The sequence below is a fragment of the Callorhinus ursinus genome, unplaced genomic scaffold, assembly GCF_003265705.2.
Source record: "Callorhinus ursinus isolate GAN/ISIS: 27379988/994484 unplaced genomic scaffold, GSC_fseal_2.0 scaffold16, whole genome shotgun sequence".
Classification (NCBI taxonomy): domain Eukaryota; kingdom Metazoa; phylum Chordata; class Mammalia; order Carnivora; family Otariidae; genus Callorhinus; species Callorhinus ursinus.
Genome location: NW_027397078.1, coordinates 31,943,035 through 32,005,196, shown reverse-complemented (window position 1 = coordinate 32,005,196; position 62,162 = coordinate 31,943,035). Strand labels below are relative to the sequence as shown.

At 43.3% G+C, this 62,162-nt stretch overlaps 2 protein-coding genes across 3 annotated transcripts; both read left to right on the top strand.

The window, feature by feature from the left end:
* The first annotated feature begins 4,765 nt into the window (after nt 1–4,765).
* On the top strand, nt 4,766–23,631 carry LOC141374288 (carbonic anhydrase 5B, mitochondrial-like). Its single transcript, XM_073902052.1, has 4 exons — nt 4,766–5,092; nt 10,512–10,706; nt 20,134–20,331; nt 23,494–23,631. The coding sequence occupies exons 2-4, from the start codon at nt 10,565–10,567 to the stop codon at nt 23,535–23,537; spliced, it is 384 nt and encodes a 127-aa protein (XP_073758153.1). The 5' UTR covers nt 4,766–5,092; nt 10,512–10,564; the 3' UTR covers nt 23,538–23,631.
* Nucleotides 23,632–25,050: 1,419 nt separating this feature from the next.
* LOC112812653 (POM121-like protein 2) lies at nt 25,051–33,383 on the top strand. 2 transcript variants are annotated; one of them, XM_025857519.2, is made up of 4 exons: nt 25,051–25,192; nt 26,080–26,138; nt 27,358–27,513; nt 31,955–33,383. In XM_025857519.2, exon 4 carries the CDS (start codon nt 32,141–32,143, stop codon nt 32,963–32,965), a length of 825 nt encoding a protein of 274 aa, XP_025713304.1. In that variant the 5' UTR covers nt 25,051–25,192; nt 26,080–26,138; nt 27,358–27,513; nt 31,955–32,140; the 3' UTR covers nt 32,966–33,383. The 2 variants fall into 2 exon arrangements, with proteins under 2 accessions (XP_025713304.1, XP_073758152.1); XM_073902051.1 differs by lacking the exons at nt 25,051–25,192; nt 26,080–26,138; nt 27,358–27,513 and adding an exon at nt 29,232–30,311.
* The last annotated feature ends 28,779 nt before the right edge of the window (nt 33,384–62,162 follow it).

Here is a 62,162-nt window from a genome sequence, read left to right as displayed (position 1 = left end):
GCTTGTGTTCCCTCTCTCACTGTGTCTCTCTCTGTCAAATAAATAAAATCTTAAAAAAAAAAATTGCCAGCATCAAGATGCTTGGAAAGATATATTTTTGTCTATAGTGAAAAATATTGTATTTTAACTCTGTTTCTTAATTGGAGGGGTGGTGGATTTTTTCCTCCAGAAGACATTTTGGCAATATCTGGAGACATTTTTGGTTGTCATGAATTGGGGAGGGGTGCTACTGACATCTACTGAGTAGAGGCCGAGATGTTGGTAAACATCCTGCAAACTTTAGAAACATCATTTAGGCCTTCATCTAGTAACTTTTTTTCTCCTTGTATTTGGGTTAATGGAAGTAACTCACAAAAGGAAGCATAAGAGATATAAGGGAATCAAATGTGTGCGCCTGTGTGTATGTGTAAAATCAATCATAAGATGTTAATATCTTTTGTTCCATATTCTAAAACTATTATTAAAATAAACTCATTTATCTTTTTATTAAGATGGCTAATGAGAAAGAATAATTGCCTTGTTGCTGGAGCACTGGGTGCATATGGGCTGCCAATCCAACAGCCCATGGTTAGTAAGTATAGGCACATTTATTTTTTTTAAAGGTTTTATTTATCTATTTGACAGAGAGCGAGCACAAACAGGGCAGAGGGAGAGGGAGAAGCGGGCTCTCCACCAAGCAGGGAGCCAGACTCGGGGCTTGATCCCAGGAGTCTGGGATCATGACCTAAGCTGAAGGCAGCCTCTCAATCACCTGAGCCACCCAGGCATTCCAGTACAGGAACACTTAAAACTCACTGTCGCTGCATGATGTTTCAGCCTTCCATTGCCTTTGTTCTCGTTATCATTAACACTGAAGCCATTCCCACTTGAAATCTTCTCAGCACCCCAGGGCCTATGTCAGGGAATCCAAACTCTTTGGCCTCTAAGATCTGAATCTAACCTGGTTTTTCAGATGCATCTACACCGATGCCTCCCCCATCCCCCTCTGAACTGCTAGTCCCCGCAAGTGGGCCTCATTCCACCTCTGTCCTTTGTGTGTGTTTCTTTTCACACTGCTTTCTTAAGTTAAATATAGTGAATTTTCATTTTTTACCTTTAAACGTCTTAGCCATTGTTCCAGGTCTATCTCAATTATCATCTCCTTTGAGAAACCTTTGTTTTGGGACGCCTGGGTGCCTCAGTCGGTTAAGTATCTGCTTTCTGCTCAGGTCGTGATCCCAGGGTCCTGGGACTGGGATCAAGTCCCGCATCAGGCTCCTTGCTCAGTGGGGGCCTGCTGCTCCCCCTGCTTGTGCTGACAAATAAATAAAATCTTTAAAAAGGAGAAAGAGAGAAACCTTTCTTTTGTTTTGTTTTTGTTACAGGTTTTAATTTGTTATTACTTGTTTTACACTTGTCCAATCCACTAACTTTTTATTCTCTCCTTCTCCTGGGTTCCCATAGCATTTTGTTCACATTTGTACATGCATCTATTGCCAACATGATTTACTTTTGTGTCCTACAAATTTTAAGTTTCTGGGGAGTAAGGACTATATTTGGTTTAATTTTGCATTTCTCATGGCCCATGAGTATTTGATAAGAGAACTGAATTTACTTATTTGAATCATAAACTGACATTTGAAGAAGCTCAAGAATGCAGAAATAAAAAGTCATGAGGTACACTGCAATTTTTTTTTTTTTGCATTCCTAGTCAGAGAAAAGCAACTTCTAGTATCTGCTAAAGAAGGAACACTGGGCTTTGGAATATTTTTGTCTCCACTTCCATACCTCTGCCCTTTTTAAGATGAAAAGAAATCTGAAGCTACAGCATTCGGAAGGCTCATCAAATTTTGTAGGTTAATCAACAGCCATAACCATTACAAACTTAGTCTTTTTATTCACAGGGTAACATTTTTCTAGTTCAGAGAAAGTTAATCACTACTGCATAGAAATAAAGATTAATTTAGACAAGCTGAGTGAGTGTAATTCTGCCAACTTTATATTCTTAAATTAAAAACTTAAAGGACAGAGAGTATGTGCTATGGTGAGCGCTGTAAATTTTATAAGACTGATGAATCACAGATCTGTATCCCTGAAACAAATAATACATTATATGTTAATTTAAAAAATTAATTAATTAAAAAATTTTAGTGCAAAAAAAAGAATTTAAAGGACAGTTTCTTAAATGGAATGCATGTGTGCTTGTTTGTCTCATCTCGTGCATGAAGGCCAACACATTAGGGGTGCCTGGGTGGCTCAGTACCATCACATTAGGGGCGCCTTCGGCTCAGGTCATGATCCCAGCGTCCTGGGATCAAGCCCCGCATCAGACTCCCTCTCCCACTCCCCCGGCTTGTGTTCCCTCTCTCGCTATGTCTCTCTGTGTCAAATAAATAAAATCTTAAAAAAAAAAAAAAGACCAACACATTAAAATGAGTCTCAGGTACTAAAAGCAAGATCTTACTGATATTTCTTCTTAGATGTAACTCTTTCCAATGTTGTTTGGGTGTTATATTAAGAGTTTTCTCATGGTTTAGGCAAGTTATAATTTTTTCCAAAATTATTACGGCCATACTCTATGGAGCAGTATTTTCCACCTTCTATTTGGCGAACAGTTAGTGTCACCCAGTCACATTTAGCCCTGACTATAGCTACTTATTTTGCCAACCTATATAAAAAGGTGGAGGGGCCCACTGGGCCATGTACCTTTCAGGTTAGATGCTCTCATTTTCATAACAGAATCTTAAAATACCCTCATTCTAATGGATATACAAATCATATGAATTAATCAACATATCAAAGTTTCTGCCCTTAAATTATGACCAGCAACAATGATTCTGACCCTTCTACTGTCTGAAAATCCTCAACAGCTTATAGTAAGAACTGTTGTTTGTGAGGACTGCCTTAAAGGCATGGATGCAATACCTCTATCACTACAAATCAGAGATGCTAGGTAGGTTGTTGCAGCCACTCATCCATCCTGGGCCCACAACAAACATTGTTTATCTACTACAGAACTTTTTCCTTTTCAGTGTGGACTCAACCACAAAGCTTCCCAACAGTTACTCAGTCAATTGACAAGTTGAAACTTATTTGCCATCATGGGGAATAATGATCTAAATGCTGCCCTGAATAAAGCCATACCACCGAGGGCCTGTGATCTCAAACGAACAAAAAAGTTTGGGTGGTTCATAGGATTGATTCAATACTTTGGGATCGTTGGCAACAGAATACATTGAGGGGATCTATATAAAAGTCCTTTTGGCACTTGTCTCCTACTTAATTCCCAGTGTCATCAAGATGAGGAATCAGGATTTCCCTTGGGACTAAAAAGCAAGAAAACCTGCTTCTCAAAAACAACAAAAAACTAAACAAACGGATGGACCTGGAGGGCATTATGCCAAGTGAAATAAGTCAGACAAAGAAAGACAAATAACATAAGATCTCACTTACATATGAAATCTAAAAAACAAAAACAAAAAACTGAACTCATACACGTAACAGATTGTTGGTTGCCTAAGGCAGGGAATGGGGGAAGGGCAAAATGGGTGAAGATGGTCAAAAGGTACAAACTTCCAGTTATAAAATAAGTCATGGGATGTAATGTACATAATGGTAACTATAATTAATAATACTGTATTCTATATTTGAAATTTGCTAAGAGTAAATCTTAAAAAGTTCTCATCACAGGAAAAAAATTATAGCTATGTATGGTGTTGGATATTTATTGTGATCGTTTCACAATACAAATACTAAATCATTATGTTGTATACTTGAAACTAATATGTCAATTATACCTCAATTAAAAAAAGAGACCAGCACTTACCAAGCCCTTTTCTACCTATTCCAACCCCCTTACCACACCTTACTTTTCTCATCAATTCTTGTCTCAGCCAAACCCAGGTTGGAAAACTTCAGGCTGTAAGGTCCTTGAGGTTTGTCTTGTCACTGGAACTTAGTACTCCATAAATACAATTTAAATGAATGAATAACTGAAAGGCTAATGGTAAGTGCCCTTCCCCCAGAAGTGCCCCGTTCAGAGATTTCTGGACAGGAAAAAGTGGTAACCCCCTTCACTTTTTTCTTGTGGACGCAGAATTATAAATGGAGGGAGTAAACCTCTTTTCTTTAATCCCAGAACAGGGGGAAAGAAATATGGATAAAGTCTATTTTTAGACGAGTATCAGGAATCCAAAGTCTCCTTCCACTTTATAAATGCCACTGACGTCTAGCTCTGAGGCGTGGGCGGCTTTCTCCGGAAACACAAAGGGCCCGGCCCGCACCCGAGCAACTTCCCAGTACCGAGTTCCGCCAGCAGAGGGAGAGCATGACGCGTACACTGGTGAGAGCGGACCCAAAAGTGGGAGTCCTGAGAACCCAGGGAGTGGCCATGACGGAACGCCAGAAAATGCTCAAACGGGCTTGAGCGTGGCCAATGCAGATCGTAGGGTCGTGCCGTGTGGCGCTGGGATTGGCCATGACGTAGGACCCTGCGGAAAGCAGGGAAGGAACGTGACCCGGCGTGAGGGGCGGGGCCTGGACACCGTGGGAAGGAGCGCCTGCGACGTTCTAGGCGGGAAGGGCGTGGCCTAGGCATCGCCCAGGGGCGTAACCTGAGAAAGCTGGACTTAGTGCGTGAAGGGCGTGGCGTGGCCGCTACAAGGGCACGACAAAGCTGGTCGAGACAGCGGAAGAGGTGAGCACAGGCTAAGGGCAGAGGAATTGCCAGAGTGGAAAGGAGGGACGTAGACACAAGGGAGGGATATGGGGTTAGAGGAATGAGCGTGATCCAGGGGATAACAGGGATGTGAAAAAGACCTGTGGAAAGGCGGGGCCCCAGAGTAGCATCCGGGACACAAATTACGTAAGAGGAAGAAGGGCCGTGGTGTAGGCGGACCGCGAGGGCGTGACGCATACGTGAGGGCGTGGCGAAGATGGTCCGGCTCGAAGGAGGGGTGACCCAGGCGGAAGGCAGAGGCGGGACCAAGTTAGTGCGCAGGCGCGTGGTTGCGGCTGCAGGCTCCGAGCGACTGCAGCAGAGGTGTAGCCGGGGCAGAGACGGGGTGCGGACCCAGGCTCTGGGTGGACGGAGAGAGATTCGGGCTCCGACGCGGTGAGTGAGCCCAAGATGGGACACTGTTTTGTCGGAGACTTGGGCTGGGGCGACGGGGACGTGATGTGCTTAAGCGAGATGACGTACCCGGCATGAGGGGCGGGGCGAGGCGTAACGGGACGTAGCCAAGATGGCCGCGCGCATGAGTCTCTCCCGGTTATGGAGCGGAGGGGTCCGCGCTCAGGGAAACATTCGGGTAAGGTCGAGCGGTGATTGGAGCATGAGGAGTAGGGGGGTACGCGTAGCCCTTTCAGAGAGGACAGGTACCGTTCTGCTCATGACCACGCTGTGCGATGGGCCCGGGAGCTGGGGCGGTTCCGCGAGGATGGCCGCAGTGTCGGCCGGGCTTTTCTGTAGAACGAAGACGAAGAGGCAGGGAATCGCTTTTTCCCTACTCTAACCCTTTTATTCCACTGTGTGGGTCACCAGACAGCTACATCCCCTTAGGGTCTTGTCCATTTAACGGTAGAATAGCTGTCTCAGAGACTTTGGGAGGTGGGGGAATTGCAGTTGCAGAAACCGAGGCGCAGCAGGCTGGGACTCACTCACATCTGCATTGTTGCTCTTCCCCCACTGACCATGCCAAAAGCTATGGATAGATTCACAACCACCCCCAGGGCGGGGGATCAGCATCATAACTCTGTCCTGTGGACGTATCTGAGTTTTCTCTATTCAGTTATTTCCTTTTTCATTTGTGCTCTGCCCCAGATCTGGAGGGAAAGAACCCACAAAATATGAACGTTGTTGGTAGCCCTGCTTCTTTGTGGCATGAGTTAAAAGCTACTGTTTGGAGGCAGCCGAAAACTCGTTATCATCAGTGTAATTCCTTCTCATTTATTTTTGCTGATAAAGCTTGAAAATTGTGGGATGATAACGAAGATGTGTACACTTTAATTTGGGTGGAATTAATTTCCTGTCAGCCCCCTGAAAGTCACATTATTTTCTGCTTTCCCTTCATCCTTAACTGCGAATCTGGCCATCTCCACTCTACTGAAAAGTCTTCTGGAATAAGGAGAGAAGTCTGATATCTCTGGTGAGAGAAACTGCCCCACACTCTACCCAAAACCTGCTCCTGCACGTCCCTGAGAACTGTCACTGTTCTCAGCCTGCTTTGGAGTTTACAGTGAACCAAAGTTCACCACACCCACCCTCCCTTCTGGGTCTTGGTAAAGAGCTGCACTATTCTTGAATATTTTGGGAACAAAAATATTCTTTTTAGCCTCATGGCCTCTGCTGAGCACCATAGCTGCCCTGGCAACTATCTGCTAGACTTTTCCTCTCACTGTCCCCTTGGACCTCAAATCCATAGGATTAGCGGGAAGACTGCCCTCTTTCCCTTCCCACGTGCTCCTTTTGCCAGCTTGTTTCTCTCTTCAGGCATTCATCCTCATTCTACCACCAGCATCATCCAGCCATAAAATCACGGGGCCTTCTTCAGCAACTACTTTCCTTCTCTCTCCTCCAGTTGAGTGCCAAATCCTACGTTTTTTTTACCAAAATGGCAATCTCCTGAATACAAAGAACTTTGGTCCATCGCTACTGTCACTCTCTGGTTCAGTGTTTCATATTGTCTCACTTGGATTACTGGAATTTCATTTAAAACTCATATGCCCAAATCTGAGCTACTGATGTCCCACCCAAAACCTGTTCTGCACACTGTGGTCCTCATCTCAGTTCATGACAACTCCATCCTTCCAGATTAGGCCAAGAATCTTCTAGCCATCCTTAAGTCCTTTCTTTCACATCTTATCGGCAGTCTTTCCAAGATGTAGCCAACGCCCAACCCCTTCTCACCACTTCTACCATGACATCTTTTCTTCCACACCCTTGAATTATCCTGAATGATCTCCCTGCTGCTTTCTTGCTTCCCATCCCAGTTGATTTTCAGTAGGGCAGCCTGAGTGATCTTTTAAGAATATAAATCAGTTGGTGTCCCTCCTGTGCTGCCAAAACTCCATTGTGCCCCCATTTCGCTTAGAGCAGTGGTTTCCAATCAGAGGTGATTCCCCTTTTCCAAGGCACATCTGTGGCATCTGGAGACATTTTTGGTTGTCACAGTTAGAGGGAGGTGCCATGGGCATCTAATGGGTAGAGGCCAGGGATGCTGCTAAACATCCTACAGCGTATAGGACAGCCCCCAAACTGAGTTATCTGGTCAAATGCCAATAATGTCAAGGTTGAGGAACCCTGAGTTGGAGAAAAAAGCTTTACAAAGTAGCCTAGAAATCTACATGATCTGGCATCCATGACCTCTCCACCTTCTCCCCTACTACCCTGCTCCTAGTGCACTCTATTCCTGCCATACTGGCCTCCTTACTATCCCCTTGTATGTGCCAGACATGCTCCCACCTCAGGGTCTTTGCACAGGCAGTTCCCTCTTCCTGGGCAATACCCTTCCTCCTGCTAGTCCTATTACTAATTCCTTCATTTCCTTCAATCTTTTGCTCAAATCTCACCTTCGCAGTAAGGCCTCCTTTGAGCAACTTACTTTAAATGCAACACTCCTTTCCTAGTGGCACTCCAAATTTACTTATCCTGCTCTGCTTTTCACTGAGTATATTTTAATTTAATTGTTTGTACAACTGACTTACGTATTACACTGCTGTTTATTGTTTGTCTCCCCCTACTAGAACGTAAGTTCCACAAGGGCAGGGACTTTGTTTTATTCCCCCAATGATCCTAGAACAGTGTCTGGCGTTTAATAGATGTTTGGTTGCTATCCTGATGAATGAAAGGATAACAGAGTGATGGATTGAATGAAGGATGGTTGAAGGAATCTCCTTGTCACTGACCTTCCCGGCTCCACTCTGCCCACTGCATTCCATCCTGTGCTTTGCACACGGAGTCATCGGAAACCGTCCTGTATGTACGGAATAATACCTAAGGGTCTTCCAGTCTCTTGGAAATGGATATTTTTCAAGTTAGTCTCAAATCCCCATCCAGCTCCACCTTCAACTGTGTCACCTGCATCTCTTGGCCAGATTGACACATAGAATTAACCATCCCAAGTAGAAAGGCCTGGAACAGATTCTCCCTCACAGCCCTCACAAAGAACCAACCCTACTAACTCCTTGATCTCGGACTTCCAGCCTCCAGGACTGTGAGACGATAAATTCTGTTGTAAAATTTCTGTTGTTTAAGCCACCCAGATCGTGGTTCTTTGTTACAAACTAATACACTGGCCCTAAGACCCCACGTAGGGATTTAGGCCTGGAGGCAAGGCACCTATATGGGATTCTAAACTTCGTACTAGTCCCCTTTAAAGTGGTGGCCGTGTGTCATGGACTGAATGTTTCTGCTCTCCCTACCCCCATCCATATGTTGAAGCCCTAATACCCAATGCAATGGTATTAGGAGATGGAACCTTGTGAAATAATTAGGGTTTGATTAGGTCATGAGGGTTGTCTTCCGTGATGGGATTAGTATCCTTAGAAGAAAAAGGAGAGTCCAGAGCTTGCTGTCTGTTCCTAACATGAAGGCATAGTGAGAAGGTAGCTGTGTGCAAGCTATGATGTAGATGACCAGGAACCAATTGGCTAGAAAATTGGTCTTGGATTTCCAGCCTTTAAAACTGTGGGAAATAAGTGTCTGTTGTTTGAGCCATTCAGTCTGTGGTATTTTGGTCTACAGCCCAAGCTGGCTAACACGCTGTGCATTTTCACTCACTGCCTTGAGAGTGTTCATTGGCAAAGTGATGCATACAACAGAGTGTGTGGCAGCAGGTTGCAAGGCTGGCTGTTTGCCACAGTTCACTTTACAATACTTGTCCAGACACATGGCTTGTTGCTGGTTATAAAGGGATCTGCCTGGAGTCCGCATTTGTTCCTTTCAAGGCAGTAATAGGAAGTAACTCTGCTTCCTGCTTTTACTGGACACAGCTCAGGTGTGATTTTTTTTGTTCTCTCCTTTCCCTTAGGTGTAGCCTTCTCCTCTCTAGCTCCGATCTAGTGGGGTCAAGGGCAGCAGTACAGGGGAGAAGAGCTCTTTCACAGCCAATTAAAAGCAGTGAAGTACATGAAGAGAGGGAAGGGTGAAATGAGAACATTTGCCTCTTTGCTTAGCATTGGTAGGGATCCGCCACCATTGCCAGACTTTTGAGTGCCTCCTTGAGCAGGCTTAAGGAATAATAGACCACTGGCTACCTCATTTCAGAATCTATTTCCTTTTTTCCCTTAATTTTTTATTTTGGCAAACTTCAAATTTGAACAAGCAGTGGAAATACTATAATAAAACCACCTATGTACCCAACACTTTATTTCTTTTTGTGACTTTGGGCCCCTCTCCTCCCTGCCACCATTGCCAGACTTTTGAGTGCCCTCTGATAGGCCAAAGGCAGAATCTGAGGAGTCGCGGATGGTTTTCCTTGCCATATGATGTGCATTTCCAGAGGCTCCAAGGGGGAGAGATTCATTGCACACCTGGAAGGTGGAGTTCATGCCTTGTTCCACTTTGCATCCCAGCAGCCAACATGGTTCCTGGAACAAAGGAAATGACCATAACTGTTGAAATGCAAACGTTTAGTGCCAGAATTCCCATCCCTGTGAGACTAGCTTCGATTTGTCTCTGGACATGGTCCTCCTTCAGATGGGCAGAGCTTCGGGGGTCCTTCAGATCTTATCGGTAGGGATACGAGGCCCTCCTCTTAAATGGCAAGCATTTAAAAGTGTTTCAGAAGTATAGATAACCACACAACGGGGTGATGGCGGCATCTAGGAAAAGCCCTTCCTACTGTGCAAGAACATGCTGGCAGTCACTTCACAGTGTGCGGTTCTTGGAATCGGGATCAACATCTCCCTCACCAAGGAAGTGTGCCCAGGTCACCGAGCTGCCCTCGCGGGCCAGGCACCGTGTCCCTGAGAGATGCAGCTGTGCCAGAGACAGACAGGGTCCTTACTGCCGCGGGGCTCGTGGCTGGGGAGGTGGCGTCCTAAAGTCCATTCTCGATGAGGTGTGCAACTGCACGCAGCACCGCGAGGCAGACGAGGGCGCCAGGCTCGCCCGGTGAGCGCAGGGTCAGGGGAGGCTTCTGGGAGGTGGTGCAGGAGAGGAAGGCCTGCGGAGAGGGGAGGAATTGACCAGGCGGCGGGTGGAGGAGGAGCATCTGCACCAACCCTGAGGCGGGAGGGAGCTTCTTCGGGAGCGAGCGGGAAGAACCCGAGTCCACGGGGCTGGTGTGCAGGCAGGAGTGGGAAGTGGACGGCGCAGCAGAAGAGTCTGTCCTCCTGGGGTAGCCAGTGAGTTTCCGGAAGAGGAGCGGATTAACCACCGACTCATCCCCCCCTCCTCCCCTCCCCCTCCCCACCCCCAGCCCTGCCATGTGTACTCATAGTCTGAATGCTGTTGTCCTGCTTACAGGTTTCCACTTGATGGGCAGTCTCCGTTGTTTATAGCTTTGCCTCCTCTGTCCTCCTGCCTCTAGGTTATTAGGTTCCTGCAAGTTATTTGGGGCCCGGTCAAGATTTCAAGCTAAACATGGTGGCGATGAGTAGCCTGAGGGTCATTCTTCAAGCCTCTCCATGCAAGTCACTGTGGAGAAGATTGCAGACCGCCAGGTTCGTGCCAGCGAGGCCCTGCAGCCTCTACACCTGCACGTACAAAAGCCGGAACCGAGCCTGTGAGTACACTGCTGCCTTAAAGAGAGCGAGAGGTGGGGGTGCCTGGGGGGCATGGTCGCTTAAGCGGCCGACTCTCGGTTTCGGCTCAGGTTGTGGTCTCAGGGTCACGAGATCGAGCCCCGCGTCGGGCTCCACACTCAGCTTCAAGTCTGTTTGAGATTCTCTCTCCCCCTCCCTCTGCCCTCTCCCCCCCACCTCCCCCGCTGGCCCATGCTCTCTCTCTCAAATAAATAAATGAAACTTTTGAAAAAAGAGACTGAGAGGCTTGGTGTTGCATGACAATGACGTGTGTCCTGTGTTTATCCATACGGGTGTCGGTGGCATTGCAGAGTGGGATTATGTATGTGCCTTTAGAATGTGAGAATAACCACTTGTTTGTCTTCTAAAATAAATGTGGAAAATTCTTTTCCCCCAGGTTTATTGACATAGAATTGCCACCTAACATTGTGTAGGTCGAGGTGTGCCATGTGCTGATTTGATACACATATATATTGCAAAATGATTTCCATGATAGGTTTGGAAAGTTCTTTTCTTGACTAATTTTAACATGTTAAAATGATGTCGTGTCGGTGGTGCCTGGGTGGCTCAGTCGTTAAGCGTCTGCCTTCGCCTCAGGTCATGATCCCGGGGTCCTGGGATCGAGCCCCGAGTCAGGCTCCCTGCTCTGCGGGAGGCCTGCTTCTCCCTCTCCCACTCCCCCTGCTTGTGTTCTCTCTCTCGCTGTGTCTCCCTCTGTCAAATAAATAAAAACAAAGTCTTAAAAAAAATAAATAAGATGATGTCATGCAGAAATAGGATAAGAGAGGTGTCCCAGTTTCAAATACTCTGGAACCTGTTCTGTATCGTTCTTGTTAGCAGCAGTCTTCTTACTGACACTGATCCACAGACTGCGAATTATTTCTGTGAGTCTTTAACGTTCTGGAAGTTGCATGTTAATGTGTGTAAGCAGGTCGGTAGCTTCACGCTCTGGAATATCCTTTCTCAAGTCACAAACGGCAGCGTTCATTCCAGTTGACCAGCTTACCGGCGTGTGCTCTGCCGTAGACGCAGCATATCAAGCGAGGCGGCAGATGGCCTTTCCTGAACGCTTTCGCATCTCGTTCCCCTCCTGAAATACCAGTTCCCTGCCCCATCCCTATGGAGCAGGGATTGTGCACCGAGGTACTGCTGACAAGAGGGATGGGTCATTCTGTGTTGTTGTGGGTGCAGTGTACACTGTGGGGTGATTGGCAGCATCCCTGCCAAATACCCATTAGATGACAGTTGTATCCCCACCCAGTTGTAACAACCAAAAATATCAGCAGACATTACCAAATGAGCTCTGGGGGCACAAAACTGCCCCTGCTTAAGAATCAGTGGGACGGGGGCGCCTGGGTGGCTCAGTCGGTTAAGCGTTTGCCTTCGGCTCAGGTCTTGATCCCAGGGTCCTGGGATTGAGTCCCACATGGGGCTCCCTGCTCCGCGGGGAGTCTGCTTCTCCCTCTCCCTCTCCCTCTGCCTGCCACTCCCTCTGCTTGTGCTCTCTCTCCCTCTCTCTCTCTCTCTCTCTGACAAATAAATAAATATATATATATCTTTAAAATAAAAGAATCAATGCGACGATAGGAGAGAATAATGTATTTATTTGTGGAGAGATGAGTTTGAATTTGTGGAGGGGTAAAATGGCTAAGTATGTTGTTAAAGAGGAATTTTTCATATTTTCTGTTATTTTAAAGGAATTAACAGAATTTTCACGTGTTGCCTTCCTTCTGGATCTAGGTTTCTCCACTTTTTCTCTTTGGGTTTACTCTCTTTTGATATCATATTCACGTAATAAAGAAAGAAGGTAAGAAAGGAATGCTTTTAAATTAGTCGTGCTAACCTAGCTAAATCCAAGGATTTGGAACTGCTCCATAAATACATTTCTATTCCATATTTACTTTGTTTCCTCCAACAATGACAGTGTTCTCATTCAAGTGAACTGGTTGGAGTCATAACAAATTTCTGGTTGCTGGGTGTGGCTTCCTACCAACAGACCCACATCCTACCAGGACTGGCTTATTCTCAACGCTGGCATTTTGTGGTCTGAGGCTTAAAATGGAAAAAATTAGTCATGTTCATGTAGTTACTAAAGTTTTACTTTTTTTTAACAGAGAGTTGAAAGTTAAAGGTCTAAAATCCAACATACGAATGTCTTTAGGATGGTTTGTTTCTTCTAGGGCTGACTAAAACAAAAAGTGGTGGCTTGGGGAGATGTGGGCTTTCCGTGATTAATTTGTCACATCAGATGTTCTTGTTTTTAAGTTACTAAGAAAAAAAGGTAACAGACACGATTTGATTTGGCTTTTGGCATATTGCACCACCCCTCCCTTTTTGCAGGGGAGAATATTACAGTCTCCGCTGCCCTGAGCCACTGAGCATGTCGTGTTCCTAAATCCCAGACCCTCCACTGATCAGTTGTAAAAACAATACGCATTGTATCTGGCAACTTAAAACTCCAGCAGGAGGCCCGTTGTCTACTTGTGTGACAGAATGCCCCAAGATCATTGAGGGTTAGAAAAGATAACATGGAAAGTCCTTAGCTGGTGCCTGCCACACAGTGAGGACTGTGTTGGCCCGTTACTTCGAGTACTAGGATTATCGTCATCACCGTCTTTATCTAATCATCACAGGCTCAGTGCCTCCCTCAGATGTTTGTCTGGCCATTGTTAAGATTGGGTTAAGCAGAATGAGGAGTAAAGGAAGGAGGAGGATATGGCCGATTCAGAAAGCAGCATTTCCCTAGAGCCTGTCTGTGCTTTGTGCTTCACCTTCACTCCTCTCCCCCCCGCCCCCAGGGAATCATTGGCTGTCCACGCACATTGCTGTTTGCTCTTATCTCAAGGAGCAGACGGTAAATGTTGACAGTCCGGCATCTATTACCTAAGGTGCAAATAAAATCAGTTTCGCTTAGTGTATCATCTAGTGAAGTTTAGCCTAATTGTCACATGAAAAAAAAATACTAGGCAGAGATCTTAGAGCAGAAAAAAATAAATTCAATAATGTTAATTTTTAATTTAATGAAATATAAAGAGTATCAACTAGAATGAAGATGGTACAGATTTGTTGTTATTCCAGTGGTAATCTTAACGATCTCCCTGCTTTGAGAAGGAAAACAAACTTGTTTTTTTTTCTTTTTAGGACAACGTGGAATAGAATGGCACTGTATAAAATCTAGCCACTGGCCCCATGTGTGTATTTTCACATAAATGTCAATTTATTATAATTTTATGGGCACAAGTTGCTAGCACTTACCATATTGAAAATTTCCATCATCGGAGAAAGTTCTGTTTGACAGGACTGGTCTGTATCATAACTGTATTAGTAAATTGTTCTATTATTTCTCCTGTTGACTTTGATGAACACAAAGGCTGGACAACAATAGTATTAAGAAGCTTGTTGTTTGTGTTGGGCGCCTGGGTGGCTCAATCGTTAAGCATCTGCCTTCCCTTCGGCTCAGGTCGTGGTCCCAGGGTCCTGGGGTCAAATCTCTAGAGACAGCGAGAGAGGGAACACAAGCAGGGGGAGTGGGAGAGGGAGAAGCAGGCTTCCCGCTGAGCAGGGAGCCCCAATGTGGGGCTTGATCCCAGGACCCTGGGACCACGACCCGAGCCGAAGGCAGACGCTTAACGACTGAGCCACCCAGGCGCCCCCGTAAATAAAAAAAATCTTAAAAAAAAAGAAAAGAAAAGAAGACTTGTTTCGCAATGTCTTCACAGAGAATTTTATTAATCCCTAGATAAAACAAACTGGGATACCCCGACTATGTTGTCTTCCATTAACTCATGAATAATCCTGAGAAACAAAGGACTGGTTAAGAACCCCTTGAAATTATGTTAATAGCCTCAGGGGTGCCAGTCGCTATAAGGAGCTAACACATAGCCCTCAACACATGACCCCCAGGAACTGTGGGCTTTAGTCTCCTGTGCTGATAAATGCATGTGTATGCTGTAGCTACCTGGGCTCAGCATCAAGGTGCATCTAACAGCCCTCATGCTCTGAGAAGACAGTTTGTGATTCTGAGATCATCCTTAACGTTTTGTCATTTGGGAGGGGGCTGTCCCTTTGTATCACGTCCCTGTGCTGAGCCCCAGGCCTACTAGGGTGGTCTTCAGTTCCACGAGGAAATCACACATCTCGAGAAAAAGGACGGTAACAGGGCAAGGCGCGGGAGGAAAAGCCAGTGAGGGTGTAGAACAACAGTGTCCAGTGGAAAAATAACGTGAGCCACCAATATGAGCCATATAGGCAATTCTGTGTTTTCCAACAACCACATTTAAAAAAGAACAAATAGCATGTGAATTACATCTCAGTAAAACTGAAGGAAAAACAAAATTGTTCATTTATGAAATACTATACAGGAAATATATAGATGAAATATAGTATACAGATGAAATTAATTTTACTAATATATTTTACCCAGTATATCCAAAATATTAATCACTTTTTTAAAAGATTTTATTTATTTATTTGACAGAGAGAGAGGGAACTCCAGCAGGGGGAGTGGGAGAGGGAGAAGCAGCAGGCTTCCCGCCGAACAGGGAGCCCGATGCAGGGTTCGATCCCAGGACCCCGGGATCATGACCTGAGCCGAAGGCAGACGCCTAACGATTGAGCCACCTAGGTGCCCCCAAAATATTACCACTTTAACCTGTAATTGGTGTAAAAAGTATTGAGATAGTTTACATTCTTTATTTTGTACTAAGTCTTGAAAGCGTGTAGGTGTTTTACACATTTATAGCATATATCACTTGGAATGACCAAGGAGAATAGAATGGCAAAACCAGAGTTTGGGAAGAATGAGGAGACAGGAAATTTAGGTGGCTGAGGTGGGTTCCTGATAGGAAAACCTTGGCACTGGACACAAATTAGGACTTGACATAGAGACTTTAACGCAGGCACAACGTGATGAGTGGTAATTTAGGAAAACTGGTGAATGACAAAACATGGTAAAGGGTATTAAGACCAAGAGGCATGGTATGAAGTCCAGGGTATAGGGCCCTGAACTGGGCTGCTGGTTATGGGCAAGGCAAGAGATAAGCCTGAAAGATCCTTAAAGAAAATATAATGTGATCAGTAAAGTAATAGGCATAGAGATGGAAAGAAGACTGGAACCTTCCCAGCAGTGCTCTTCATCTTATATGTTCAGTGAACAGGCAGTGATTAAAAGCCACTTCAGTTCTTCTTGGGGCTTATACAACACTGGGAGAGGCAGATAATTAAGCATGTATGCATAGAATTATTACGCCTGTGTGACAAATGTTTTGAAGAAAACAATGTTAGGATTTTTTTTAAAGGGGGGGATCATATAATAAGAGGGTAGTCAGAAAGGTGAGGAGGCGACACTTTTGCCGAAGAGGTGACAAGCCAATAATAGGAGCCAGCCCTGAGCTGAATGAGGGGAAATTGATTTCTGACGAGGAGGAGCCGGAACTGAGGGGCTAAGACAGGAACGTGCTTTCTCTGTTTCACGAGTTGAAAGAGGGACCCTCCTGAGGCTTGGAGACACAGGGTGGTACAAAGACAAAATAAGTCAAAACCAGGACTAGTCCTCCAGATAAGAACTAGAATTGAGCACATTTTCACTATGGAATCTACAGGTATTTTTGTTGCTCATCAGCAGTATAGGAGTGACAGCTTCATAATGGGAGTGTGGCTCTGCTCACTGAAACATGGTGGGTTAAGATCACTGTTTCTGTTTATTTCACTTTCCCCCTATGAGAAGAACCTGAAAATGAAGGCACTGTTGATCAGAATACTTAATCCTCTTCCTGTTTTGAGGGAAAGTATGAGCAACTACCAAGATATTTCAGTCTGTATTTTGTTAAAGTGGAGGAAGGAGCTGGGAGTATTGGGAGAGGAAAATTTTTCGTTTACTCTTCAAAGTTCTAACTGGTCTAAGAATTAAATTGACATGAGACAGATCGACAGAAAAGAAATCCCAAAAGTTTAAGTACATGCATGTGGAGGCTCAATAATACAGTTGTCATCCAAAGAAATGACCAAAGTGGCTAGCATTTCTACCGTTACAAAGAAACAATAACAATGTGGGGAATTGGCAAGACAAAGAAAACGTATTATTCAGGATCTTCAGTTCGTAAGGAATTCTAAACAGAATTTGGGCTGGAGTAGTAAATTAGTAAAAGGAACAAGGGTTACCTATACAAACTTCTCGGCTCTGAATTTCCTATCTCTGGTGATAAGGTTTGTCTCTTTACCTCCTGGTGCAGGAAGAGTACCTTTCACATGGGAGATTTATTTCTTGCCTTCTGGAGGCAAAGGGGGTTCCAAGTGTTCTTGCACTGGCTGTTTCTTAAGTAACTTTAATTCGAAATAATAAGCCAAAGTGGCACATTTTGGGGTGGCCTGCCCTTGGCACCCACAGGAAGAAAGAACAAAAATGTCACTGTATCTCTCACGACAGTTTATCTTGCAAAACAAACCCTTGGGAAAAGCTGGCTTCACTAGGGTGACAGTCACTAAGGGGCCTTGGTCGGGGGATGGTCTGGGTTCCCAGAGGAGGAAGTGGTGGTGGGGGCAAGGAAACCTTCTAGAAGCTGAACTTGTGAATCAAAGGGCATAAATTGATAGGAGCGTTAAGGTCATAAAAGAGCAATGAAGGAAAAGGCCTGCTTTTCTTGGGCTAGTGTTTGCATGGGTGAGAGCAGATTCTGGGCATTTCCTGAATGGAGTGTGGGGGACGAGTCAAGGTGAAAGGAGGGATCGTCTTGGGGATCTGCTTGTTAGTTTCCTTCTTGCCTAGTCCTTACAGGAGACCCTCATGAATTGGGTTTGAAGAGTGTGAGTTGTCAAACCTTCAGCCATAGTCTGAGTATCTTAGAGGGGAAGGAGTTGCAAGGTCTCTTTGTGCCAGGCATGCTTACAACTGAATCAGGGTTGTTTGCCTGTGTTGGAAGGTGGGAGAAGGGTAGTAAAGTTTCCCCCAAACTGAGAAGACACTTTGAGACCGGAACACAAAGCAGGCCACTCCGTACAGTTTACACCGAGTTTTATTCAGAGTAACTTACTGCGGGGTATCAGGCAGGTGACGGCCGATCCAGACGAGACACAGCTATTCTTTGGAAAGTCTGGACCTTGGTCCACAGATTTTATAGAGCGAGGGGCTCTCAGGGGGCGCTGTAGTGAGGTCAGAGGGCTCACATGCATTTCACAAGGTTTGCATGCACGTAATTGACAGCCAACATTGAACAGACCTTGTGGCACTATCTGTGCATCGGGAAGGGGAGAGAGACTGTGTTATCTCTGATAGATTCGTAGGAGACCAAGACGAACCTCTCCACATTCTGGCCTTGGCTGGCATTTCTAAGGTACAAATATTAATCTCTAAGGGGCCCATAACACATAGCCGCCAGACAGGTCTGCGAACAAGATGGAGGACCAAAGATGGAGTCAGTATTGTCAGCACCCCTACAAGTTACTTTCTAATTTGCATTCCAATTAGATTATTATATTAAAATATCGTACCAGGCAAATGCATTTTCTGTTTTAGGTTTTTGAAACAAAATTCTTGTTTTCAAAGGAACAAGTTCTTTTATACTAAGAAAATCAGTAAAAACATTGGGTTTGGATCTCTCCAGAGATAAGATGGTACTGTTTTACAGAAAGAAATAGTTAAAAAAAAAAAATACCCTGAGTTTGCAGAGACCATGGTTTCTCAACTTACTGACATTTGGGGTCATACAATTCTGTGCATTGTAAGATGTTTAGCTGCATGTCTGGCCTCTGTCCACTAGATGTCAGTAGCACTCTCTTCCAGTTGTGACAGCCCAAAATGTCTCCAGACGTTGCCAAATGTCTTCTAGGGGCAGCATCCCTCCTTCTGTTGAGAACGACTGGTCTACTCTCAGGAGAGCCCTCTGTCTCATTTTTACCCCCCGCAAAAAAAACCCATACGGCTAGGATTTTGAATTTATAGATTTTAGCAGCTACCCAAGCAAAACAAATGTCTCCTTTGTAAAGGTCAACCGGAGGCAAGTTTCTGGGCCTTTTTAAAATTTTTCTTAAAGATTTTATTTACTTATTTGAGAGAGAGAGGGAGAGGGAGAAACAGCATGAGAGGGGAGAGGGTCAGAGGGAGAAGCAGGCTCCCCTCTGAGGCGGGAGCCCGATGTGGGACTCGATCCCAGGAGTCCGGGATCATGACCCGAGCCGAAGGCAGTCGCTTAACCAACTGAGCCACCCAGGCGCCCTGGGCCTTTTTTTAAATGAAAAAAGGTGTCTCTGTGAACCTGCCATACAGAGTGGGTTGACTGAATAGCAGCTACCTTATCACTTTCTCAGATCCTTACTCTCATTCTTCGTAGTGGGGTGAGGCTCAGAGGGTCATTGGTAATGATTTATCTCAATTCATGTTTCTTCTGCCTTCCCTACTGCGCTTGGTTCTACCCATCTGGGGTATTTCTACGGGGCAGAGAACTGGAGCACCCCCAATCATGCATGTCGTCCTATCCCTCATGCATGGATGTCTCATCAGCTCTCTGTTACAGGAAGTCCACTGAGATTTATCAGACTTCCCACGAACACCTGGTGCTTGATTCTTTGTAGAAAAATCATTATCAGTGATGTGTGGCAGCTGTGTGGAGTCCCGGGCTCGAGCCCCGCGTCGGGCTCCCTGCTCGGCGGGAAGCCCGCTTCTCCCTCTCCTACTCCCCCTGCTTGTGTTCCTGCTCTCGCTGTCTCTCTGTAAAATAAAGAAAGAAAGAAAAGAAATGACTCCTCCTCCTCGCCAGATTTATCGGTACCTTCCTTCATTTTTCCAAAACCCTGGGGTATTGCCCTCATCTCAATTGGAAGAGTGTAATATCGCATTGTATAAAGAATCCAGAAGTCTTCCAAATCACAAGCTAAATTACAGACGCATGCCACGCAAGCCTTTATTCCTACTAGCCCGGCAATTAAAAAATTTACAGTGCTTTAGTGAACACTTGCGTTCCAAAAATTGTCCCTCCTCTTCCCCCGTGGCCTTTGTTGAAGAGAAATCCACGACGGAAAGTTTCATTAATTTGTACTTGTATGTGAACCTGGTTGGTGGGTGGGGCTCAGAAGATGATCAATAAAGAAAGGAAACCCGTTTGAGAATCCCCTCCTTCCACGTGGTGCTAGTCTGCACGCATCTTACTGTCCTCAGGAGACCGGGCGGCACCTGGTTTAGGTGAGAGGAGAGGGTAGACCGAGCGGCTCGTGGCTGACAGAGCAGCAGGCTGCCCCTGCGCCAGGCGCTCTCTGAGCCGCCTCTGTCCCCTGCTTCCGTCGGGCCCATGAGCCCCCGGGTGGCTAATTCCTGAGACTTGGATTCCGTCACCTCGACACACGCCAGCACCGGAGTTGCCTGCCGTGTGATCCCGGATAGCGGTGTCTTGACGATGGCCCCGCTGTGCTTTCTCCTAGTGCACCCGCTCTGGGAGACCGTGGACCTGGTCCCGGGGGGCGAGCGCCAGTCGCCCATCAACATCCGGTGGAGGGACAGCGTCTATGATCCTGGCTTAAAACCGCTCACCATCTCTTACGACCCCACCACCTGCCTCCATGTCTGGAATAACGGGTACTCTTTCCTCGTGGAATTTGAAGATTCTGCAGATAAATCAAGTGAGAGCCCGACTGGTGGTCTTGTCTGGAGTTAAGGGACAGCCTCGTGTCAGCCCAGGCCACACCACACCGCATCCACGGGCACGCAGACCGCCTTGGGCAGTGGCATGGGACTCACTGCACTGAGCTTTTCTTTTTTTAATGTGGTAAGATACATGTAACATGGAATTTGTCTTCTTAACCATCTTTAAGGGTACAGTTCCACAGTAAGTCCAGTCACACTGTTGTGCAACCATTCGTCTCCATTACTCTCCATTTTGCAAAACTTAAACTATACCACTTAAACAATAACTCCCCACTTTCCCCTTACCTCAGCCCCTGGCTGTGACCATTTTACCTGTCTGTCTGAATTTGACTACTGGGTACTTCATTTATGTGGAATTGTGTAGTATTTGTCTTTTTATGACTGGCTGATTTCACAGAGCAAAGTGTCAGAGTTCACCCATATTGTAGCAGATGTCAGAATTTCCTTCTAAGACTGAAAAATACTCTATTGTATGGATAGACCATATTTTGTTTATCTGTTCACCTGTCTGTGGACACCTGAGTTGCAACCACCTTTTGGCTATTGTGAATAATGCTGCTATGAACATGGGTGTCCAAGTATCTTCTGAGGTGTTGTTTTCCATTGGTATATACCCCAAAGTGGAATTGCTGCATCATCCTTAGAGTTTTTTGAGTGTATGAACCATGTCCCTTTTCATTTTCGTGCATGTTTCCTTCTGGTATGAGTGGTGTTTTCTATTCATATATATATACACACACACACACACACACACACACACAGAGATTGTGTATTTGAAATTTTGTTTAAAATTAGATATTTGAATTTATTTTTATTTGAAACCATATATATAGATCATTTGAATTTTATTTGAAATTTGTTTTCTGGTATGTGGAATGTGTGCTAATCTTCCTCTGTTTGCTGATGTTACAAATAGCTTCTATATTAAATAGTAATACTCTTTAGCCAGATTTTAAATGGTAAGATTGCAGTACAATGGAAAGGATAGGCAAGAAAAAGAGACTTTGTATTTTTAGTCACATTTTGTATTTTAGCCAACATGTATGTATTTTGTCAACCATTGATTTATTTATTCGTTCTGTATTTGCTGAGTGCCAGCCATGTGCCAGCCATTGCACCAAGTGCCAGGAATACTAACTAGATTCTTGATCTCCCAGCAAAGTGTAGTGAGAGAAGCATGCAGGAAATTAGAATTATAAAGCCAGTGTGATTTGAGGAAGGGTTTCTAAAAGTGCTGTGGGACCACGGAGGACGGGATGATGTAGACTGCTCCGAGAAGTCTGTGATGACTTCACCAAGGACAGGTGTTGATGCAAAATGAACAAACCTAGAATATCTGGGGCGGTGGGGGTGGGGGGAGAGTTTTATTCGAGCCCAAGTGAGGACAGCTGCCCAGGATACACAATGTTCACAAAGAAGAGAGTGCTTCCTGTAAAGGTTCATTTGAGGTAGGGTTACATACATTTTATATACATAAGAGGTTACAACATTTTTAAAAAGTTACAAATAATTAGACAAAGAACTTTTCTGGAAGTTGCAGCCCTTAAGTTTCCAGTATATGCAGTGCTATCTGACTTTAACCTCTTGGGAACCAGGGAAGTTTCTTACTTTCTCTTATCTTTTGTGTTCAGAATGCACGTTTTTGGTTATTTTCAACAAAGCAGATACAGTGTGTGCCCAGGGCAGACGTGGAGGGCATGCTCTGAGGTGTTGCTGAGTCATTTTGACCTTGGCAAGTGTTAAAGCAGAGCTTCCCTGGGAGCCCCGGAGCAGGACCCACAGATATTAAAAGTTGAAAATTTTCTTTATCTGGGGACATTTATCTTGGGTATTGAAGGGTGAATTGGAGTTTGTCAAAAGGATTAGAAGGGCATTGGAGACTGAGGGAAAATCATGTGCAAAAGCAGATGTTCAGAAAATGGCCAAAAACAGTGACCAATGCAGAATGTGCATTTTGGGGAGAGACAGGAAGAATGATGATTGTTGCCGCTTAGGAGGGGAGATAGAAGACAGCTTCATCAGTACTGGTTATTTTTATACGACAGTGTGGTAGAGCATGATTTCATTCAATTAATAAGTCATTCGCTTTATTTTTTGAGATTAACCCAATCAGTAGCACAGGTCCACAAGGTCAGATCAATCCAAGTGTGAGACGGTAGGAGCTTAAATGAAGGCTGTAGCAATTGAAGTAGGGAGAAAGCACGTTTTTAAAAAGCATTTCTAAAATAAAAGTGTCATGAGCACACTGTGAAGGCACACACAAGTTGTGTCTTCCCACAATGTCAGCCTTATTCAGTCCTAAAGGAAAGTTAACAATTATAGAGCAGGTCCAGGTTCCCAGCTCAGTGACATTTCACCACGTGGTTAACTTGGTTTCTTACCTTTCACACAGAGCAGGACAGAAAACAAACCACACAACAAAGAAGATAACACAGGGGGCAGGAAGTGAAGGAACCAAACACATAATCAGTCTACGGGCGCGTAGTTGAGGTAAGGTGTCAGTCCAGGCCAGGTCAGCTCTCGGCACTCACTTCTGATATTCAAGCAGCGGAGGATCTCAGTGCTGTTCAGAGATCCGTTGGGCACAGCTTTCAGCAACAGATGCCTTTTGTAAGTGGTTAGACATAGAGGGGTTATGTCTGAGGAGTCTGTTTGCTGCAAAAGCCCTCTCTTTTTAAAGGGATTGAATCAGTCCTGGGCCCCTGCAGACGTCTCTGCTTCTGCTTGTTATAAGTTCTGGTTGATGCTGCTCTCGGCGATATCTGGTAGCTGCAGTATGCTTAACTGCCTGTATCACCACTTGACATGGGCCCCTGCTTGACATGAGTGCCTCCATCTTGCTCTCTACAAAAAGCAACGGGACTTGGAGATGGACTCCTCTTCAAGTGAGGAGAAAGCGAAATTAACCACATCCTTGAGTCATCTCCCTTGGGAGGCTGGGGGGATGGTGATGCCAGAAAGGTCATGAATGATGGATGGGGAATAATTTGTAGGGAAGTATAGGGAGCACGTAAGGAAATAAAAAAAAATTTTACAACTTTTCCCCTAATTTAATTTTAAATACTACGTGAAACACACTTGGAGTGGTTATCCATCGAAGAAGAATTGTGTCTTCACCTCCTGTTTAATTTCCATAGGGAGAATCTGCTTCTCTCAGGATAAGCATCTTTACTGCTTTTGATGCCAGTGGATTTTGGATTTTCATATTTCCTGCAAATCAAGATGGAAATGAACAAATGTTGATCCCTTACTGAAATGTTATCCTCTTTCCTATATAAATACTTTTCCTCATCAAATAAATCCCTTTATTTCAAAGTAATATTAAGTGCTCCTGCATAAATTTCTTCCTTTTCTTTATTTCTGTCTCATTTTGCATCAGATTGTCATATGCTTTTCCCAGTGGCTTTATTTTGCATGAGGAAACATGTTTAAATATTGTAGGTTGACTAAGGCAGTCGATTTCTTTTGGAGCAATCCTATAGGGTCAGGCATTAATCCTCCTTTTTATCATGTTTCAGCTGCACTTGGTGCATCATAATACAAGCAAAGTTCAAAGCTTTGAGGATGCAACAACTGGAGGAAGATGGTTTAGCTATGATAGGAATTTTTTTTTTTTTTTTTTTTTTGAGAGTGCATGAGCAGGGGGAGGAGCAGACTCTGTGCTGAGTGTGGAGTCCAATGCAGGGCTCAGTCTCACAACCCTGAGATCATGACCTGAGCCAAAATTAAGAGTCAGGACACTTTTAACCCACTGAGCCACCCAGGTCCCCCTATGATAGGAATATTTTTAAAGGTAAAAAAAAATCTTACCAACTTTAAATGTATACTAGAATCGAAAGATGGAACATTACAATGTTGTTATTTAAGAATATTGGGATCAATACATTGGTAAGATAAACAATGCTTAAAATACAAGATTGTTAAAAATACATCCCAAATGATATAAAATGGTGCTGTCCAATATGGTATCCATAAGGCATGTGTGGCTTTTAAGCACTTGAAATGTGGCTAGTATAATTGAGGAAATGGATTTTTTATTTTATTATAATTAATTTGAATTTGAATTTAAGAACTAATAGTTCAGTTGTTGGAAAACTTGTAAGAATGTTTAGAACAACTTGAGTATGTGTATCTATATTTTCAAGTAAAATATGAATCAAATATTTTTGATGAAAATTTAACATCTAATTTGATATGTGTTGTGTGAGTAAAATACACAACAGATTTTTAAGACTGGAAAAAATGGAAACTCAGTAATTTTTCATGTTGATTACATGTTGAGATGGCAATCTTTTCAATGTATTTGGCAAAATATGTTATCAAAAGTAGTTTCACCTTTTTTAAAACTTCTTAAATGTGGCTCCTAGAAACTTGAAAATTTCCTTTGTGGTTTGCATTACATTTCTATTTTTTGGCACTATTATAAAAGGATGGAGGGCAAATAATGGTTAAAATGTGAGATCAGTTAATATATTCTAAATGGCATAAAAAGATAAAGGCAAACAGCTATGGGAAATGATCTGGAAAGGAACTGCTAAAGGAACAGGGCTGCTCTGGGTGCTATGTAACTATGTATTTACTAAGTGCTTCATTTGTCTTCTCCAGAAGTCTTTGATGACGATACTATCATCTCCGTTTTTCAGATGAAGTGAAGCTCCGTGAAGTTCACTGCTTCCTTGCCAGGTCACACAGCTGACAGCTGGAGAACTGGGTGGAAAATCTGCAGACCACACTCTCTGCAGGGTCTCTGAGCTCCTGGAGGCTCAGCAGGTGCAGGCCTCCTGCAAACTCTGGAGGCGGAGTGTTGTCAGGGTGCCCCAGGTTTGTTTTCATCAGGTATGGCAAGACACACAGACATGGGAATGACTGTTGTGAAAGAAAAATTTTATCCTACAGTCCCTAAAGCTGGAAGGCAGGGCCACATGGGGAAGCACCAGGGATGGCCAGGAGGCAGAGGGAAGGAGGAGAAATGGTGGATGAGAGCCTGTTGTGGCCTGGGGGAAGGAGCGCATAAAGTAGTATAAGGGGACTGAAGATTGGCTACTTTGAATAACCTCAGTAGGTTCTGTGGTACAGAGGCTGTCCCTGGTTGTCTGCCACCTGGTCCTGGGGCAGGTAGGGCACAGGGACAGTGTCCCAGCATGTCAGAGCCCGATAAAGGAGCTGCTTGGGCTCTGGATTGGTTGATTTCCTTATGAAGGGCACTCTCTCAGTTGTTTGTTCTCTCTTCGAATTAGCTCACCCTGGGAGGGGCAACCCCCCTAGTGTTGGGAAGCCTCAGATGTCAAAGCATCAAACACAGAAACTGGAATACATGGTTATTACACTGAGGCTCCAGGAATGAGCCCCTGAGGACGTGGGTGTGCGCTGAGAGCTGGGCCTTACCCACTCCGTCTGGCTGGGACAGCTTTAGCCATCAGTGTCCCTGGAGGCCAAGCAGCAGGGAGGCTGGGGGTGGGGGGGGAGGTGTGAGGCTAACAGAGCAGGGGCACCTTTCCCTGCACACAATGGGCTTCAGCCTGTCCGCAAACCACCTGCCTGTTTGTTTTGTATGTGCTTTCATTCAGTGATGTTTATAACATCCTGAATTCTCAGTTTAAGTGCAGTTTCAGTACTGTAGATTGTTTTTAGGTAATCACCAATTGTCTGATAGGAATTCACGTTCTGTAACAATATTAGCATAAGATCTCATTTTAAAAAATATTTTCTCATTTATTCTTTAGCTACACGTCATGAAGAGCTACAGAAATTGGTGGACACTGTGCCGTCAATTAAGCATAAGGTAATTTTTTTCCCTAAGTCACTTGAAATACATGTTATGTTTAATCTCAGAGTAGAGACAGAAGGCACGTTGCGAGTTGTCGTGAAAGAGCACTTGCCACTTAATATGTGTGTGTTGAGAGCCCCCGGCCCTGGGACACCTTACAGGGGCGGAAGTGGTTCTGTGGGCGCACGCTGACCGCTTTGGTTTTGCTGCCCTGCCCTAGCACTGGGGGACTCGGGAACCCAGTGCTCTCCCCTCCTCTGCTCCTTCTGAGTCCCTGTGGAAACACCCAGGGCAGCCCTGTTGACTCGACCTCCCATCCCACGGGCAGGGAGCAGAGAAGCGTTTGACAGAAACGTGGCTTGGCCGGCTGTAAAGAACAATGACCCGGGGCGCCTGGGTGGCTCAGTCGTTAAGCGTCTGCCTTCGGCTCAGGTCATGATCCCAGGGTCCTGGGATCGAGCCCTACATCGGGCTCCCCAGTCCGCAGGAAGCCTGCTTCTCCCCCTCCCGCTCTCCCTGCTTGTGTTCCCTCTCTCGCTGTGTCTCTGTCAAATAAACAAAATCTTTAAAACAAACAAACAAACAAACAAAAACAATGACCCGTATTCTTCAGAATGGATACCTTTGTCCAGGCCCCAGGACTAACTGTTCATGATTCAGAATCCCGAAGGGGCTGTTCCCTGGAGGTCCGCATCTTCTCTCTCTTCCCCCCCCCTCCCTGTTTATCTCCCTCTTTTCCCTTCCCTCTCTTCTGTCTCCCCTTTTTGTCCAGGAGCCTGGCTCCCCCAATTTTGCATTGTGTTTTCAGAAAGGAGAATTCTGTTGGTTTCTCTGGAAAAAAAGAAATCTCCTTGTTCGTGCACCAGCTACTGCCTGATGCCTCCCAAAGAGTTCAGAGGGGACCACCTGCAGTAAACTTCCAGAATGGAGGGAGGAAGTGGTTTGTGCCATGTTCCCGTGGAGGACTATCAGAACTACACTGTTGCCAGTTATATCTCAGTTTAAAAAAAAAAATCAGTTATGTCTCAATTTTAATAAAGAGAACCTTGCATAGTTAATCATATATAGAAACAAAGCATGGGCTTGACTCTGTCCTAAGGCACCCGGAGTTACCTGCAATTCCTCTAGACCAGTGCTAGTCCCCAGCGCCCCCAAGAATCAATGCCTTGTCATCTAATTCCTGAGTGGTTTTCAGCACCGAATGATAGTTTGGGTGACCTCTTCTCTTGGCCAGGACACCCTTGTGGAATTTGGGTCGTTTGATCCTTCTTGCCTGATGCCTGCCTGCCCGGATTACTGGACCTACTCGGGATCCCTGACTACCCCGCCACTCTCCGAGTCCGTCACCTGGATCATTAAGAAGCAGCCCATAGAGGTTGATCATGATCAGGTATGTTCTTTCCACATTTCTGTCTGAGGAAATCCTAGCCTCCCCATTTAAAACAAAGCTAAGCTCCAACTTTGGCATCAGTTTTTAATATCTCATAATGCTTACGCATTTTTATTAAGATGTGCTAACATCTTATCTCAGTTTGGACATGAATTTGGAGATATGTCAAGTTAACCAGAGACAGGAGTTAAAACATAGAAGAACATAAGCTGTTAGCTTTCATTTTTGACAGTAACATGTATTTTACTTTATATCCTTTGTGTAGAATCACTATAAAAATTAAGATCTTTAAATGGAAAAAAATGAAGGCTGGAAGTGGATGTGTTCAAACTGGTTTGATACTTATTTATTACTGAAGTACAGTTGACACACAATGTTATATTAGTTTCAGGTGTACAGCATGGTGATTTGACCACTGCATATGTTCTGCTGTGCTCACCCCAAGTGTAGCTCCCATCTGTTACCATACAAGTCTATTACAATCCCATTGACTCTTTTTCCCTGTGCTTTTTACCTTTCATCCCCGTGACTTACTAATTTCAGCACTGGAAGCCTGTACCTCCCACTCTCCTTCATCCATTTTTCTCATCCCCCCCCATTCCCCTCCCCTTTGGCAACTATCATACAGAGTTTGCTCTCTGTATATGCAAAAGTCCTTAATTTTCTTAGGAGAAACTTACTGTGGAATTTCAAAGGAAAGACAGAACCCAACAATATCTGTACAGAAATTTTATTCTAAGTCAGAAGTTTGTTTTTTTTTGTTTTTTTTTTTTTATTTTTATTTATTTGACAGAGAGAGACACAGCAAGAGAAGGAACACAAGCAGGGGGAGAGGGAGAGGGAGAAGCAGGCTTCCTGCCAACCAGGGAGCCCGATGCGGGGCTCGATCCCAGGACCCTGGGATCATGACCTGAGCCGAAGGCAGACGCTTAATGACTGAGCCACCCAGGCGCCCCTCTAAGTCAGAAGTTTTGACTTGGTATTTGTTTTTCAATTAGAAACGAAAGTTTAAGTGGTGGTTACTATGTCAACACACAAAATGTTGTTTAATTCATAAATGAACTAAACTAATAATAATGGCTTTTACTTGTTTAGGAATTTTATTGATTAAAAAATTTTTACAAGAACAAAAGCTTTTAAGTTCTTTTTTATGAAGCCAAGATAACAGTGAAAGCAAAACCCACCAAAGATTGGACACCCCCCCAAAGTAAACACTAAGTCCCAAAAGTAGTATCTCTCAAGAATATTTAGAAAATATTCCACCCCCTAAAAAGTAAACACTAAGCCCCAAAAGTAATATCTCTCAAGAATATTTAGAAAAAAGGAAAGCTGTGGCGTGTGGGTGGCTCAGTTGGTTAAGCGTCTGCCTTCGGCTCAAGTCATGATCTCAGGGCCCTGGGATCGAGCCCCGTATCAGGCTCCCTGCTCAGCGGGAAGCCTGCTTCTCCCTCTCCCACTCCCCCTGCTTGTGTTCCTATTCTCACTAACTCTGTCAAATAAATAAATAAAAATCTTTAAAAAGAAAAAAGGAAAGCTAAATAAAATACTAGAATCTACCAGTACATCACATAGGATTTTTTCTAGTAGGATTTGTCCATGTAGAATTTTTGTTAGTAACGTAAGGATCATTCAATATTAGGAATGATATAGTTACGATTAATAGGCTTCATCCCATCAGGGGATGAAAAGGGAAAACTAATATTTTCATTTTCATAAATTCCTAAAATATATTTCACAAAATTCATAATATATTTTTTAAAGCCACCCAGGCACCCCATTTTTGTAAAATTTTTTAATAGAATTAAATGAGAATTCCCTGAGTTGATAAAGTAGACTGACCAATCTCGGCTCAGGAGTAAAGAGTATGACTAATATGGAAAGGATATCTAGTAACTGCACTATAATTAGCATATTAAATTTTAAATTGACTAAATTCTGGTAGCAGTCAATAAAGTTAGACAAAAAAAGATAAATGAGAGAGACATTAGTGGAGTACCATACTGATTTATAGACATGAATTCTTTTGACATGTAAATCACAGGATAGAACGGAAGAGAGAACCCTACAATGGAAACTAATAAACTAAAATACCTTGGAATGAACTTAAAATGTTAAAAAGGAAACTGTCAGATGTTCCTAAGGGACACAAAACACTATTTGAAATAAAATTCATACCATGGTATTGAATAGAAAGGTATCCTAAAGACACCTTTGATGTCAATTTTTAGGTTGTAATTTTCCATGAGTTGTTTATTTTCCCTAAATTTTATCGGGTCCCAATAAATAAATCAATAGTTACATTGTAGAGGGCTGTCCTGTGTATTGTAGGATGTTTAGCAGCATCCCTGGCCTCTACCCACTGGATGTCAGTAGCCCCCCAGCGAGTGACAACCAAAACTGTGCCCATACAGTCTCTGATGTCTGGTGCAAGCTCACCCCTGCTCAAGCACCAACTAATGTGTGCTAATCTCTAATATCCGCTAATACATGAAATCCTTTACCACCTAGTGTGTGAAAAGAAACATTGTCAATGGGAAAACGGCTTTTAATTAATCAACACATTGGTTTACTAGTAAAAGCATAGGGGTGATCTACTTATTACTGCCTATAGCTCACCAGCAGCAGAAGACTGTTCTGGAGGATTCTTTACCTACAAACCAGAATGACACCCACTCGTTATGCTGCAGATGTGGGAAATTCTGTAGACATTTGAAAGAAAAAGACATTATAAGAAATCAGTACACAGTGGCATGAGACCGTCCAATCTCATGCTGTGATCACCTGAAGACATACGTTAGGTATGTACGAAGAGTTATTTCTACCATGAAAAATGTCTTTAAGAACTTTCTATCATAGGAACTTCTCTTTTAAAAATCATCTACCTGGAGATCATTCCTTAATGAATTGGCCAAAAAAAAAAATTTGGCAGTGAGTAGTGAATGTTGGGGGTCTCATTGCCCTGCACCCACCGGTTAACCACACCCCCTCATCCTGAAACACTCTGACTTCAGAAAACTTCTGGTGCTCATAGTGATCTGAAGAGGCACCTGCACCCCAATGTTTATAGGAGCAATGTCCACAATAGCCAAAATATGGAAAGAACCCGGGTGTCCAACAGATGAATGGATAAGGAAGACGTGGTGTGTATGGGGGGGGGGTGTATAAAATGGAATATTACTCAGCCGTCAGAAAGAATGAAATCTTACCACTTGACAAGGATGTGGATGGAACTAGAGGCTATTATGCTAAGAAAAATACGTCAATCAGAGAAAGACAATTACGATTTCACAAATGTGGAATTTAAGGAACAAAACAGGATCATAGGGGAAGGGAAGGAAAAATAAAATAAGACAACATCAGAGAGGGAGGGAGACAATGAGAGACTTTTAACATAGGAAACAAACAAGGGGCGCCAGGGTGGCTCAGTCGTTAAGCGTCTGCCTTCGGCTTGGGTCATGATCCCAGGGTCCTGGGATCGAGCCCCGCATTGGGCTCTCTGCTCGGCAGGAAGCCTGCTTTTCCCTCTCCCGCTCTCCCTGCTTGTGTTCCCTCTCTCTGCTTGTGTCCCTCTCTCGCTGCGTCTCTCTCTGTCAAATAAAATCTTTTTAAGAAAAAAGAAACAAGGTTGCTGGAGGGGAGGTTGGTGGGGGGATGGGCTAACTGGGTGATGGGCATAAGGTGTAATGAACACTGGGTGTTATGTGCAACTGATGAATCACTAAACTCTACCTCTGAAACTAATAAAAAAAGAAAACTTCTGGTGCTTCTTCATTAAGTTATATTGAGTATCCTCACCGTTGAGCTGTCCACCTCTCAGATCTGGATGGAATCTGCAGCCTGCTCTTGGACTCAACATTGGCTTCTACTTTCTCTCTCTCATCCCATCACTGGGGACAGCCCAATAGGTGCATTTCTGCATGGGCTTTTGAGGGAAATTTTCACCAAGAGATTGATTCAAAGAAATTAAATGTTAAACCTAAACACTGTAATCAGTTACCCAGCAGCCTTTAAACAGTGTTTTGGAAGTCAGATGTTATCAACTGTTGTAAATGCAAAACATGACTCACTCTACTCCGACATTACCAGCAGAAATGAAAAACAGAAATAGCATTTGCGTTCACAAAAAACACATTCTAGGAATGGAAGGAGACTGAAAATTATAGGAGAGTCCACATAACTCAACGTTCTCAGGGCTAAAACAGAAATCATGAATGGCATTCACCATTTTCTTAAGAGCACAATTGCAAAAAGTGACATTAGCAACCATTCTGGAAGATGGAAGCACACATCCCCTTCACTAATAAACGTAGATTCCTCTTCCTTTTAAAGAGCATCCAAGTGCATTATGTTCATTTTTACAGTAATGAAGGAGAGTGTCATTCCGTCGGTTTTCTGTAATTTTCAGGACCTGATCGAAATGCCTACATTTTCTCCCTTTCAGTGTCAGGTACAAAAGCCGAAGCCCTCGTGGCCCCCCTGCCTAGAAGCCAAGCGTCTGGGGCCTGCAGTGGGAGCTGGAGGTTCCCCTGTCCTCAGCGGCGGGCACCCGGGGCAGTCGCTGCGTCTGCGGGGCCCTGGCCTGGCTCGTGCCGGACCCGTGTCCAGAGCGTTCCCCACGTGAGACTCCATGTGCTGCCCTCGCGCCCTGATACCAACAGTCGCTCTTAGACCTGCGAGTTCCGCGTCCGCCGACACTTGGGGCACTTGTGAAGGCCGGATTTCCCCGTCAAAGGCCCCAACCCCGCCGCACCGCGAACATGGGCAACTACCTGGGCAGAGCCAAGGCCACGCTGCCACGCCCCTCTTGGAGGCGCCAGTCCCTGCCGCCCAGGCCAGCCCACCGCCCTCTGGGCCTGGTTCAGAGCCAAGTCATCTCCATCCACGGGGAGCGCTGGATCGGGAGCCGGCCCCGCCCCACCTGGACCACCCCAGAGTCCAGAGGGCAATAGTCCCCAAGGCCTGGAGGCGCTTTCACAGCAAGTCACCCCTCCACACCTTCCTGGGGTTGGATTTCTCTAGCAACCGCGAGAGTTTCATGAAGCAGTGGCTTGGGAAAGCCCAGAACCTCCTAAGCATCTGCAACATGGTGACCATCAAAATCACTCCTCCTGAGCGCAGTGGGAGCTTCAGCAGGGGTCCACCCATCCCGGAGCAGCTGGACTGCTGTGCCAAGGAGACCCGGCTGAGGGCTCGGAGCCCATGCAGGAAAAGAAAGAGGATCCACAGACCTCTCCAGTTTGAAGCCACCCCCACCAAGAGAAGGAGGCCGAGCCCAGGGGCCAGGCCATCTGCCTTCAAGCCTGTGTGGAAAGATGGAGTGGTCCCTTCCTTTGTGCCCAGGCCGGGGCCTCTGAGAAGGGGCCTCTGCTCCTGGCATCCTGGTGACGGAGCGGACGCCCACCCCGGGCCTGACCTGCTGCCAGACCACCGCAGAGTCCCAGGCCTCGACTGAAGAGCTGATGATCAGCACTCCCCAGGGCCTGGGCCCTCCTGCAGCCTGGGGTCCCCCTTGACTCCTCAGCCAGAGCCCTACCCCCACCACTTCCTGAGACTCAAAGCCACAGTTCTTTTACCCTGCTGACCCCTGCTTGACCCCTGCATGAGTGACTGACCCCACCAGTCAGCCCTCACCACCCCAGCATGCAGCCCCTCCAAGCACCCAGACCCACCTCCCCGCACCCTGCAGAGTCCACACTGAAGAAGCCCCGTTGCTTTCAAAACCTCTGCCTTCCTCCTGCCCATCCACTCCTCCTGCCTTTTCCCTGGAAACACTCTGAGCAGGAAGGCATGCTTCTCCCCTATATTCCCAGTTTCTAGAGTGAAAACTGGTGTTCTTATTTTTAAAATAATAACGAACAACCTCATTGTCATACAGAGTGTCTTTGTCTTTCTTGCAAAGGTACATATATTAGGATTTCGTCTACACCACGAATTCTCTACCCTGGCACGGTAAACATGTGGGACCAGATAATTCTTTTGTTGTTCGTTGGGTGCTGTCCTCTGCATTGTAGGGTTTTAGCAGAATCCCTGGCCTCTATCCTCTAGGGGCCAGCAGCATACCCGCATTGCGAAAATACAAAAAAATATTTCCAAACATTGCCATATATTCCAGAGGGAGGTGGAGGGGGTGGGGGGGTGCGGGAAGCACTCCCAAAAAAACCAAAACAAAGCACCACATTGGTGGAAAACCACTGAGGGACAGTGACCTCTACTGGCAGAAACAGTCAAGCTTGGTCTTTAAGATTTTAAAACAGCAAAGATACAGAGATGAATAAACCGAAGTGGTACATGTTTGGCAAAAACATTTCCCCCAGGATTGGAGAATGCTGTGGATGAGTGTGAATGATTCAAATAGTTTGGCAATATTAATCAGAAAATGTAAATTTTAAAAGAAATAAGCTACTCTTTTAAGCTTCTCAGGTTGCCAAATGAAAATGCTAAATACTGTGAAATGCTGGTAAAGATGCTGAGGATTGGAACCCCAGGCAGTGCTGTGGGTGTGAATCTGCAGCAGGACTTGGAAGTTTTCCTAGAGCAGAGTGTGACTATGAGAAACTCTCCTCCACGTGTGTGTACACACACACACACACACACACACCGCATACCACACACACCCCACACACACCCCCCACACACACACACCACACACACCATACATACCCAACACACACCACAAACACCACACCACACACACACACACACTGCACACACACAGATGCACACACACCGCACACACAGTGGTGAGGATGTTCTTCCCAGTACTCTGTCAGAGCAGAGAACTGGAACAACCTAAATGCCCACCCACAGGGGGATGGATAAAGCAGACACGCTATGTGCTATCAAGGGAATACTGTTCCACAAATTGAAGGAAAGAAGGAGCCCAAGGATTCTCCACTCGTGGGCTACTGGGCCACATAATTCTGTGCACTGCAGGATGTTGAGTGGCACACCGGGCCTCTATCGCCCGCATATCAATAGGACCAGCTCCAGTTGTGACAGTCAAACGCATCTCCAGACATTGCCAAATATCTCCAGAGGGACAGACATCACCCCCAGTTGGAAATCACTGAACTCCATATTTTTAACGACAGGTTACATCTCAAAATACACTGCTGAGTGGAAAAGATAGGGAGTGGTATATTATGTGTAGCACACGCCATTTGTAGAATTGAAACAAATGCAAAGTAATATTGCTGGAATAATGGGGAAGCCAGGACCCGGGTAAGAGGTCATCTGAACGCTTTGCCTGCACTGTTCTTTCCATCTAAAGCCTCTTTAAATCCTGTTCAAACATGAATTTCATGGCATCCCCCTTTAGAGAGTCAGAGAATAAACAAAGCAAAGTCTCTTCTCCCATGAAGCTTGCTTTCTAAGGGGGTGCAGAGAGAAGATAAATAAATGGACACACTAGCAGGTGTGGAGAAGTGCTATAAGGAAAAATAAAGAAGGAGGAAGGACACATTTAAAAGTCCGCCAACACAACCGTGACCCCATATACTTTCCTGTGTCCCCATCACTGTGGAACTACACCATCCTTTACTACAAATTCAGGTTCTTTACTCAGGGTTTCCATTGGTGGCAACTCATGCTTTCGTGTAGCACCTCGGCAAAGGGATTGCAAATATTTTACCTACCTAGATATAAAGATTTCTAGAAGATTCACATTGTTGCTGAAAATATTAAACTCAGCATTTTCAGTGTTGACAGTTACTGTTAGATACAAAATGTCCTGGACTGAACCTCTAGAAATCAGGTTTGTGTTTTGAAGTTTACTACCTGCCATTTGCTAGACTTGAGGCAAGGCCTTTCACTCTACGTGAGTTGCTAGAAAGGGCTTGAGATCTAGTGTGTCCATGAGGGTGCTGGTGGTATTTTGAGGAGGAGATTCCTTATTACATGGGACTGTCCTGAGCTTAGCACCATGTTGATTATCTCTCAGCCCTGCCGTCTAAATGCCACAACACTGTCCAGGCATAGATGTAGTCCAAAACACACCACATTTCCATATGCTACCTGGATGGGGTCAGAACCGTACCCACATAAGAAACACTTATAAACCTCCTCCAAAGTGTCAAGGTCCTGAAAACCAAGGCAGACCAAGTTCATGAAAACCAAAGGAAGATGGAGAAACTGTCTCCATCACTGGAATGATTACCGAGGAGGTACAGATTCTGGAACAGAAGAAGGACAGTGAAAAGGGGAAGTAGATCTAAAAATTCCATTAGCTTAATAATATTGAAATAATGATAGATCCTTAATTTTGATATATCTATCATGGTTATTTAAAATAATAGCATTAGCTGGAACACATCAAAAACTAATGATGTAATGTGTGGTGATTAACATAACAATAAAAAATTATTTAAAAAAATAATAGCATTAGGGAAATGAGTGAAGAGTCTAGAGCAGTTTCTCAAACTCAGCACTATTAACATTTTAGACTGGATAAGTCTTGCTTGTGGGAGGCTGTCTGTTCTTTTGTAGGATGTGTACCACATCCCCAGCCTCTACACGCTCGAGGCCAGTAGCACGTCCAACTGTAATACCAGAGTACCTCCAGACAGTTCAAAATATCCTCAGGAGCAGTGGAGGGAAGAAATCCCTCAACGTTGAGGACCGTTGATACACAGGATCTCTCTATACTATCTCTGCAAGTCTTTTGTAAATATATCTGTATTTTTTCTAATTAAATACAAATACAGGAGCAAAGCAGGTGGTTGTAAAGTAGCCTGGGTACAGTACTATGATATACAAGAATAAAACAAGGCAATGGATTAATAATAGTTCTAGTGGCTTCCTTGATAAAGAGATAACATACAAATGTACTCTGAAAATAAGAGTCATATTCAAATGAAGATACTGGCATCCATCAGCCTAACAGTGATCTTATGGTTATGTAAAATTTTTGGAAATTAGTTGTGTTATGTGTTCAAATGTATCAAGGGTTTATCAGGGAGCCTCCCACTGTACTAGTGTCCTGTGAAGCACTATTTCCATCACCTCTCCAAGATTCATAGAGTGAAAAGGGGGAGTAATATTCACTGCTGAGGGTCTTCAACTAGAGAATATTAAGTATCCTCCCGACATAGTAGTTCCTCCGGTAAAAGAAGTCTAGGATTTTTAGAAAACAAAAAGTAACCTTCTGCTCAACAAAGACCAACCATAGAAATACAATGACTGAGAAGTGTTTATATTTTGTTCAGATACAGGCAGTTGAAGTAGTAATGAGTAAGCCCACTTCCTAAAGGAACAAGGTTGTGGGAAAGGCCAGGGGAGAGCACACTCTGCTTCTGGAGACAGCTGTAAGGCAAAGGCTGTAGAAGAAGACAGAGAAACCATGGGCTGGTGCTTCCTCCCTGTTTGGATGATGCTCTGAGAAATGAGCCATGATGTCTTGGTTCCCCCAAGAGTGAGGAACTGAACCAACAGGAGCTAGAACCCAGGCAGTCCAGAGCTCCTTCTGCTATGGCAACTGACACCAGATCCAGCAGGAGAGTCTCCACTGTGGTAGAAGAGGGAGAAACGGGTGGGTGGGCACTGTTTCCGTGTGCCCTTGGTTTAAGAGCCTGGATGGTAAGCATGCTTCACTCACTCACAAAAGTGTACTAAGAACTAGCATAGATTAGCCAACATGGTTAGGCATGGTGAGGAAAAGAGTTCCTACTGCAAGGGCTTTTAGAGCCCATGACGCTTCCCCTAAGTGCAGGAGTGTAGTGCTAAGACCCTTGAACACCAAGGTCACAGTGTCTTGAGCCAACCAGAAGATTAAAAACCAAAGTAGAGGCCAATAATTCCTGAGATGCCTGGATTGGCTCACAAGATTCCATACCCCATCTGAGAATAGACCCAGCACAGTCGGGAGGGCAAAGGGCTTCTAGATTTCATGCGGTTTGTCGACAGTCCTTGTCACGAGGGTCTCTAATCCCTGCCCTGAGATGAACTTCATTGTCCCCAAGCAAAGAACACCCTCTTTAATTTTATCAGCTGCAGAGTCACCTGGGAGACTATCAAAAATACTTAGTTTATCTGCAACACAAGCCTTCTCTGGGCCCTGGGACATGAGGGCAAGGCCCAAGCCTGTGCTGCACTGTGAGCCCCTGCATTCCTGCAGTGTGGCCCATGTGGACACTCAGGGAGGGGTTGTGAAATGGATGGATGGATGGATGGATGGACGGATGGATGTGTGGATGCATGGATGGATGGATTAATGGAGGGAGAAATGAACTCCATTGTTTCTATGATAATCCAAGAGTGACAAACTGAGAAAGTAGATTGGGCCAACACCAAATAGGAAAGGGGGGAATGAAAGGAGGGAGATTTCTTCTCCAAAACATTGTTTACTCAACCACAGCTATTCAGACAACACAGTAATACCCAAGCGCTCTAGCAGAAGAGCACTCCCGAATACAGTGCAGATAGGGGTAGCCCAGAGGAAGTGTCAATGTGAGGGAAGTTGGTACTAAAGCAGAAGTAACATGAAGCCTGATCCTATAGACCAGTGGTGATTTACATACCAACAAAAGGGTATAAATTCTTCCCATTCTTGGGTTATGTACAACTAGTGTGACTTCTCCCTGGTCTTTCTTCCAAATGTGACCACAATGAATGTCCTCTAAGATTTAGACAGAATGAAAACCTTAAACAACAAGCAGTTACTGAGCTACACTTGTCTTTGTCAAGTTTCTTTTGATGTATTCAGTAAGCTGAAATGCCTAAACCTAAAAAGTTCTCAACATAAGAACAGAAATTCTAGGGGCGCCTGGGTGGCTCAGTTGGTTAAGCGACTGCCTTCGGCTCAGGTCATGATCCTGGAGTCCCGGGATCGAGTCCCACATCGGGCTCCCTGCTCAGCAGGGAGTCTGCTTCTCCCTCTGACCCTCTCCCCTCTCATGCTCTCTCTCTATCTCATTCTGTCTCTCAAATAAATAAGTAAAAAATCTTAAAAAAAAAAGAACAAAAATTCTAAAACTATGTATAGTGACAGAGGGTAACTAGACTTCTTGTGGGGATCATTTTGCAGTCTATACAGATATCACTTCCTTATGTTGTCCACCCGAAACTAATCGAATGCGGTAGGCCAGTTATACTTCAATTTAAAAAACTAAGTAAATAAACTGAAATGCCAGGAGCACAACTAAATAGAAATCCTACATTTTCAAGATTGTAAATATAGGTGGTCTGATGGAATTACTGGAATTCACTTCAGTAATCATTTTGTACAACTGTTTTACAAAGTACTAATATTTATACATATTCAAATGGCTTCTCAAGCAAATCCCTGAAAAGGTAAAAATGTCTATTCCCTTTCCTCAAGTGTGGAAAGCCCTGGTTTTATATTAGTCCTCCACGATTTGCCTCCACTGCCATTTCTCATCAATGGCGCCAGACAGGGCCAACTGCATCCAAGGGGTGGTAAGAATCAGGCTCTTGTTTCTGGAAATCAAAGGACTGAATAGGAGCTGGGATGCTGTTTTACAAGCACAGGGCCATTAGTCCCCTTACTGTGGATACAATAACACGTTGTTCCTTTTAGATCACAAGACTTATCCTTGAATAAGTAGGCAGAGGAGGAAATCCATTCCATGCCCTACACCATGGAATTCAGAAAGAAAATGCCATGCCTGGGTTAGACTTCTCCCTCTCTTGCTAAAAGTGATAAATTACCCGAAAAGCCAACACTTGAGCAAACTAGGCCGGTACATTTCCCGACTTACTTGGGAAGTAGACCAGGATTTAACCTTAGATTACATTTCCCTAGAAACTACCTTCAACATTTAAAAGTTTCTCTGAAACTATTTTACTAAACCTGGCCTGAACCTTATTTTAATAACGTGAAAACACCTAGTTGGCATCTTCTTCAAATTCACAAGAAATCTTCAAATAACCTGACCTGATGAAACCAGAATGTTGTATCATTGAAATTTTTCCATACATCTTCCATTCTGCTTTTAAGGAAATCCGGGAAGTACCAAGAAAACCCCTTGATATCAGGATTTAAGTAAGGACTTCAAAAGAATTGTCTTGTTTTGGTCATATTTAGTCCACCTTCCTCTCATTTCTCCCAGGCCCAGCTTCCTCGGTGTGGGCGCTATGCCCTGTGAGACCTGGTTTTATCCATCATCCTAATCTCAGGGCCGAGCATGCAGGAGGCTTCAGTAGAGGTTCTTCAATTCTATGGATTGAGCCGCAGCCATGCAGGTCAACAGGCTGGCCTCAGTAGCCTGCAATGCACAAAGAGGTTTCTGTTTCTCACACCTTTGCCTTGGGCTGCGCTATCAGTTCTTTCTCCTTCATTCTTTGACAGCATCTCAAGTAAATGGTGTAGCTTTCCAGTCACTTGTACTTATTAAAGAGTTCAGGGCAGTTGAATCAAAACTCGGATCAAAACTGTCTTCCTGCCTCTGACACACAGCTGCTCTCCCTCCGGCAGGGATGTACTCTCCACTGATGTACTCTCCATGCACACTACTTCCCCATGTCTCCCCTTCCGTCCCCCCACCACCCACTTCATTCTCGCTCCTTTAGGGATGGAAAGGAAGATGGGAGAGGGCTGTGGGCATCTAAAGAAGGAAACAGCAAAGTTCTCTTTCCTTAGCCAGGGTTCTTTGTGGATCCCCCAGGCTGTTCCACCATCTGGGGTCCTCTGCTCTGCTGTGGTGGGCGTCCTCAGGTTCTCCATTCAGACTGTCTTGTGGAGCCTCTGCAGACCTGTCTGGGCACCTCTGCACTGCATCCTCCCTGATGTGGATGATGCACTCTGACCAACATCCTCCATCCTACCCTCAACTCGGCCTCCAGTGGGGCACTTCCAGCCTCACTCCCCTGCCTCCTCTTGGCCCTGCAGCTGATTCTCAGCCCCAAAGGCAGGGACTCCATCCAGCTCCCTCCAGCAGCCTCCGCTTGGTCCCAGGGATACATTGGAGGGCAGGCTGCTTGCAAAGCTGTCCTCTCTCACCCAATCACTGGAGCTTGAATCAGCCTTCCACCTTTAGACTTCTCCGGCTACAAGGCAGGCCCCAGTTTCTGTTCCACGGTACACCCTCAGTGACTGGCTTCACCATCGTGCACGTTGGGGAGCATCCGACCAGGAAATAATATGCCAGTCTCTCCTCTATGGACAACTCCACGCTCTGTGCGCAGTTCTCGGCCTGACTTGAGGTAGACGGGGACGCAAGCAAAGGTATCACTCAAAGCACGTAATCGCTAGTGTGGCGTGGGCAGCAACGCATCCGAATGGGCCCAGTTGTCAGCACCCCACCTGGCTGCATGTGCAGATGCGCTGGACCCCGTTCCCACCCGGTCCTGTCCTATGGGGAAGGGAGTGGAAATGCCACAGCCCTCTCTGCGGGCCCACACCCCCTGCCTCTCTGACCCTCTAGCTGTCTCTCCCACTGCCCGCTGGGTGAGGGGGACTGGACCAGTTCAGCTGCCCCATCAGTCCTGTGTGGACGCAGCCAGGACCTCTCACTAGGATAAACATCCTCCTGTGTAGCCAGTCAAGGTTATACTGGATCAAGGATCTGCCAACGCTAGGTTGCCAAGTATGCAAAAGCATCGTCAGGAGATCCTGAGCTCTGTCTCACTGGAGGCGGTCAAGCCCGATGTAAGAGATGTGGTAGTAAGGACTGGGTAAAAGGTGGAAGTAAACGAGAGTATTCATTATTCTGATTATGATTTGATTATCCTTACTGAGTTACTTTTTACATTTTTCAATTCTGTACGTCTCAGGATCTTCAAGTTTTCTGCAATCGTTGTAAAATAAGCCATGAGGAAAAAGAAGGAAATAAACAGTGATGTTCCAGATCTGGATCCCTGAAGCCATCCTGGAAACGGATACTTGCCGCTGGGTTAGTCCGCTAGGGCTGCTGTAACAAACACTACAGACCAGGTGGCTTAAACAACAGAGATTTATTTTCTCACATTTCTGGTGGCTAGAAGCCCAAGTTCAGGGTGTGGTCAGGGTTGATTTCTTCTGAGCCTTCTTTCTTTGGCTTGTGGATGGCTGTCCTCTCCTGTCGTACCTGGGCTTTCCTCTGCACATCTGTGTCCTCATTTCTTCTTGTAAGGACACCATTCCTATTGGGTGACAGCCCACCTCTATGACCTCATCGTACATTCATTACCTCTTAAAGGACCCTATCTCCAAATACAATCACGTGCTGAGCTACCAGGGCTTAGGACTTGAACATATGCATTTTGAGGGGATGTAATGCATCCCACAGCCGCTACCGTGCAGAATTTATTTTGTCCCTCACTGGCACCAGAAGGCCTTTCTAAGGCAGAAGAGTTAAAACCTGAGCCAGCTGCCAAGCCCCCCGGCGTCTTCCATCCACCCACCTGCTGGAGAGCGGCAGCCTCTCTGCAAAGTCGTTTTCAATCCCATCTTGCATTCTGTGGTGCCCTTTCCCACAGGGAAAGCCTGTTCATGTAAGGATGCAGCCTTCTTTATGGCAGCGTATGGAGAATGGGGCTCAGCATTTGAATTGCAGCTTAAACACATCCCGATTCGTGAGGCAGCCCTCATCACTCAGGCCTGATGGCAGTACTGTTGGCACTCATACCGCCTGGCAGCAAGATCATCCCTTCACTCCACTGAGGGCACCCTGCCGAAAAGCCAAGTCTTCCTGGAACATTTTTCCCCTTGAAGGCTGCTGCTTGCTAATCCAGCTTCTGCTTAAATGGCATCTCTTTAGAGAGGCCTTCCTCTGATTACTCAACATAAAGAAGTCCCTACCTCACCCTACAGTGATCATGGTAGTGCATTCCTTTCCTTCCTAAGACATGTTTACCACCTACGTCTCCACTAGTCTACAGACCTCTTGAAGAGCATTTCCTCAGGACATTCACAATAGTCCACCATGTTGCCCATTTGAGGTTTGGGAAATTTTGTCCACCATAGGCCTAGCAAGTGCTGTTCTCTCTGTCACTTTGGATGTACAGTTTATTGCTACTTTTTCATGCCACTTGACACAAGTAAAGATGTAATTATGTAGACGGTAGTGGCCCCATGGGATGATTTGTGGGGGCAGTGCTTTAGCCTGTGATTATTTCCCTCAGTACCTTTCATTGTACTCTATGTACATGTATGAAGTTAAGGAGAAGGGAGCTGCCTGTCAAAATGTAACTTCAACAGAAGCCCGTCATGGCCTCCCCACCCATCTATAGACAAAATTTGAAGCCAACGCTGAGACTTTCTCATTGACAGAAAACCAGAGGGAATGTCTCCTATGCCAGTAATGGCTATTTTGCTCCAGCATCAGCATGTTCATTTTAAAGATTTATTTTCCAATAGTACTGTGCTTTCTTTTGTATCAGGCCCTTCCTCATGGTTATCCTAAGCTTGAATTAATTATTCCAAAGACCTCACTGAATGCTCCAATCAAAAGACATAGGGTGTCAGAATGGATAAAAATACAAGACCCATCTATACGTTGCCTCTATGAGACTCATTTTAGACCTAAAGACATCTGCAAATTGAAAGTGTCGGAATGGAAAAACATTTATCATGCAAATGGACATCAAAAGAAAGCTGGAGTAGCAATGCTTATATCAGACAAACTGGATTTTAAACCAAAGACTGTAAGAAGAGATGAAGAAGGGCACTATGTCATAATAGAGGAGTATCCAACAAGAAGATCCTACAATTGTAAATATTTATGCATCCAACATGGGAACAGCCAAATATATAAAACAGTTAATAACAAACATAAAGGAACTCAATGATAATAATACATTAATAGTAGGGGACTTTAACACCCGACTTAAACCTCAACGGACAGACCATCTAAGCAGAAAATCAGTAAGGAAACAATGGCCTTGAATGACACACTGGACCAATTGGACTTAACAGATATATTCAGAGCATTTCATCCTAAAGCAGCAGAATACACATTCTTTTCAAGTAGACATGGGACATTCTCCAGAAGCAGTCACATACTAGTTCACAAATCAGGCCTCAACAAGTACAAAAAGATCAAGATCATGCCATGCATATTTTCTGACCACAACACTATGAATCTTGAAGTCAACCACAAGAAAACATCTGGAAAGAACACAAATACATGGAGGTTAGAGAACATCCTACTAAAGAATGAATGGGTCAACCAGGAAATTAAAGAAGAAATTAAAAAGTACATGCAAAACAAACGAAAATGAAAACACAACAGTTCAAACCTCTGGAATGCAGCAAAAGTGGTCATGGGAAAGCAAGTACATAGCAATACAGACCTCAAGAAGGAAGAAAAATCTCGAATAAGCAACCAAACCTTACACCTAAAGGAAGTAGAAAAAGAACAACAAATGAAGCCTAAAGCTAGCAGAGGAAGGGAAACAATAAAGACTAGAGCACAAATAAATTATATAGAAACAAAAAAACACAGAACAGATCAATGAAACCAGGAGCTGGTTCTTTGAAAAAATTAATATAATTGATAAACCCCAAGCCAGACTTATCAAAAAGAACAGAGAAAGGACCCAAATAAATAAAATCACCAATTAGGAGAAATAACAACCAACACCAAAGAAATACAATTATAAGAGAATATTATGAAAAATTATATGCCTACACATTGGATAATCTAGGAGAAATGGATAAACTCCTAGAAACATATAAACCACTAAAACTGAAACAGGAAGAAATAGAAAAAGTGAACAGACCAATAACCAGCAAAGAAATTAAATCAGTAATCAAAAATCTCCCAACAAACAAAAGTTCAGGTCCAGATGGCTTCCCAGGGGAATTCTACCAAACATTTAAAGAAGAGTTAATACCTATCCTTCTCAAATTATTCCAAAAAATAGAAATGGAAGGGAAACTTCTAAACTCATTCTATGAAGCCACCATTACCCTGATTCCAAATCCAGACAAAGACTCCACTAAAAAAGAGAACTACAGGCCAGTATCCCTGATGAACATGGATGCGAAAATTCTCAGCAAAATACTAGCAAATCAAATCCACCAGTACATTAAAAGAATCATTGACGACGATCAAGTGGGATTTATTACTGGGTTGTGAGGGTGGTTCAGTAGTCACAATTCAGTGTGATACATCACATTAATTTAAAAAAAGGATAAGAATGTAGAAAAAGCATTTGACAAAGTACAAGATTCATTCATGATAAAAACCCGCAACAAAGTAGGGATAGAGGGAAAATACCTCAACATCATAAAAGCCATATACGAAAGACCCACAGCTAATACCATCCTCAATGGGGAAAAACTGAGAGCTTTTCCTCTATGGTCAGGAATAGGACATGGATGTCCATTCTCACCACTGTCACTTACCATAGTACTGGAAGACCTAGCCTCAGCAGTCAGGCAACAAGAAGAAATAAAAGGCACCCAAATCAGCAGGAAGAAGTCATACTTTTACTATTTGCAATGATATGATAGTCAATATAGAAAACCCAAAAGACTCCACCAAAAATTGCAGAAGTGATCCACGAATTCAGTAAAGTCTCAAGATACAAAATCAATATACAGAAACCTGTTGCATTTCTATATACTAATAATGAAGCAGGAGAAAGAGAAATCAAGGAATCAATCCCATTTACAATTGTACCAAAAACCATAAGATACCTAGGAATAAACCTAACCAAAGAGGTAAAAGATCTGTACTCTGAAAGCCATAGAACACTGATGAAAGAAATGGAAGAGGACACAAAGAAATGGAAAAACATCCCATGTTCATGGATTAGAAGAACAAATATTGTTAAAATGCCTATACTACCCAGAGCAACCTACACATTTAATGCAATCCCTATGAAAATACCACCAGCATTTTTCACAGAGGTAGAACAAACAACCCTAAAATTTGTATGGAACCACAAAAAACCCTGCGTAGCCAAAGCAATCTTGAAAAAGAAAAGCAAAGCTGGAGGCATCACAATTCCAGACTTAAGTTATATTACAAAGCTGTAGTGAACAAGACAGGATGGTACTGGCACAAAAACAGACACACAAATCAGTGGAACAGAATAGAGAACCCAGAAATGGACCCACAACTATATGGTCAACTAATCTTTGACAAAGTAGGAAAGAATATCCAGTGGAAAAAAAGATAGTCTCTTCAACAAATGGTGTTGGGAAACCTGGACAGCAGCATGCAAAAGAATGAAGCTGGACTACTTTCTTATACCATACCCAAAAATAACTCAAAATGAGGAGCGCCTGGGTGGCTCAGTTGGTTGGTCATCCAACCCTTGATTTTGGCTTGGGTCATGATCTCGGGGTCATGAGATGAAGCCCTGAATCGGGTTCCACGCTCAGCATTGAGTTTGCTTGAGGTTCTCTCTTTCCCTCTCCCTCTGCTCCGCCCCCTGCTTGTACTCTCTCGAAATAAATAAATACATAAGTAAATAAAATCTTAAAGTAAACTCAAAATGAATGAAACACCTAAATGTGAGACAGGAAATATCAAAACCTTAGAGGAGAACCAGGCAGTAACCTCTCTGATATTGGTCCTAGCAACTTCTTAATTAGGTATGTCTCTGAGGCAAGGCAAAAGCAAAAATGAACTATTGGGACTTCCATCAAGATAAAAAGCTTCTGCACAGCGGAAGAAATAATCAACAAAACTGAAAGGCAGTCTTCGGAATGAGAGAAAATATTTGCAAATGACATATCTGGTAAAGGGCTACTAGCCAAAATCCATAAAGAACTTACAAAACTCAACATCCAAAAAACAAATAATCCAGTTAAAAAATGGGCAGAAGACGTGAATAGACATTTTTCCAAAGAAGACATACAAATGGCCAAAAGACACATGAAAAGATGCTCAACATCACTCATCATGGAAATACAAATCAAAACTACGATACCGCCTCACACCTGTCAGAATGGCTAAAATCAACAACAGAGGAAACAAAAGGTGTTGGTGAGAATGCAGAGAAAAGGGGAACCCTCTTACACTGTTGGTGGGAATGCAAACTGGTGCAGTCACCCTGGAGAACAGTATGGAGGTTCCTCCAAAAAGTTAAAAATAAAACTATCGTACTATCCAGCAATTGCACTACTAGCTATTTACCCAAAGAATACAAAAATACTGATTTGAAGGGATACGTGCACATCAATATTTATAGCAGCATTATCTACAATAGCTAAATTAATGGAAACAGCCCAGATGTACATCGACTGATGAATGGATAAAGAAGATGTGGTATATATAGACAATGGAATATTACTCAGCCATCAAAAGGAATGAAATCTTGGCATTTGCAATGACATGGGTGGAGCTAGAGTGTATTATGCTAAGTGAAATAAGTCAGAGAAGACAAATATATGATTTCATGCATATGTGGAATTTAAGAAACAAAACAGATGAACATAGAAAAAAAAAAGGGGCAAACCAGAAAAAAGACTTTTTTAAAAAATTTTATTATGTTAGTTACCATACACTACACCATTAGTTTTTGATGTAGTGTTCCATGATTCATTGTTTCCGTATAACACCCAGTGCTCCATGCAATATGAGCCCTCCTTAATACCCATCACTGGGCTAACCCATTCCCCCGCCCCCCTCCCCTCTAAAACCCTCAGTTTCTCAGAGTCCATAGTCCCTCATGGTTTGTCCCCCCCCCCCAGTTCCCCCCCTTCTTTTTTCCCTTCTTACTATCTTCTTCTTTTTTTTTTTTTAAACATATAACGTATTATTTGTTTCAGAGGTACAGGTCTGTGATTCATCAGTCTTACACAATTCACAGCGCTCACCATAGCACATACCCTCCCCAGTATCCATCACCCAGCCACCGCATCCCTCCCACGCCCCTCCACTCCAGCAACCCTCAGTTTGTTTCCTGAGATTAAGAGTCTCTTATGGTTTGTCTCCCTCTCTGGTTTCATCTTGTTTCATTTTTCCCTCCCTTCCCCTATGATCCTCTGTCTTGTTTCTCAAATTCCTCATATCAGTGAGATATGATAGTTGTCTTTCTTTGATTGACTTATTTCGCTTAGCATAATACCCTCTAGTTCCATCCACATCGTTGCTAATGGCAAGATTTCATTTTTTTGGATGGCTACATAATATTCCATTGTATGTATATACACCACATCTTCTTTATCCATTCATCTGTTGATGGACATCTGGGCTCTTTCCATAGTTTGACTATTGTGGACATTGCTGCTATAAACATTGGGGTGCATGTACCCCTTTGGATCACTACATTTGTATCTTTGGGGTAAATACCCAGTAGTGCAATTACTGGGTCATAGGGTAGCTCTATTTTCAACTTTTTGAGTAACCTCCATACTGCAGAAAACAGACTCTTAACTATAGGAAACAAACTGATGGTTACCAGAGGGGAGGTGGGGGGGGTGGGTTAAATGGTTGATGGGGATTAAGGAGGGTACTCATGATGAGCACCAGGTATTATATGTAAGTGATGAATCACTAAATTCTACACCTGAAACTAATATTACACTGTATGTTAACTAACTGGAATTTAAATAAAAACTTGAAAAAGAAAAAAAATTATCCCAAAGAGCTCAATTTGATGTTTTATTAAAGTAATAATGGATTGAAATGGAAATCGTTAATAAAATGGCTTTGCTTATTTAATCCGTAGTATAGGCTAAAAATCCAAACTGATGAACAAATATCTACAACTAGTATGTGTCTCTTCATCTGTGAAACCACACATGAAATGTAGATTCGATCCGATTTCACATTTATTGAGCACCTACTATGTGTCAAGTATATGCACAACAGGCAGCTAAGGTGCTATGAACATTCTTGTCCATGATTTTTCCATATGTTTTCTTTTTCTTGGGTATTTACCCAGGAGTGAAATTGCAGGTCATAGAGTATACGTATGTTTAGCTTTGTAGCTCTTTCCTTATCCTCTCTTATATTGTACACTTTGATTCCTTTATGCACCGAGCCTATCTCTCTGAAATGTTTTGAATGCTGTAGTAGCTGTATGCTTCATTCACTGCACGGGCTTTCAATCCTTTAACATTTACCCAAGTACGTGGCTCCATTGACAAGATATGTAATCTAGAGCTCTGTCAATCCTGTTCTGATCTGAATAGCTTGAGGCTTTGTGCTATGACCCAAACTCAACTCCGAGGCATCACCAGCCAGCTCACACTCTTGAATTTAAGAGGAAGCAATGAAAAGACAGGATATCAGGTCAAATTATCCCCAGCATCTGAAAGACAACATAAATTCATGCTCCAAGGACAGCTGGTTAGCACCTTCCATTTACATGCACTGTGCTGAGTTTATCGTTCTCATCTGCACGAGCCGGCCTATCACCATATCAGCATTGGTAACAAGCCTTTCCTGCGTAAATAGTGTCTATGTTGATTCCTGATCAACAGTGGTCTTGCTTTTTAAGTTTGTAGATGTGAAATCCTTCTACATTTCAGCTCTTTAAGCTGGTCTGATACTATGCTCACTTTAAAAGCATTTTCTTGCATAGGAAATGGTTTTGGTCAGTCCTAATGTCTAGTACTCTGATGAAATCAGTGTTAATGATAAAGAGCAGTGCCATCTAACGGAACTTTCTGCAATAATGGAAACGTTCCAGATCTGTGCTGTCTAGCATGGCAGACGCTAGACAGAGGTGGCTATTGAGCCCCTGAAAAGAGCAGCATGTGGTGAGAAATTGTGTCAAACAGTATTCACTAAGTGCTAATAGTTACTGCCACTTCAATAACCAGAAAACAGAACTACAAATATTCAGCCCCAAACACTCTGGAAACTTTAACATCAATCATCATAGGTGATTTTAATAGTTGCTTTCCAAACTCATAAAACAGGGGCTCAACTTTCAAGCCATGACACTTCTGCAAAATTAGAAAGTTACCAAGTTCTTTAAGTCCAAGGCTTGCCAATCAGACGACTGAAAATGTAACCTAATTTCAAGTTTCAAGGTGACATACCTGTTCCACAGAGTTCGGTTTGAATAGTAGTCACCAGGAAAAAGAGGCCATAATGTTCTTTCAGAGTGCAAAGCACAAGGCAAACGGAGGGGAAAAAATCCGCCCTCCACTTAAAGCTGCCTTAGCCATTCTGTGACCCGGATTAGAATATCAGAGAAACAAGCCAGCCCCCACCTAGAAGGTTTAATGATTAAACCCCATTATTTGGGTTAATATTTAAGGAGAAGCAGCCCATCTCCTGTCAGTTATTTACGAAAATCTGTTGGGAAAACAGATTAGTTGTCCTTCCTGAACTGTACCTCCAGAGACTGTTTCTTCTGCTGACTCCAAGTCAGAATCCTCCCCCGCCCCTTCTGTTGTGGCCCAGCTAAGCGCCCCTTGGAAAGAACTGAGCCCTCTCTGGACGGTTTCCTCAGCCTCAACTTTCCATCTTTTCAGGGCTAAAATAGCCAACTCCTAGATAAGCTATCTTAATTTGGAAAACAAACATCACCCCTTTCTTTCCCTGGTGAACCAAAGACGACCTTCCAAGAATGGCCTCACCTGACTCTCACCTCCACAGATCTACATCCGTAAACATCCGGGGAGAGTTTCCACCTCAAAGGGAATCATTTTGGTCAGCCCTAAGTTCTGGTGGTTGTGTAAAGTCAGAGTTAACGATACAGAGCAGTGCTGTCCAGTGGAACACTCTGTGATGATGGAAATGTTCTCTATCTGTTCTATCCAACACGGTAGCCACCAGACCTTAGGTGGCTATTGGCCACCTGAAATGGGGCTGGTGCTGCTGAGAAACTAAATTTTCTATTAATTTAATTTATGTAGAAACATGTGGCTAGCAACTCCGTTGGTCAGTGCAGCTAGAGAACAGTCATTAAGAGCTTCCTGCCATGAACTAGGTTTGCTGGATTATCTCTCTCGTCCTCAAAACAGCACCTCACAGTTGCCGTTGTTATAAGCATCTTACACACCAGGGAACTGAGGGTCTGGTGGTTAAGGCATCGGTGCCAATGGGAGGAGTGGAATGGGTGTCACTTGAACCCTTCTGCACCACACCGACCTGCACTGGGTCTTCACTGGTCATCACTGGTCAAAACTGAAATTGCAACCAAGCCTCAGAGATGCTCTGAGGATGACCATAAGGACTGGAAGAGAGTCTCCCCTAGTGGGCATTCTATGGATGTCATTAGAAGCCCCCCAGGCAGGTTGATGTCAGGGCTTTCCTCTCTACCACATTGCCTCTTCGTGATTTCAGTCCCCAGATTCCACCTCGTTGCTTGAAAACCATGTAGATTGGGTGACCCTGATGTTAAATAGAAAATTTGGATTTTCAAAGCAACCGTGGGAAAAAGATCAACAGCTACGCTTCTGCACCACTCTGAGAGTCCTATCATTTCCCTCTCCTGGGTAGGGTGACATTTTACCATAGATGACCCATTTCTGTTTGGTGACTCCACCCGAAGAAGCTTCTCTCCTCTCCCTCGCCTTGGTTGCAAGGAACAGTCAGGAAAAGTTGGATTTAGAAGGAGAGGCGGCCAAAAGTTAGGCCCGTCATTCTAGCAGTTTCACTATTAGGTGAAATGGAAATTTCCTAGAAGGGGGAGCTCACATAACTTAGCCCTGAAAACAAAGTCAGACTAGATGAAGTTATCTTGAGAAATGTTAGACTAGATAAAGTCATCATGGGAAGGAAAAGCCAGTAGATGGAGATGATCACAAAGCTAATTATTTGCATCAGGGAACAAAGCCATGTTAGAGACAAATCTGATTCAGCTTTAGCCTTTAACTTCCTAAAAGTATCAAACATCTTTCTTTCACTCTACTTACTCACTTATGTGACCAGAATTGAAGACAGTAAAATGCCAAATTGTAGTGTAAGCCATTCATTTGAAAAGAAGAAAATATCTTCCCTTTTGAATTATGATTTCCCGATGTCTGTTGTATCATTTTTTAAAGGTAGAGAAAAGAACAATGCAAGTTCTTTTTTTTTTTAAAGATTTTATTTATTTATTCATGAGAGACAGAGAGAGAGGCAGAGGGAGAAGCAGGCTCCCCCCGCAGAGCAGGGAGCCCGATGCGGGACTAGATCCCAGGACCCTGAGATCATGATCTGAGCCGAAGGCAGACACTTAACCAACTGAGCCACCCAGGTGTCCCAATGCAAGTTCTTTATAGAGAGTAGCAGAGAAGGCAAAAGAGAGAGGTAGAAATCACCTGTAATTCCACCAGCATCAATGACCATTGTTAATTTTTTCTAAATATTTGGAACCTATTTTCCTTAGTCTTGGGTCTGTGTGTGTGTGTGTGTGTGTGTGTGTGTGTAAATACAGATAAATTTCTTCTTACAAAATAACTGGAAATAGAACGGTAGCTCCCAGGGGCTGGGGGATAGGAGAATTGAGGGAATGGAGAGATGTTTAAGGGTACAAACTTGCAAGGGGAACATAAATAAGTTCTGCAGATCTAATGCACAGTGTAGTGATTATAGTCAACTATGGCATTTTGTAAACTTCAAAGTTGGTAAGAGACTAGATCTTACTTGTTTTCACCACAAAAAAGAAATAATTATGTGACATTATAGAGGTTTTAGCTAATGCTGTGGTGGTAATCATACTGCACTATATCATTGTATCAAATCACATTTTACACCTTAAATTTACACACAGTTATATGTGGATTATATCTCAATAAAAAACTGGGATTATACTATTATGAAACTTTGTCACCTACTCCCTTGAACTTAACAGTATATTTTGAATGTATTTCCACATCATTAAATATTCCTCTATGATATAATTTTAATGATTGTTGAATATTGTGTTCATTTTATGGGTATATCACATGCTTTTAAATCTACTTTCTTTTTTACCATAGTAAAAAAACTGATAAATATTCTGGAGGTTAACAGCTTTCTGCTCATTTGTAATAATCCTTTTGGTATAAATTCTTAAAATTTAAATTCTGGGGTTCATAGTTATACAAAAATGTAAGGTTTTGATACATGTTAATTTCCTTTCAAAAGTATTAAATCAGTGTACGTATTTTTGGCAGCATAGGCATGTTCGTTTTCCACTATCCTGCACCAGATATTATGGTTCTCAAAACTCTTTGGGCAGTACAAATGGAACAGCAGTATATAAATACTGCTTTGATTAGCAATTCTTTGTTTCATGTACAGCTGAACGTTTGACATATTGAACAGCCATTTGTATTTCTTTTTTGTAAATTGCTTATTTGATCCTTTACCCTTTTTTGTGCCAAAGTGTTCATTTTTCTCGGATCTTTTGTGTTGTACATTCTTTGTCAGTTATTAGTGTCCCCTTTCAATTTGATATGTGATTATACCCTTGCATTTTCCTGGAAAGCAATCCTGTATTTCATATTATGTACACATACTTTAAATCCTTTCTTTTACTTTTCAGCAGTAATACCTAGCTGATGACGACATTATTCTTGTTTGTCTCACTGTAGTGGCGCTATCAGAACAGCCTGATGTAATGGCACTATCAGAACAGCCTGATGTAATGGTGGGAAGACCCTTGTCTTCCTCCTCACCCTGATGGGAATGCTGCTTTTCTGCAGGATCTTGTGAGTCCTTTTAAATATAATGGATCTCTGGTTTACTAAAAATTCTTTTTATCAGTAATTGATGTTGAGTTCTATCAATTGCCTCTTCAGTATCTGTTAGTATGATCACTGGGTTTTTACCATTTGGTGCATTATACTAATACATTTCTTTACATTGATCCAGTCCTTAGATAAACTCAGTTTGATTATTTTTAACATGCTACCAGACTTATTTTGCTACTTTTTCCCCTCAGATGTTTAGACCTATTTTCATAGGAAGAATAGTACATGGGCTCCTTTTCAGGTGCTAAATCCTGAAGATTCTGTCTTTTTTTGTCATTATAATATCACCTTGAAAATCATACAAAAATATTTCCAACATTTCCTATGTATAGAAATATTCAAAAAGCATAAAAATTAAAAAGTTACAGGTAAATAATCTGGACATGCATATATGGGGCATGTTCTCTGAAAACTCCATTTCTTCCATTGTTTTAGTTATTTCAGATTTAATACTTCTTTCTGAATCCATTTAGATTCTCTACAGTTTCTAAGAATTCAGGTTTTCTAGTACTCTCATGAGCTTTATTTTTTTAATTTAAATTTATTTATTTTTATTTAAATTCAATTAACATATAATGTATTTATTATTGCTTTCAGAGGTACAGGTCATTGATTCATCAGTCTTATATAATACCCAGTGCTCATTACATCACATGCCCTCCTTAATGTCCATCACCCAGTAACCCCATTCCCCTACTTGTCTCCCCTCCAGCAACCCTCAGTTTGTTTCCCATGCTTAAGAGTCTCTTATGGTTTGTCTCCCTCTCTGATTTTGTCTTGTTTTATTTGTTCCTCTCTTCCCCTATGATCTTCTGTTTTGTTTCTTAAATTCCACATATCAGTGAGATCATCTGGTAATTGTCTTTCTCTGATTGGCTTATTTTGCTTAGCCTAATAACCTCTAGTTCCATCCACGTCATTGCAAATGGCAAAATTTCATTTTTGATGGTTGAGTAGTATTCCATTGTATATATATACCACATCTTTTTTTTTTTAAGATTTTATTTATTTATTTGATAGAGATACATCAAGAGAGGGAACACAAGCAGGGGGAGTGGAAGAGGGAGAAGCAGGCTTCCTGCTGAGTAGGGAGCCTGATGTGGGGCTCAATCCCAGGACCCCGGGATCATGACTGAGCCAAAGGCAAACGCTTAACGACTGAGCCACCCAGGTGCCCCTATACCACATCTTCTTTATCCATTCATCTGTTGATGGACATCTGGGCTCTTTCCACAGTTTGGCTATTATGGACATTGCTCCTATAAACATTGGGGTGCAGGTGCCCCTTCAGATCACTACATTTGTATCTTTGGGGTAAATACCCAGTACTGCAGTTGCTGGGCTGTAGGGTAGCTCTAATTTCAACTGTTTGAGGAACCTCCATACTGTTTTCCAGAGTGGCTGCACCAGCTTGCATTCCCACCAGCAGTGTAAGAGGGTTCCCCTTTCTCGCATCCTCGCCAACATCTGTCGTTTCCTGACTTGTTAATTTTAGCCATTCTGCCTGGTGTGAGGTGGTAATCTCATTGTGGTTTTGATTTGTATTTCCCTGATGCCAAGTGATGTTGAGTCTTTTTTCTTGTGTCTGTTGCCCATTTTGTATGTCTTCTTTGGAGAAATGTCTGTTCATGTCTTCTGCCCATTTCTTGATTGTATTATTTGTTCTTTGGGTGTTGAGTTTGATAAGTTCTTTATAGATTTTGGATACTAGCCCTTTATCTGATATGTCATTTGCAAATATCTTCTCCCATTCTGTTGGTTGTCTTTAGGTTTTGTTGAATGTTTCCTTTGCTGTGCAAAAGCCTTTTATCTTGATGAAGTCCCAATAGTTTATTTTTGCCCTTGCTTCCCTTGCCTTTGGAGACGGGTCTAGGAAGAAGTTACTGTGGAGATCACAGAGGTTGCTGCCTGGGTTCTCCTCTAGGATTTTGATGGATTCCTGTCTCATATTTAGGTCTTTCATCCATTTTGAGTCTATTTTTGTGTATGGTGAACAGAATAGAGCAATACACTGGATCCTGTTTGTATGTTGGTCTGGTTGTTAAAAAACTAGATCCCAAAACTGTAAAGAAAGAAAAACGTATATATGTACAAAAATAAAATTAAATACAATGAAAGGATAGAATGTAATTTTAAAAATGAAAATTAAAAATGATTTAAGCAGGGGTGCCTGGATGGCCCAGTTGTTAAGTGTCTGTCTTTGGCTCAGGTCATGGTCCCAGGGTCCTGGGATCGAGCCCCGCATTGGGCTCCCTGCTTGGTGGGGAGCCTGCTTCTTCCTCTCCCACTCCCCCTGCTTGTGTTCCCTCTCTTGCTGTGTCTCTATCCGTCAAATAAATAAATAAAATCTTTTTAAAAAAAGATTTAAACAAAAGAGTTGATAAAATAAGAAATTGGTTGAAAAAGGAAAAAGAAAAAAATTAAAATTGAAAGACTAAAGAATCGTGGAGGAAAAAACATGAATTCTATAGGCTATATTCCCCTAGTGCTGGAGTTTTGCAGTTCCCACTGAACCTGTTCTTGGCTGGATGTTCTTGCTGATCTTCTGGGGGAAGGGCCTGTTGCTTTGATTTTCAAGTGTATTTGCCCCGGGCAGAATTGCACCGCCCTTGCAGGGGGCCAGGCTATGTAATCTGCTCCTGATTGCTCTTTGTGGCTTTTGTTCCCTGGAGGCTTTCCTCACAGCTTTAGAGGATGAGAATGAAAATGGTGGCCTCCCCTTCTCAGTCCTGGAGTTGAAGGCTTGGGGCCCCACTCCTCAGTGTGGCCTCAGAGAAAAGCAGTCAATCAGTCTTGTCTGCCTGGTCTCCATCTGCACTCGGTGCTCACCCAACCTGTGACCAAGTGTTTCTGTCTCAGGTACATGACCCTGTTTCGAGTCTCCAAACCCTGCAGACTCCTGCTGCGCAGTCTCCCACTACTCCTCCTATGGGGGGAAGTGGGGGTCTAGCTGGTTCTGCTGTTTGTTGGGCCCCTGCTTAGAGAGCAGTCGCCGGACTGTGACATGGTTCCTAGTTTATGGCAACCCCCTGCTGAGAGCCCACTCCTGGGCTTGCTGATTGCAGCTGGCTTCCCTGTTCTGGTGCCTGGGAACTCAGCCTCACTCAGGCAGCCCTGGTCTTCCTGTGACTCCAAAGATCCTGAGATTACACTGTCCCACCTAGGATTCTGCCCCCACTTTGCCGCCTGAGCGCCTTTCAGGCAGGGACGTCCCTCACTGGAGCAGACTTCTAAAAGTTCCGATTTTGTGTTCTGCTGCTATATCGCTTTCTGGTAGCCAGCTAATGGATGCTCCCTCCTCCAGCAGTTTATCTTCCCATATATCGCCTTGGGTTCACTTATCCGCACCTCCTACCTTGCAGAAAGTGGTTGCTTTTCTCTTTGTAGAGTTTCAGCTGTTCTGTTCTTAGATCTCCGGTTGAGTTCACAGGTGTTCAGAATGATTTGCTAACTATCTAGCTGAATTCCTGGGACCAGACGAAACTAAGGTCTCCTACTCCACCATCTTGCACCGCCGTGCTCTATGAGCTTTATAGACTATTTCCCATAAAATATCTATATTTGTTACCATGTTTTATATATTTGCTAGTGAATACATTTTTTCTCATTTTCCATTGGACTTGCCAGGAATTTTGCTAATTTTTATTATTGTTTTTTCAAAGAACATGTTCTTAGATTAATTTTTATTTCTATTATTTCTGTTTTCTGATTCACCCATCTTATTTACATTTATTAAGTTCTTCCTCTAGTTGTTATACTTGTTTTGTTGTTCTGTTTATAACTCTTAAATTGACTAGTAAGCTCGTTTATTTTTGGTCTCAGTTAATAATGAAAACATCTGTGGCTGTGAATTTTCCTCTGACCACTACTTTGGCCATGTGACATAAGAAGTGCAGATGTACAGTGATCTCATTATTATTCATTTTCAAAATAGTTATAGTTTTAAGTTTTTCTATACCCAGTAATTACTTAGTAAAGTATTTTCTAAATTTCTAAGCCCCTTTCAAATTTAACCAAACACATATATGTGTATATCTCATTTTAAATAGCATTCTTATTAATCTGAAGTACATTGATCTATTTTTACTTTTAGAATTTATAAGAGGAGGTCTGTATAACTTACCCACTAACATCCAAAGATATTTCATTCATAACTTCAAATAAGCATCTAACAATATTCTTTTAAAAGGAATCATGAACGGGGCGCCTGGGTGGCTCAGTCGTTAAGTGTCTGCCTTCGGCTCAGGTCATGATCCCAGGGTTCTGGGATTGAGCCCCACATCGGGCTCCCTGCTCAGTGGGGAGCCTGCTTCTCCCTCTCCCACTCCCCCTGCTTGTGTTCCCTCTCTCGCTGTCTCTCTCTGTGTCAAACAAATAAATAAAATCTTTAAAAAAAAAAAAAAGGAATCATGAATGAATACCACGCTGTTAGAGTAAATTTCCTTTTTTACAATAAAGGCATTATAGGTGACTTTCATATGGTTTTAGAGCAGATTTATCATAATATTAAAGAGCTATGAAATATACTGTTTCTTAAGGTAGTACGATTTTTATATCAGGATAAAGCAAATTCCTGACTATGGGCTAATGTGCTCATATGACAACAAAATTGTCAGATATGCAGCCCAAAATGTCATGATTCAAAATGTCAACTTGTATAGGTCCTGTCAGTTGAATAGAAAGACAAAAGCTCAAGTGACAAATATGAGACACTGTTAATAACTTGACTTCAAATCCAAAGACACTATAAGTTACATATTAAATAGAAAGTATTAAAAATAAATTAATTGTTAAATAGCTTTATGGAGACCTCAGTAAAATGGAAAACTGAACTGGATTCTAGCCTGCCAACAAACTGTCTTTACTTTCTTATAATTTTTCATATCTTGCACAAATTTAGTATGTACAAGTTTTAAGTAGTGAACTTCCACAGGATTCATCTTTATGTAATTTGCTTCATACAGTGCTCATTTAAGCAGTTCCACATATAGGAAGCCAATAACCTATTAGTAACAGTGGTAACGATGACAAATAAAGTAGTTTCAATCTTTCTGAATATGTTACTATTTACTTCCAATGTTCAGAGTTTAGAGAACAAAGATAAAAAAGAGATTACTGTTGCCATGAGCAATACAAAAGGCACCGAGTCTCCAGAAACAGGAAAAAGAAATTGATTTCTGTGTCTTTTTCATACTCCACAACACTATTGAAAAGCAGTTTCTCATACATAACTATTGATCTACTGCCCTGGAGAGTAAATTAAATATGAGATCACATGGAAAGAAAACACATGTCATTCTTTTAATTCATGCAAGATAACTTTTAAAGTTCATAGTGCTGTAAAAGCATGTGGGCATATGTATACTCCATTTACTTGCAGGCAAACAAGAGGTAGTAGGGGTCAATGTCCCTTTTGAATTTTGACCCTGATTATTCCACTTCATTATCACAAACAGAAATTAACTAAACATATAGCACCTCAATCTACTACAGTAAACTGTGAAACCATTTAAAATATGATGTTACTCTGGGGTGCCTGGGTGGCCCAGTTGGTTAGGCATCCAACTCTTGATCTCAGCTCAGGTCTTGATCTCAGGGTCGTGAGTTCAAGCCCTGTATTAGGCTCCATGCCCAGCATAAATAAATACATAAAAAATAAATACATTAAAATAAAAGAAAATATGATGTACTATGCACATTTTTAAAAGATTTATTTATTTATTAGAGAGAGAGAGTGTGTGCAAGCACAGGGAGAGGGGCAGAGGGAAAGAATCTTCAAGCCAACTCCCCACTGAGCATGGACCCCATCATGGGGCCCAATCCACAACCTATGAGATCATGACCTGAGCCAAAACCAAGAGTCGGAGGCTCATCTGACTGAGCCACCCGAGCGCCCCTGTACATTTTTATTCGTTTTTGGGAAATGTATCTGGCTGTGACACATTAAAAGAAATCAGATAAAACCTTTAATCACTGAATATGGAAACCTACATTTTTAAAACTAGTATCTCAATTATATTTAGGACCACTCACTAATTTTCTACAACAGAAGTTGTAGATTTTTTTTTTTAAGATTTTATTTTTAAGTAATCTCTACACCCAACGTGAACCTCGAACTTATAACCCTGAGATCAAGAGTTGGATGCTATACTAACTGAGCCAGCCAGGCACCCTGAAGTTGTAGACTTTTAATAAAAAATGATCCTTCATAGTTTAATTGGAATAAAATTGATATATCTATATAATATACAATTTCAAGAGGTTTATAATAATTACCCCAATATTTTCAGAATACTTAGGTAATAAGATGGTTCTAGTCTCTTTAAGCTATCATCAGGTTAAGATACATATGGGGATAGAAGATTTTTGCTTCTATGCAAACCTATTATATTTTAACTCAGTGGTTCTTAATCAGGGGAATTTTGTCCCCCAGAGAACACCTGGAAATGTCTGGAGACATTTCTGGTTGTTAAAACTGTGGGGGACAGGGATGGGGACTTCAATGGCCTTCTGATGGGTAGGTGGAGACAGGAGATGCTGCTAAACATCCTCCAGTGCCCAGGACAGCCCCCCACACCAAAGAGTTATCTGGCCCTAAATGTCAGTAGTGCTGAGGCTAAGGAACTCTGTTTTAACCTAATGGTGCCACTTTCACTGTGCAGATGCTTTTGGGTAATGGACCACATATCCCTTCCTAAAACAGCAACTTAGGATCTATTGGAGACAGTATTTGGCACTGACACCTTGATAAACTGGGATCATTTCTTTTATTGTTCACATGTACAAATAAATAGGTCATATGTCATATTCTGAGGAAAACCTCCTAGTTGTAGGTGTAGTGAGTATCACCCTTGGAGACACGAAAAAGTGGAGAGCCCTGCAGGACAGCGAGGCACAAGGCATTGGAAATGTTCACCTCTTCCTTGTGGCCTGGAACCCGCTCCTGTGCTCCAAGCCAAACCTTGTTCCGGGGTCCCTGGATAACCCCCGTGGGTCTGATCTCCCACCTGCTCCACCACCCCCTCCCCACTGCTGTCCCAACAAGGTTTTCCTTCTCGGGGCTTCTTCAGAAGCCACACTCGGGTTTTATTTTTTCTCTCCCAGCTCTGTTCATTCGTGCACTGCTTTTCAGATTAGCTAGGAGCCGCTTCCACCCCCTTCCTTCTTGTCTCACATCTGCTCGCCATTTGAAACACCACGGAACAGTGTCAAATTAGTAAACCTGAACTGAATCTCCTAGATCCTTTAGTCCAGGCGTCACTTTCCAGGTGGACACAATAACTGAGGTCCAGAAAAAAGTGGCGTGAAGTCCATGTCACTGATAGATCATTTCCAAAGTCCCCTTCTCCCTTCTCCTGCTTCATTCACTCATTCTATGAGTTCTTGTCCCCTTTCCTTCCCACCTTCAGAGCCTCCCAGGCGCTGCCCTGGTTGTTCGGGGCACTGTGGCTGCCAGTCGGATGGGGACTTGGACAGTTCTCAGTCCTGGAATGCTGTGCCTTCCTTCCGTCCTTTCCTCCTTCTTGGCATTTACAGTGGAGTCATCACCACACTGAAATCTTCATCAGCACCCCGGGGCCCATGTCAGGGAATCAGACTCCTTGGCCTCTAAGATCTGAACCCCACTTGGCTTTTCAGATGCATCTACCCCGATGCCCCCTCCCCCATCCTCCTGAGCCATCCTACCTGCCAGTCCCTGCCCCTGGGCTGTGTCTCACCTCTGCCCTTTGTTGTGTGTGTTTGTATTCTTAGTTTCCTTAACTTCAATGCTGTGAGCTTTCATTTTTTACCTTTAAACATCTTAGCCATTCTTCCAGGTCTGTCTCAATTAACTCCTTTGAGAAGACTTCCTTTTTTTGCTTTTTTTGTAGAGTTTTATGACTGACTTGTCCAATCTCCTAACTTTGTATTCTCTCCTTTTCCTGTATTCTCATAGTATTTATTTAACATTTGCATATGCAGGTCTTGCCAAGATGATATACTTTTGTGTCCAACAAAATTGAAACTTCCTGGAGGGCAGGGACTGAATTTGTTTCATTTTTTGCATTTCTAATGGCTCATGAATATATGTTGAACATAATTGAATTGACTAACCCTAATCATAAACTTGATTTCTATGAAGCCCAATACATTTTTTCTCATTCCTAGACAGAAAAAAAAATGGTTTCCAGGATCTATCATAAACAAGGCTTTGGAATATTTTGTCTCCATCCTGATATTTTATGCCCTATTTTAGGACAAGAAAATGTTATGAAACTATGATATTCAAAAGGCTCATCAATTTTTATAGGTGAAATTTATAGCCATAACCATGATGAACTTTCACGTATTTTTCACAGGCTAACACTGTCTTACTTCAGTGAAAGTGAATCACTACTGCTTAGAAACAAAAATTAGGCAAACCGAGTGTAGTTTTGCCAACATCATATTCCTAAAGTGGGATTTTAAAGAACAGTTTCTTCGATGATATGCATGTGTGCCTGTGTGCCTTCATCCTGTGAATGATAAATCATGAGGTTTAGTAGTAAAAGCAAGACTGTACTGAGTCTTCTGATATTTTCTCCTAGAGGTTTAATTCTTTACACTGCTTCTTAGATGTTACACGGGAAGTTTTTCATGGTCTTGGCACCTAATGCTTGCTTTTCTAGGCTAAATTCTTGCAGCCATGCCTGGAGTGGGATTTTCAGTCTTTGATTGCCTATTGAGCTGCCTGTTGGAGTTTACCCAGAGGTCTGTAGCCCTGCCCATATGTACTTCCTTTGCCAGCCTTTATAAAGAGGCAGCGGGGGCATTAGGCCATATACTACTTTGGCTAGAAGCTCTTATTTTCATAACAGAACCTTAAACTGCCCACCTCCTAGTTGATATACAAAGCATATGAATTAATATCTCAAATCTTCAGCCCTTAAGTTTTGGCCAGCGTCAATGACCTTGTACTCTCTTCTATATGAATAGTTCGCAGCAGCCCTTTAATGAGAAATGTTGTTTCTGGAAGACTGCAAAGACCTCTATTCCTACAAACCAGAGATACCGGATAGGTTGTTGCTTGCAGCCACTCATCCTGTAGTGTTAATCACAAAATTTTGTCCTTCCTTTCTCCTTCCTTCAGCCTCAAAACTTCCCTGTACAGTTACTCAGG

Excerpts from the sequence above, each read along its gene's own strand:
- LOC141374288 (XM_073902052.1), top strand. The coding sequence starts at position 10,565 with ATGGTGGCGATGAGTAGCCTGAGGGTCATTCTTCAAGCCTCTCCATGC. Across the intron at positions 10,707-20,133 it reads CAAAAGCCGGAACCGAGCCT|TGCACCCGCTCTGGGAGACC; the intron begins GTGAGTACACTG and ends GCTTTCTCCTAG. Across the intron at positions 20,332-23,493 it reads AGATTCTGCAGATAAATCAA|GGAGAATCTGCTTCTCTCAG; the intron begins GTGAGAGCCCGA and ends TAATTTCCATAG.
- LOC112812653 (XM_025857519.2), top strand. The coding sequence starts at position 32,141 with ATGTGCTGCCCTCGCGCCCTGATACCAACAGTCGCTCTTAGACCTGCG.